Raw genomic sequence first — 67,217 nt, forward strand, 5'->3', positions numbered from 1 at the left:
GCGGAACGGCGAAACACCTCGGGCTTTTGCTCCTTTTCATCCAAACCATCGGCATCATCATTGTCTTCCTCATCATCATCATCACCATCACCACCACCATCACCATCACCACCATCATCATCATCAGTGTTGCTGTTACTGTGGTTTTCATGATCACCATTGTTTAAGACTGATGAATAAAGAAAATGAGCAAAGAAAGAGCGAGAATAGCTACACATTGAATGGCATCTAACTCTTGTGTCCCGCCCTACCACCTAGTGTATCACGCTTGGCTGTCATCCTGCTAGTCAGAAAATATATATTGAAACGTATGACCAGCTTCACAAAAAAAAACACAAATAGGCCTACTTGAGTCAGATGGCTCAAATTAAATCCCACTCTAACAGTTCACTAAAAAGTTGCTCCAAATATTTAAATATTGAAATGACCCATAAACCTGGGCCACAGAAAAGGTCTAGTACCTATCGCACCACGTGGTACCGCCACCTAGGCAGGGATAGTAGTTGCCTGTTGATTCCAAGTACCCTGTAGTAGGCTAGCTGAACAGGGTAAGAAAGTGATTCAGATTGTTAATCAGGTATTACCCCCTACCCCAGTGTTGCTTGATTATCTGTTAAATATATTTGATCACAATCTGGAGAAAATATCTGTGAGAGCATTTGTTTACTTTATTATAAGGTTACACCGTAAGAAATAATTTTTTGTGATCACAAGACATTGGCAACCTGAGCAAGCTACAAGAGAGAAATTGAGTGAAACGTTACAAAAGCTTCTTTATCCGTCAGAACATTGGCAAGGCCACACGTATTGGTCTAGTAAAGGGATGGACTGTCACTGTCCACTCTGAAACACGTGTGAACCCTTATAAATGGAAACAGGAAAAATGAATGAGCAAACACTGGTTGATAATAATTATAGCCTACATTTTTAATTAGTCTAAGTAAATAAGATGCAAATTTATCTCGCATATCAAACTTTTAGGCCTATATATGGAGCGATCTCAAACTTCTAATCGAGCTGAGACTTTTAGGGTTCAAGTCTCGGCACAAGACACGAGAGGCCGCTGTTCAACCGAGGCAAACTTACTGCTGACTGTCACGTTAACGCGTTGCACGGAAGTTTCATTTCATCAACAAATATGGCCACCGACAGCAACTACTGGGAAGGTAAACTGATATGTAGCCTAAATATCGACATTTATAGATTGTTTTTAGTAGGCTAAATTAGAAAACTTATGTATACCTTAAAGTATCCTTGTATCCTACAGTTAAACCGTTTATCGGATAGCCTACAGATTTTGATTCGATAAATTGACAGTCGGCTTTCTGAGTCCACAGTACAGTAGCTACCCAGCGCACAACCAGTGCGAACAATAAGTTAAAATCTTATTTTTTCCCAATTGTATTTATGCAGTCACCTAGGGATTAGCAGTACTTATGCAGTAACTTTGGTAATTTATAGCCAGCATTACCTACAACGGAGAGATGACAGAATGTGTTAGGTAAAACAAAGAGTAGGCTAACAAATCTTTTTTGCTTAAAAGTTGTATTCATAAACAATCGAAACGTTATGCATTCAACGTTATATTTTAGAACCTAAAGTTTAAGATGCGCTGCAGTGCTACCTGTTGGCTTGAGTCTATGTAATGTTTTAAGTGTAGAACTGCGAAAGCAGGCCAGGCAGCTGGAGAACGAGCTGGACCTAAAGATAGTATCCTTCAGTAAGCTTTGTACCAGCTACACTACATCCCGTGATCCTCGCCATGGAGATACCAGGTAGCGCATACATACTAAGTTAATCACTAAAACGTCACCTACCAACAATTTCTCATATTGCACTTGGTGTCTCAATTCTCATCCATGACAGCTCATTTCCACCTCTCTGTTACTTTCTTTCCCTCCCTCCCTGACAGGTTAGACTCGTTACCCCTGTCGGGGTGTTCTCAGAATGGCACAGGCTTACTGGATGCCGTGGCTACAGAACTGGAGCAGCTGTTGGCCAGGGTGAGGCTAAACAGGCCCTCTTGCTGTACCATACCTGTATCAACACACTTCCTACTGTTAAATAGGGGCCCGTAAATGTTTATATAAGGCCTGTATGACCTTTGTCCTGTGAGTTTGATGATGATAACGATACAGTTCACATAGATGACACCCTTGTCTGTCATGGCAGTTGTCAGGTGCTGTTCAGACGAGGGTTGTAGCCTGGTTGGGACCTGACCCATTTTCCGTGCGTTTCTCTCAGCTGACAGGTGTGAATGACATGATGTCAGAATACACAAGTACACCAGGAACCTCGTCACACAACACTGCCCAGATGCACACTTTACAGAGACACAGAGACATCCTATTGGTTAGTATTCTGTACCGCTCTGTATATCCAGGTCTATTCCCTGCTGCACTTCCCATCTGCTCTTCTTTATGTCTCTCAACTTTCCTTCCTTGGTGACTGTACATTTTCAATAGAATGGGTTTTATTTGAATAAGAGTAAGTGAGAGAAATGGCTGTTGTGGTGTAACTGTTGGTTAGCAGGCAGTTTTGACTGCCCAATAAAGATATCTTTCAGAAGTCCTTGGTGACTGTTAATATGTAGTTCTCTGCGCTGCAGGACTACACCCATGAATTCCACAAAACAAGAGGAAGCTTCCTTAGCCTGAGAGAGCGAGAGGACTTGCTGGGGTCTGTCCACAGAGACATAGAGTAAGTACCATAGTCATGCAATCCATCTTCTCTATTCCTGATACTATATGACTTCACCTTGCATTGATCTGAGGCAATTGCTTCTTCCTCTCCTACCGCTAGGGGGCACTATATTTTTCCCAGAACTATTTCCACATCGTCTTAGATTAATTCACGCTCCTCCCTTTCTCTCTTCATCATCCCCTACTCCACTCCGCCCATTTTTCTTCTTCTCTCCATCTTTTTCATCTCCCTCTCTCTGGGGATCCCTGTGTTAAGTGCCCCTGTTCCAGTAAATCAGACCACAAGGCCTTTAGGCAGGGAGGGCTCAGTTACTACCTTATCTTGACTCACTCCTCGGAAGCACACAGAGCAGTGGGAGAGAGGGAGGAAGGCAGCCAGAGAACAGAGACCAGGGATGCAGGATAGGGCTGGAGAGAAGCAGAGAGTATAGTCTAGGGAGAAATTGCTGTGCATTGGAATAGATTAGAGAGGGTTTTGGAAAGAGGTGGATGAATTGATATAGTTGTGGTGAGTGGATGTAGCAGAAGTGTCTGGTGTGCACAGTAATGGGTAATAGAAGTGGAAGAGATGTAAACCTGAGATTTTAAGAGGCTTAATGCAGAATATCTGATAATCGTGTCAGTTTATTGTTAAAGAAGAAGGTAGCATGGAGCAAAGGGGAAGAGTGAGGTGTGTGTGTCTGTGAGAGAGAGAGAAAGAAAGAAAATGTTTTGGGCAATTATTTTATTGGTAAATGAGCCAAACTGACACTGTAAAATACTCACACACGTTTTCTTTCTCTCCCCTTTCCTGTCTGTCTTTCAGGTCATATAAGAGTGGCACAGGGGTGAATAACAGAAGGAGTGAACTATTACTGAAAGAACACGAACACCTGAGGAAGTAAGGAGATGGACCAATCACAACCAAGCTTACTAAGGGGGAAACCTGCTTCAGAGTATCAACGAATACCAAAACACATAGGCCTAGTCTCAGGTTCTACTCAGGTTTACAGGCCCGTAACGCCTGCATTATCAGCCATATATCCATCTAATTGACGTTTGGGGTTAAGATTAGTTGGAAGTTTGTGTATGGTTTAGGATCAGTATTGTGTCGGGGGCTAAAGTGTGATCAGAACGAGGGTTGGCTCCAGGTCAGTTACAGCAGTGACACCTGATGAGTGTTGTGAGACTACAAAATGGCAGCTTACATATTACCGTGGTTTCTTAATAGTATTTCTCATTAGGGGTTGTGTAGTATTGCAAGTGATTAATCATACACATAAATAAGAAAGACAAATAATTTTTTACGGTTGTCGTTTTTTTCCTCACCTTCCGTGTGTGATAGGTAGAATAACAACGTATCTTACCACAGTGTGTGTGGCTAAATAGACAGACTCACTCATCTCCACCCATGGCTCTTTGTCTGAAAATGAGTCTAGCAAAGCAGAGCTTGAGGACAATGGAGATACAAAATGGTGGATAAGTCGAGTGGGCCGGACAGGACATTTTAAAAGTGAAGGAAAAAAAAAGAAAGAAAGCAAAATGGAGAGGAAATGAATTGTTGATGGATACAGAGAAGGATGGATGGAGGAAGGAGAATGAGAAGAGCACTGTTGCCTTATTGATTTTCTGGTCTCCCTGCTGTTGTGAGAGGCTGAATTCAGGCGGTGGACTGAAGGCCTGGTCTCTTGTGTGTCAGTCATTAGTCCTAATGGCTAATGGCAACTGTAGCAATGTAGCAACTGTTCCTTCTTGTTGGATGGATGAGTTATCTCTTGCACTAGAAGCTGTTGAGTGGTTAACATGTTTTGAGACTCAGTAGAGAGAGAGAGGGTACAATACAGAACTGTTTCCTGTTTCCTAGATTTCAGGATGATGAAGGCTTCAAACCATTGGTGACCGTCTGTGTCCATTTGTTCAAGAGTGTGTGTGTGTGTGTCATTGTCATTAGATCATGATAAACTTGTTGGCAAGGGTTGAGTGATCCCTTGGGGCTTCTGTCGGCCCTATCTGCATAAGCATGACCATCATGGACACCTATCCCAATGATCGCTTCCAGTAACTTCTGTGCTAGAGGAGACCGTGGCTTGTGATGTCATTTCAGGGGAGACATTAAGGTGTTCCGTCACCGGTCTTCACAAGTGGAAGTAAAAACATTGTGGAGTGCACTGAAATATCTTACAGTAAAATGTCCTTTTTCTTCTCACCATGATTTCCTCTTCACAGCTCAGACAGACGGATTGATGACACGATAAGGTAAGCTTTTCTTTCTCATCATATCAATATGTCATAATATTTCAATAATATATATATGTATTATATATATATATATATTTTACTATTACACCTCTTGATATTCACACACCGAGTGTCTTTTCATCAAATAACAGTGACTATTTTTCTCTTCATTCAGTATTGCCATGGCTACCAAGGAGAACATGACGCTTCAGCGAGGGATGCTGAGGTCTGTTCAAAACAGGGTCAACACTCTGTCCAGTATCCTTCCCTGTGGCTAGCCACCTTAAGTACTTTAAAAGGACTCCCACATAATGTCTTGCATATGTTTTGTTCATAAAACTAGAAGTGCTCAAATTTATCTTCTTTTTTATTTTTTATGTTACCACTACTTTATTTATTCATGTTTCCTTTACTGGCCACCTGCCAATCAGATCGATTCCCAGCCATAAACAACCTCATCCAGCGAATCAACTTGAGGAAGAGGAGGGACTCAATAATATTTGGTGGAGTCATTGGTGTCTGCACCTTCCTCTTGCTCCTCTACACCTTTCACTAACACCTTGGCAGACATTTTCACTGACCATTAAACTGAAAGTATAATTCTAGTTTTGTGTATGAATGGACCAAAGCTATTAAATTAAGAAAGGGAATGTTGTGTGTTAGGAATGTTGTAGCTGATATTTGAGATGGAATGAGTTTCAGGCTCTCATCTACTCTGCGCTGAGGGAATTGATCGCAAGTGAAAACATTCTTGTCAAATATATGTATTTATATTTTTATCTGATGATACGTTTGTTTTATATTATATTATTTCAGGATTAAATGATGTTTTTGGAGATTTACTTGTGTTTTTGGGTTACTATAAAATACAAAAAGCTGAAACTTGGCAGGCATAACTGGAAATTGGGATAAATAGTTGCCCCTAAAAGGTGTGAGGGGCGTCCATTCCTTGACAGTATAAGGTGAGAAGCTTCACTTGGTGTACATTTGTGTCCCATGCTTGTTAAAATTTATTTGACGTGCAAAAATATGGCACAGACAATCCATGATAGAAATTTACAAACGACAACATCAGAGTGCCAAGAACAGTGCATACAGATAAATGACATTGTAAACATTCTCCTTACATATTTTTCATTATATATTCTAAACTGATACAGGATGGAGGTAATGACATAAAGAAGTTGAACACTTTGGTCCATAATGAAAAGTCTCCAATTCTGTTCACCAGTTGACCTCAACTCGACCACTTTGTAAACCATTATGACAAGAAACTAAACCAGCAGGCACTGGGTGCATTCATAAGGCAGGGTTGTCACAAACCTTCACTAATCTCAACAGGAACCCATTCTCAGGATTTATATACCCTCGTAACTTACACTCTTACCCTCATTCCTGGGAAAAGAGAGAGATAACATAATAATCTCTCGTTCTCTTTGGTTCATCAGGAGTGAGAGAGATTCTTCTTGCAGCTTTCAAATTCAGGTCAAAATATCTTAAGCTAGTCTTGATTGCATATTGTTCTTTTACTCTTTTGTCGCATGTTTCTCTCTGGACAAAGTCTTATGGTAATTTCTTCAACGCATCTAAATTATGCTCATCAGTTTCACCGTAGATGTGGTAAAGATCGGAGACGACTAGGATCACACTCAGTTTGTCTCTAAAAAAAGAGAGAAAACATTTGTTGTTGGTTTACAGCATGTTATACATTTTGAACAAATTTGTATGTTCTCCCAGCACCGGCTTTACCTGTGACCACTATGAAAATATATAAAGCCACGCCCAGAAGGATCGCGATGCAGCTAAGCGTTAGAGAGAGACGCCCAAACTTTCTTGCACTCTCAACATCCCCAGTCTGAAGAACAGATCGAGACTAAAGAGAAAGATTATGAGAAAGCGAGAAACACAGTTACACACAAGATGACGGACGACACAGTATGAGTACGGGCAGAAAGATGAAAGGTTATTTACACACGTCGGTGTCACCACACACAAACACGCACATTAACTGTTATGTCTTAGATGATGAACTTACCACATGCGCATACCACAGTGCAAGCATGTTCACCGGGATGGAAAGACAAAAGCATGATAAAATTGCCAGCCAGAGGTAGCTCGGTGGTTCTGCATCTGGTGGCACCGGAGAGGGCGCTGGGCCTAAGCTGAGACGGGTGGGTGAAACGGGTGGGGCCCCAAGATGTCCCACGGATCCCGACTTAAACAGAGACATGTGTCCGGTTAGGTCCGCGTCAAGAGAACGGACACTGCCTTTCATGCTGAGGGACAAGGAGTCGGACCGTTTGAGATTGCTTTGCCCGCTTGGTTCGTTCTTCATAGTGCTCAAAAGTTTTTCCGTATCTTGGAAGTCTGTGGGATGCGAAACTTCCCTCTCGCCAAGAGCGCTTTTTCCAAACGTCGCATCGGTGTTAATAGCCATAACAATTTATTGGAGCTGGTGTTCGACGTCGAGTTCCACGCCAAATATTTGGATTGTTTCGATTGTCCAAAGTAGATTTATTTGTGTTAAAAGAGTAGGCTATCAATATCAGTTAGGGTTAGTCGCATTTAGGTGTCCTCACGTTTGAGTGGTCATCAAAATCAAACAAAATAGCTGGAAACTAAACGATTGCATTGAACCAGATACCAATGTCTCCTTTTAGCTTTCAATGCCGAATCAATACAGTGCACGCCCTCTCTTCCCAACGGAACCACCTACTGTACGGTTGGAACTGAATATCTAAGCAGCATCCCAGTTAACACGGTCTCACAACACGAGGCGTGTAACAGCGTTGAAAATAGAAGAAACGAAAACAAAAAAAATACTGTCTCGCGGTGAACGCATTCCGTTACTTATAGTGACATCAGATAGAGAGGAGAGCTGGAGCAGTGAACGTTTCTGACGTGTTTGAGTAGGCCTAATGTGTGTGCAGAGAAAGAGAGGATGGGATGGAGAGAGAGAGTGCGCACAAGTTATAGGGTGACCAGATTCAATAAGGTGAAATACAGGACAGTAAGTCTATGACTGCAGGCCCCCGCGCAGACTTTTAAAATCTAATCACGCTCGTTTAGGGAAGAATAGTGGAATTTCACGATTCAATAACTATTGACCCTATAATGAAATAAGATACTTGTATATTTTCTTTAATGCTAAAGTACTAGCCCAGTAGTTGTAATTGGCTTTCCTGAAATGAATGTATCCTACGAGATTGTGGGGTTAACCCAAGAACAGGGTTACACCTGTAGAGGTGAACCTTTCCTTAAGTGCTTATGCCATCTAGTGGTGATGTTGTACCCATTGCATCGTGACATCGAGATTTGCTGTTGAAATGTTACCGTGTCATATTTTTTACATAATAATAATGCATCGTAGTAATAACAACAATGATAATGTAACACAATAATAATAAAGATATACATTTTTGTGTGCCTTCTTTTCTACACTACTTAAGGATATAGTGAATACGAATGTAATGAACTTCACCCGGATTATTATTATTTTTTTCTAGATAATTGTTAATGGTGTATTAGCACCCTTTAAAATCTCCACGAGTTATTCCTGGTTGAATAAAGGTTAAATAAAAATACATCTTAAAAACGACTGGTTCATCTGTTATTTACCCATCACTTTACTGCCACTTCTCTCTTCTCCTTGTTCAAAATACTTCCTCCTGACACATGATATTGTGTCAGTTTGTACTTCCACCCTTTCCACAATCAGAAAATGTAGAGCAGAGTTTATGCTTTCATACAAATAAGCTGGACACATATTTGGTTCACAAGGTCAACTTTATTGGAAAATACAATACAGCCAAAGCTATGAAGGCAATCCAACATCTTCAGATTAAGGTACATTAAACTTAAATGATCCATTCACATGTTAACGGTTTGACACAGCTGTTCACTGATAAATAAACCTGAATTTCAAATACGTATGTTAATTAGTCACTCAGGGTTGCCAGTCAGCTGCATGTTTAAACTGAAAATAATTAAGTTAGTCTCTCGTCTCTTTCTTCTTCTCCTTCTTCCCTCTTCTTCTTCTCCTTCTCCTTCTCCTTCTTCTCCTTCTTCTTCATCCCTCTCCTGACTTCCTCCCCAGTCTGAGTGAGAGCTGACCAGAGCAGTTCTTCAGCTGGCAGCTTTAGCGTGTGTACAGGAACATAAAGCTTGCCAGTGAAGAACTGCTGTGTGTCAGCCATTTGGGGCAGAGGCCTGCGCTGTAGTCAGTCCTCCATTAAGGGCCAGAAGAAGAGAGGAAGCATTGATCAGCCATTCCATGTAGAAATGCATGAGTCTGGATCAGAGGGTCAGCCAGTCACTTCTTCCTCTTCATAGATGAGGCCGGGGGATAGGCACCTGCACATAAAAACACAGAGGAGAATATCGTTTTTATTGCTTGTCAATTGGCTGTCACATGCCAGGCTGTCACAGGGAGTCAGGTGGCTGAGTGGTGAGGGAATCGGGCTAGTAATCCGAAGGTTGCCAGTTCGATTCCCGGTCATGCAAACTGACGTTGTGTCCTTGGGCAAGGCACTTCACCCTACTTGCCTCGGGGGGAATGTCCCTGTACTTACTGTAAGTCGCTCTGGATAAGAGCGTCTGATAAATGACTAAATGTAATGTAAATGTAATGCCAGTGATACGTGTGATGGCAGGCTGTGTGAAATTAGCTGGCTCCCATAGCATCATGCAGCCGAATGACTGTGCACATGGGCACCTGAGACACAACTAGGCCTACTGTTTACAAAGTGGGCCTAGGTACTGTAGCCTTTATTTAAAAAACAGCGGTGAAACCAATGGGTCTCAAGATGTGTTAGTGTGGCTACTGTTATACTAGATGAACATAAACTGATGTTGTCTACGGTTTCCAAGGCCACCGCCAGGAACCTATGACACTTATTTTGTCCTCGCTCCACAGACAATCTCGGTGTCTGCTGTCTCGCTTCATATTTATTACAATGATCCAAATCACAGAATTGACGTCCGATACCACACATTGCGTATCTCGGTTACCATGGTTGCACAGAAAGAGAAAGGCAGTCAGTCACTGGAGTAAACTTCCTGCTCAGGGAAACAGAGCAATCTGTGAAATCCATGGGCATTAGCTTCTCAGGATGCCTGAGAGTGTTAGTGACCCAAAACATGTGACAGGCGGACAGAAAGAAACTGACCAAACACAGTGCTGCAAGTCAAAGTGAAACAACTGATACTTTTGCTTCCTCTATACACCCGTGATTCAGAACCTCCAATAATGAATGTCAACAGTTCGGTCCTCCTTCCTTATCAGGAATGATCATGGTCATTGTAGTCTACAAGAATGTATTTACAGATTATTATGTCATTACTCATGAGTTTCATGGAAACAAACTTGTTTTTCATTGAGCCACCTGACTGCTTAGGCTTGTCCGTTCAAGGACAGACACACACACACACACACACACACACACACACACACACACACACACACACACACACAGTCAACAGCTGGCCAAACATTATTTAACTTACTGGGATACAGGAACTTCTTCATTGTTCTTCGTTTTGTTCCTTCATCTCACTAGACCAAGCCATTTTCCGCCTCTTGCCCCTTCTCTCTCTCTCTGCCTGTCTCTCTCTTTCATGGTCAGATCACACTGTCCTGCATTCCTGGAATTCCGGTTGCATATGTTAGAAATTCCATCTGGCTGCCATGGCCTCTAAAGTTTGTGACTTCCACTCCCTTCACCCCCTTCACCCCTCTCTTAAATCATCCCTCTTTGCAGCTGAAATGGCCTCTAAATCTATAATCTATAAATCTATAACTCACATCATGCATATATCAAACTTCTCCCTAATTCCCGTACTGTCTACTTCTCTATCTCTCTCTCTCTCTTACTAGTATTGAGGGAATGGAAAGACTGGGCATGCCACAGGATAAGAGATAGGAGGACCTTGAGACTTGCCCTTGACTCATGCATCCCCAACATAAAATATCATGCAATATAAGTTAGCAATCAAATACATGCTGAATCATTGCCTGGTTAAGGAGATGGGGCTACTGACATACTATGGTTGATAGCAAGAGCAGCAGGGAGAAAAGAATGATGATGAGAGAGTGAGTAATGAGAAAAAGGAAGGCCTGAGAGGGGGGATGAGATGTGGGGGGAGGGGGGGAGGAGAAAGCAGAAGAGAAAGAGCAATGGAAGAAAATGAGAGAATATGACCGAAAAACAGGGTCAAGAAGAAAAGAAGATGGAGAGAGGGAGAGGTCAAGGTGCCTGCATGGACCTCAGATGCTGGAAGGACACACCCAGGGCTGGTTACAGGGCTCAGCTGGAACAGGGAATGATTGCATTTAGAAGCATCATTCATATTTGGCAACACACATCGATTGCGGTATACACCGCATGCACATGCATATGCATATGCCCTATTCTACTCTATTCCTTTTGAACAGTAATACATTAGTGCTTTATTCAAGTTGCTGAAATCTTTTTTTTCTTCTCTCTGGTGCATTCCTTTTCTGCAGGGTGTGGCCCTGTCGAGAATGTGCTTGCTGACCCTAGATTGTAGACTGATCATTCCTATCTGGGCACAGAGACAAGGAGGTGGCTTCTATAAGGTCTAGTCAACTCCAGTCAATAATAGCCATTCAGAAACAGCAGACACTGCAGCACCATTTTATAGTATTTTCTGTTTGTCTCCACACCAGATTCCAAATCTTGATAACATTTTAGATATACAATATAGAGTCAGTCCGCTTGCTGCTGTAGATACAGTAGGTATTCTTTCTCTGTAGAATTGTAATATGACTGGACATACAACGGGTAAAACAAGGTTTGATGCCCTAGGTTTGTGCTATTTTGTTTGAGACACATTTCTGGAGTTGTGCGGATTAACAGGTCCGGTTGACACCGCCCTCCTTTCCCTCCGGCTCTTATACGCGCAACAGGAATGAAGGGTGTTTCCCAGTTGTGCAAGTCGCCGCTTCAGTTGTACAAATATGGGCATTCATATTGCAGTAGTTGATACATAATGTCAGTGACGGGAACATTTAATGCAACCGTCTTCGTGGAAAAGTTACATTTTAACGCACCCCATTTCATGGTCCACATGGACGTGGGCTATACTGCGCACGCCCCCTCGCAAAGACACACAGGCTTCTATTTAGCGCACTAGGCCTACTGCTGCCGTGTAAACTCCAGATGTAGGCTACTAGGGTTATATAAGATCATTGCAACGATAACTGATGGTCATTTTCACAGTCTCCCGTAAGACTACGCTGCTTACAATGCTAGGCAGGCTCTCACGTTAAAGAATATGTGGCAATTTAGGCCTACGTTTGCACTGTTGCAGACTTCTTACCCCAGAGTAGGACGAGTCCCCGGCGCACCCCTAATCTTGACGATTTTCTGGCAAAAGCCTACAGGCCAATCTTCAATTGATCGGTTATAGGCTAGCCTACATGTTGCTTTATATGTGGATGAATCTAGGTTAGGTTGTTGTAAGTAGGCTATGAGGCTACGGCTACATTTAGAAAAGCGGTGATATAGACAATAATTTTGTTGAACCAAGTTTATAAAAAAAAAATTACCTTATGACCAGTAGCTGCAAGTCGGCGAATACGACGGATTTCACACCTAAAGAAAAAAGGTTTAAGTTTCTAGAAAGTAGGTCATAAAGTATGCTCAAAGGATAATACTAACAAGAACAGAGTTAATCCATAAGGATATGCGAAACCGTGACTACCCTAACCGTGGCCCCACCTTGACCACCGAGCTAAAACCTATTCGGTCATAACATGTCCTCGCCTATACATTCCAGCGACAAGGCATTATATACTAATGAACCAATTCATTTCTAGCGAACATAGAACAGTATCATCGATAAAAACAAGCTTACTTTTTTTTTGTATGGAGAGTAGAGAATCCTGTGGTCCTCCTCTCGGAACTCTGGTCCCGATCACACGCCCGGCTTCTTGCTCCGATCAGCTGGCAGCGCAGTGACGCAGTCTGTGACAGCGGACCAATGAGAATGGTTAGTCAAAATACAGTTCTGACGTGGGACGTACACTACCCATGGAATATGAATGTCTTGCACTTTAACCAATGTCAAACCCTGACATGCCATTTTAGGCGGGTTGAAAATATGTTTTAAATCTGCAAAATTACATTTGCGATTTAAGAAAATCTGTTCATTTAGAATTTCAGGTATTCGAACAAATCAACCCATGAGACAAGCAGGTCCAATGAAACATTGGTTTAGGAGTGTTATTAGCCTCTGGAGATGTCAGCAGGTCAATATAAACTTGTGTGCGTTTACTCATAGTGATTATGTAGTTAGGGAGGGGCATGTCATTAAACTCTCTCTCTTTCTCTAGGACATTTTTGTCTATATACTTACTCCATTATATTATCCAAAAAGGTTGTTTCCAGATGTAGGTCAACCTGCCCTTACCCTGCTTCCCACTTTGTGCATCAGCATGACTATGTGTGTATGTGTGTGTGTGTATAGAAGAGTTGTAAATCGAACAATCAAAGGATTTCAGTCTATTGACAGAGATGACAAGGCATTTTTAGATAGAAACCATAATGGGGCCTGTGGCTTTAAGTCTGAATCACGTCATGAGAGCCAGTGCTGTCTCTTCTCTGTCACCTGATGGTGGAAGCTCTGTGACCCTTCACTTGACCGCGTCAGCTGTCTGTCTGTGACATTCCCTGGATACTGTGGGTCCATCAAACAAACAGTTAGCCAAGGCACGTGTTAAACCTTCAAGTATTATCAATATAACAATATTAATAATAGCATCACTTAGTGAGTGGCAGGGCTTGTGTTTAGTAGCTGCATTTCTAGCTTTTACTTTCAACTTCTTCTTCACCTTTCCAGCTATCAGAGACCTCCAGGGATGCCGTAGATGTCTGGAAGAAGTACGGAAGCCCTGTGGTCTTGTTTTGGCTTGGAAATTTGTTCTATTCTTAGTTCAGGTGGACCCTGGGTATAAGATCCCACAGATGGAACATAGCGCCCAAAGGCCAAACATAGCTGCAGCTAGAAAGGTTAGTCAGTGTGTGTGCATGTGTGTGTGCATGTGTGTGTGTGTGTGTGTGTGTGCGCCTGAAATAGGATGGAAACTCCTGGGGAAATACTGAACTGCATGCTGAGGATGCTGACAAATCCAGACTTTAATTCAATCCGGAATTACACTCCATTACCTTCTCTTTGTTAGTTTTTTTTAGCACACACTTGACAACATAATGTCCTGTTGGACATGAGGTCCAGGATATTTTGATGAGATGTTTTGATTCTGCTGGCAGACTTTTGCAGGTTTTCCCATTTAAACCAGTCAAGTTACTGATCGTTCTCTCATGGGATGTGGATCTGTCTAGTAGTAGGCTATTGATGGTTGATCACATGAAAAGTACAACTGTAAAGAGATTTGACCTGAAGAACTGGGTTCTGACTGTTGCATTGATGTAATGACTGAAAAGATAAACATATAGTTTATGTGCAGTTTAAGTGAGAACGACTGAATGCTGAATAACTGAATAAGACCACATTGTCATCCTAAACGGACCCATCATTTGTCCGCAGGTGGACTGCAGAGTGCCTGAAATAGAACAGAGCCTCAGCTCCCACGCCTCTCTAGTTTCCCTCGAGCTCCCATGACATATCAAAGAGGTAATAAGTTGCTGATTAGAGTTATGAGGGCTGTACCTGTGAAAATACATTAGTCAATTACAGCCGACATAAATTGTTTACTTTGCAGCCAGAATGAAATCAGACATGTTTTATGAATGCCATTTTGTAAAATTTCAAGAAACATACCTATTCAGGAAATACTTCTGACTGTGACAGCCATCACACAAGCCCAACGAGATTATTATGTTGGCTAACATAGGAGAGAGAGTAGATTTGACCCCCACAGACAGAAACTAGGCCTTGTAGTGTGTGGGAGGAGTTCTCTTGTTTCCATGGAGACGCGTCCCTTGGCACGAAACTCGCAGTCAAAGATTGCAGCCACATTGTCACTGCACTCAAGAAGGCCTACTTTGTAAGTGTTTGGAAAATGGATTCGCAAATCTTAGAATTTTTTTCCAACCTATCGATGGTCGACCTACTTCTGATAGTGTTTTATTTCTTTTAAAAACGATTACTTTTTCAACGACCGCACATACACAAAGTATAATAATGCGAGAGAGGGAAGACTGTAAACTGCTTTTGCTACCCAAGAACACTGAAACCAAAGAGAAGAGAGCGAAAAAGAAAGAGAAGAAGAAACAGACGAATGCATCCAAGAAAAGAGGGCATTCAAGTACTCCTCAAAATTCAGATGATACAGGTAATTTATGCTAGAAAAGGTTTGAGCTGGTGTGTGTATTGTGTTTGTGTGTGAGAAAGAGAAGTTGCTTCCTTGTACTAGTACTCTACAATGTATTGCAGTTGTTTGTGACTCAATCCAAATTTCGAAGATTGTAGTTATTAATCCAAAAGAAATGTAATGTTTGTCAACTATGAATGACTTTGAGCTACAAATCTATCCTTCCTTATAATTACATTTGACAGTAGCTATGGATTATGTGTGAAGGCAGAGAATATCTTGTTTGGCAGAACAGGTCGCTAATGAATTATCCCCCAGTGTCATTGCAGGAGTATTTGCTCCATTAACCTTAATGAGTGTAAACTAAACCATTAGCTTTATCCTCACTGGCGCTGTGGCTCCCTGGAGAGTCATTAAGGTCAACCTAACTGTTGTGGTGTCACTGTCTGACAGAGAAACCTCAGCCTCGCACTTCACTCGCCCAGGAGGCTTCACCCCCTCTAGCCACGCCCACGAGCCCCCCCCTGCCTGAAGAATCCACTGACCAATCGGTCAAGGTCAAAGGTCGTTTGAGACATGGGGACGGGGCCAGAAGAAGGACAAGGCTACCCAAAGAAGGGAAGACCCCATCTGAGATGTCATCAGTGACGGGAGCTCCATCTCAGGCTTGTGTGGTGGAGATCAGTGCCCAGGTAAAGGAGAGCCTTAGGTGGGAAGGAGTTCTGGAGGATCCCCTGGCAGAAGAGAAGAGGCTGGAGGTGTACAGGGCTAACAGGCGCCAGCGTTACCTGGTCCACAGACAGGCTCTGATAGCAGGAGCCAAGACTCCTGTTTTAAATCAGGACTCAAACAGAGATAAAGAAGACCGCAATGTTGTGACTTAGCCTTTACAGGACCTATAGCATAATTAAGAAAATAGATATTCATTGTTTTACAGCTTTCTAATTTTGTTAAATTCATGTGATAAAGAAATAAACTGCGATAAGGAAGGAGTATGATCCAGTTTGTTCAGCATTCTTATTGCAACCCATAGGTGGCGTTGTTAGACTGTATTCAACAATAGCAACCTATTTAATTCAGGAATTAAGTCAATTGCACCTGAAGAACACCTACTCTCATTAACACTGTAAGAATTAGGCGTTGACCAGTCCGCTGCGCAGTGCAGTCCCACACAGCAAGTACCCTTGGTCTTGTGGTACTGTATAGAGATGTAGCTACTACAGTTACCTTGCAAAACACCAGTGTACCCACAGGAAGCCTTTAAATGTTAATGGAGGATTTGTACAGTTTAACTGCTCCTTCTGAATAATTGAGTATTTTTGTAAACCGCAGAGTTGTTAGCTGTTCTCATTGGTGGCTGTCATGAATGTAAATATCCAGTACCACTGTTTGTCACACAACTAGTAACAGAAAGGATCGTGTTGAGTTGCGCAAGGACGAAAGATTAACAATGCCTACTGGTGCATGTACCAAAATGTATACAGATGAAACTACACATTCTGCCATGTCAAATATGTCCTTTATTTTTCAAAGTCGGTACAAAAAGAAGTAAATAAGTGGTAACAGAACATGTCAAAGGCAGACCCTGCCCGGACACAGTGCAAGAGCCCTCCTCACTCATAAGCAGCAAGTGGTGATTGGCTTCTAGATGTTTTACAAGGTTTCCCCACAGCTGTAATGAAACAATTCTAGATTATATTTCGAAAATCTATTTGTGTTCTTTGGCACTTTATGAAAGGGTAGACAATTTCCTTGTTGTATTAAAGATGTTGATCTGTGTCTATCAATGCATCTCAAACAGGGAAGACCTTATTGTTTGTTAACTTAGTTCTTCAGTTGTTGAAGAGTTGATTAGAGTTGATTAGAAATAATGGGTCATCACTGGGAGGTACAAATAATAAGTCAACTGCCACCATAGACAGTGACAGGTAAGGATATTGTCGTTCCTGAGAACTTGACCCTCACAAAAAGGTCCAATGCAACAACACTTGTCTGAATAATGTCAAGTACATCCTCACCTTGGCATTATTCAGACAAGTTTTCGTTGCATTGGACCTTTTTTCCTACAATGTTTCTCAGGTATTGTCGTAGTTACACGAGACTGTAGATAACATAGGTTAAATGTAAAGTGTTACCACCATCTTGTGGTTGGATAGATTCCCTGTCCAGAAGCATTCAGAAAGACATGCTGACATAGACAAAACCTGATATGAACAGAGTCAACAGGAGATCAATTGAACTCCATGTTTTACTCAATAAATATAAACTGTATATTCCATACCTTCCACACACAGTACGAGGGTCTGAGGAGGTCTGAGATGAGTGTTGAAAGTAATACATGGGGAGAAAACATGAACGAGGGAGGGGTAACAGTAAATGAAGGTAGAGAGGGGAAAGAGAGACCGAGGCGCAACAGAAAGAGAGAGGTAAAGAGAAAGAGGCGCAGCAGTTCTTTTGTAAGGGTTTGGTGTTGACGCTTTGTCTGTTTGTCCAAATCCATTATTCTCCAGAGGTCGGTTTTGTCACCGTTGCCTAATTCAGCATCACTGCTTCAAAGACCCGACCCCTCGTCCTCTGTTCTGTTAATCCCCCAGCCAAGGCCTCTGATTGGGCCATCTACGCACCCACACTGGCCATTAAGGTCGCCAGTGATTTTCCATCACTCACCACTGGCTGATGGTTTCCAACTGTTTGCATGGACCCAAAACTGTGGCGAACAGGTGAACTATGACACTCGCATATAAATAGAAATACAGAATCATTTTGCTGGGATCATCTCTGGTGTCACAAAACTTTTGTAAAAGATAGTTGACCCGAGGACACAACCTGTACAATTCAGCAAAAATTTAAAGCAAAAAAATGAAATCCATGAGAAATCAAAACTTTGAATCCTCAAAAGCTGTGTGTGTCTGAGGTATCTGTGGTTTCCGCACCAACCCCCCCCCCCCCCACCACCACCACCCCCCCTACCCCCCTTAACCCCCCCCCCCCCCCCCTCCTCTTGACACAGTTGCAGGGAAGAGTCCCAAAACGATTCATGGCATTATAGATTCAGTATACAGTATAAATATAGCACTTCTACACAATCTGTACCAGAGGACTATACTTTGGACACTATAAGCTGCTTAATGCTTTCCTGCTGAACTTCAGGAACTCTAACAAATATCCTCTTCAGATACATGGGAAACTTCCATTGAGGAGACAAAATTCTTGAAGGTAGGGAATCCTTGATCCCTCGTGGAGAGGGATGAGGGGATGGCCCCGGAGGACATCTGGAGTGTTTGTCGAAGTTGAGCTGGTGATGTGGCGGGTGAGTGGATGGAGTGATGATCAGGACAGCTTCAGCCAGCTCAGGTCATCTGACCTAGTTTCATTAGAAGAAGGAGAGGAACCATGATTGTCAGTCTCTCTGTCTGTCTGTCTGTCTGTCTGTCTGTCTGTCTGTCTGTATGTCTGCCTCTAAATCTCTAGGCAAAAATGTAAGAAGGGTTACTATGGATGGAAGCTGAAGAAAGAGTAGAATAAGTGGTCACATACTGAGCTTCCTTCTTTGTGATGACCTTTCCTGTTACAAATCGCTCAGCGATCACGGACACCGCAGGGTCATAGTTCAAACTGGCTGCAGCTATGACCTCGTTATCCCTGAAGGTACAATAGACAAAAAATAATAATACACACACACACACCAACTTCCGTCTACATGGTAACAATGACATGGTCGTATGACTATGTAGTTTGTTGTTGACTCACTTGATGTAAAATGCCAAGAAATTCAAATCCTCCACGTTTCCTTTTACTACTAACTCGGTGTAGCCTTCCCCATAACCTGCACACACAAACACACAAAGGTGTATCAAACCATCATATCAAATATACTGTACAGCCCATTTTAAAATAGTGCCAGAAAAGGCTACACAGTTGACCAGATAAGTATGGCTGTGTGTGTATATGTGTGTTATATGATACCTGTGTATCTGATTGTCTTCCCCAGTAAGACGGTCCAATAGAAGGGGACAGAGTTCAGCTCAGTTTCTTTGTTCAGCATGTTCAGGGCTGCAATCCTCCCTACATCAGCCACATCATATTCCATATTCCATTATGACATATTCACTCGCACTTGTACCCACGTGTAACAGAATTACTTAATATCAAGGAACATTGCATTATTTCATATAATGAAACACATCGTATCATTGTAACGACTAAACTGAGGTTTCATGTTGGAAGGTTTCCCAGATTCAGTTTACGTCTCTTGTTTTGGTTCAGAGTCACAGTGAGGCTGTTACCGTGTGCTTGTGCCATCTGCCAGTGTCCAATGGTGACCCGCTGGCCCTTGGCCATGGCCATAGGGAAGGTGGCCAGATCTCCCCCACAAAACACCCCAGGGATGTTGGTCTGCATATACTGGACACAAACACAACAAGCATTTGTCCTCTCTCATACCTCGGCCTAAACCTGCCAGTCTTTTAGCATAATCCCGTGCAGAACTTGTCTTACACTGGACCTCACAACTAGTTTCTGACGACTACTATCATCCTTCTGAGACAGAGACACGGAGCCCACGTAGCACGGGCTTACACTGTAGCTGTCGGTCCCTAGGGGCCTCACCTTATCCACGATGACCGAGCTCTTGGAGTCCATGGCTATGCGACTTCCCTGGAGCACCTCTGAGTTGTTGATGACACCTGGGGTGGAGCGGGGCAGCATAGCGTTGACTTTCGATTTACCTTGCTGAGGTATTTGATACAATACACATTATACTGCATATGAGATCATATACAATGACAACCAGTATGGCCTGTGTCGTACTCACCGATTCCCACTATCAGTACATCTGCAGGAATGACATTCCCACTCTTTAGCACCACCTCCTTCACCTGTAAACACACACACACAAACACAGCTCGGTACAGACCAGCCGCTAGGAGTGCATATATCCCTCCCTGTAATGGCAGATGGCAATCAGGAGAAGCTTGATATTGCACAGACGTATTCACACAGACAGCACAGTGTCTTCTGTGCTGTACCTTGCCTTCCTCTCCTCGGACCTCTACGACCATGTCGTTCATGTAGAACATCACCTTCTTCTCTGCCAGCATCTATTGAGACAGGGACAAGGAGCGAGGGGTTAACCAGACAGACGGGTGACACGTCAGTGGGAAAACGTTCTGGGTTTTTCTCAAAAACCGAAGCAGAATGCCTGCTTCTCTGTGAGGGAAAATACCAAAGTGGGCTGGTAGACGGTTAGACTGGACACTCATTTGAATTATCCATAGTTGTTTCCAGTGAATGGAGCCCAGAGCTGAACATCAGGAGATGCTCTTTCTCTGTTTCTCCTTCCTCACCATCATGGTGATCTTGCCGATCTCGGGCCCCAGGGTCTTCTGGTAGGGAAGCTCACTGCTGCCAATCACGGTGATGCTGGTGGCCTTGTCTATCATGTAGGAGGCCACCTCCATGCCTGCATGGCACACACACATGGACACACACACACATGGACACACACACACATGGACACACACACACATGGACACACACACACATGCACACGCAGGCACACTCAAAATGAGGAGAAACTAAGTGTCAGCTTGTATTTTTTATTTCTTTAAGAGCCGTGAGCAGCTTCAAGGCTTCAGAGAAATTCTGTGAACTGTGAAAAGGAGGAAAAACGAGACATAATGATATTGGTAGACAGATGCCATCCAGTACATACCAACAAAAGAGGTGCCCACAATGACGATGCGACAGCCTACACAGGCAGCATGGATCTGCCTGGCGTCCTCCGGAGTCTCAAGCATCTTCACATTCTTCAGGTCCATCCCTGGACAGTCCAGACCCTTCGCTCTGCATGGCCAGGAAGAGGAAGGGACAAAAATGTAGGGAAGGGCCTTGGATCTTTGAGTTGAATGTATGACACAGTGAGAGAGCTTTTGTGCATCTTTGAAGTGTGTGTTCATGCTGTATGTGTGTGTGTGTGTGTGTGTGCACGTGTGTGTTTGTATGTGTGTGTGTGTGTGCACACCTGCAGCCCGTGGAGATTAGGAGCTGGTCGTAGTTTTGGGCTGAACCATCATCAAACGTTACTGTTTTCTTCTCCGTGTCCAATGACAACGCCTGACGTGAGACAAAGTTGGACCATGAGAACATGACTATGTTACCATATTATTAATGTTACCGGACTCCTTGTCATGGGGTATCTAACATGATTGACAGGATAGAGACCCAGTAGAAGGAAACGCCTACCTCTTTCCTGAGCCACACCTCGATGTCGTACTGGTGATAGAACTCCATCCTTCTCAGCAGAATACTGTCACTCTGAACATTCATAACCTAAACAGTGTGTGTGGGTGTCAATATGTGTGTGTGTGTGTGTGTGTGTGTGTGTGTGTGTGTGTGTGTGTGTGTGTGTGTGTGTGTGTGTGTGTGTGTGTGTGTGTGTGTGTGTGTGTGGGAGGGGGGGTGCAGGTTTCAGTAAGTTTTAGTTTGAGGGGGAGAGAGTTGGCAAACAGTTATGTCAAAGTTATGACATTAAACAATAGTGTTAAAACAGAATTGTCCTTAAAACCAAAGGCTGTCCCCCTTGTGATCTATCAATTTAACAGTACTAATTTCTGGTACAAGATTATCTTCTGTAAGAAATCTTCAATACTTTGATTATCTAAGTGTGAAAGCCTGCGTTGTTCATAATGGCACAACAAACCTCTAGTAAACAAAAAATAAAGGAGAAAAGAAAAAAAGCTTACCCGAGTAGAAGCCTGACCCTTTTAATGCAATTTGCATTGACAGCAATGACCTTTGACCTGAGTCTAGGACTGGGTTCACTGTTCCTTTACCTTGCTGAGGCGGGTCTTGTCGTAGGGCAGAAGGTCGTCTCGGGTAACCATGACGATCCGGCCACCATAGTTTTCTTGTCTGAGAGTCTCCGCACACGCCAATGAGGCAGCCCCTGCGCTTGCAAAAAAAAAACACACCATCACACTCACGCTAGTGCAGTGTTTCCCCTACCATTATATTAGGGGGGCACCCCGCCCCCCCAACGGCACCCCCCCCGCCACCCTGGAAGGGTATAAAAACAGGTCTATAACTTGCTCTTTTATTAAACAAACTAAATGGCCTTATGTTATTTATCTTATTTACACGACGGCATGTCATTTCTGTCGCTACATACATCCCAAAGCTGTAAATCTAGGGGAAACACTGTAGTGCCCACTCACAACACACATGAACATACACACACATACACAAACAAATACAGAAGAAGCCTAGGGCCCTTGCCTCACCTCCCCCTAACAACAAGATGGTGTGGATGACCCCCGATACTCTGCAACTCATGATTTTTACCCTCTTGTTCTGCTGCAGCTCCTGCACACAGCACAGTATTTCATAGGGTAAACTCATTTATGAAAGCCTATGTCTAAAACATACATCATTCATAAAGACAGGAATACTGTCTGAAATATCTGAAAAACAATGTGGTTTTAAAACAGATTCTCACCTTTTTCTTTATTGACACATACACTTTGTTGTTTTCCACTTTGACCTTTAAAACAAACAAAAAAACATAAATCCATCAATAAGTAGTTGTCTGCCTGCTTCACTGGATGGCTCATTTCTGACCTATGACCTATGTCTGTCTTGACCAAGTTGGTTTCTCTGCTTCCCAGCCCCCATCCCTGTCCTACCTTGTGGCAGGGTAGACAGTCCATGCCAGGGTACTCCTCCAGGTCTCCTGTGTGGACGTTGAAGCACGCTCCATGCCATGGGCATCGTATCCTGTTCCCTGACAGAACTCCTGCACGCAAACGCAACACAACTACAGAGTCAGGGGGCGCTCCAGAGCACTGAGCCTCTATATCTGCACAGTGAGGCACATTTATACCGTGGCCTCTAAGTACCGTGGCCTCTAAACACATCGGCCTCTAAGTATTGTGGCCACTAGCCGTATAGTAAACCTTTGTAGTGCTGCACCTTTACTGAGGGGGGCGCCGTAGTGTGTGCACTGGTTGCCAAGGGCGCTGAATCTGCCCTCACTGCGTGCCAGCAGCACACTGTAATGCCCAACATTCACCTCCATCATCCTGAGAACACACACACAGGGACACACACAAACACACGGCTCATTGATATTTAACACAAATTAATTATGCTCCAAAAAACGACTTAGAACCCCATAGCATTTAATTATTGGCTTTTGGATCATAGAGTCTACAGAAGTGCACAAAGAGAAATTAGTTTATCTAAAATTACAGTAAGACAGTTCTTGAAGAATTGTAATAAGAATCAAACAGGTGGATATGGTCTTCCTCGTCCACTCTCCCTCTGTCCACCTCTCCCATTTCCATCCTGCATCATCCAAACTACCACCCCACCCCCAGTCCTTACTGTCCATCTTGTAGGTCAGACTCCTGACACACTGCCTCAGTCAGCTCCTCATCCTGGTCCATATCTGATGACTCTGTGGTATCAAGAATTTGAATCAGAATGAAGTTATATTGATCAATTTCTGGAATTAAGTCAAAATGCTGCTTCTAAATGTTGGCTCGGAGGGATTCAAGTCTTGGCCATGCAGCATCTGAACTACCAAATTCGGACAGGTCATTTCACAGGTGACTTTCACAACTCAGCGATGATGCAACAACTCATGAATCATTTTCACTAGCCCATTGAAAAGATACTCACGTGATGGCCTCCCGGACATTCCGTTGATTCAACAATAATACAATTATGAACCTGAATGATCCTCAACGAACATATGATAATCGATCAAAGGTTTATCTCCGACTCGGGCCACATGTAGTCACTTCTGCTCATCAGCTGAATGCACCTATCGCGATGGGAGAAGAGTTCGATTCCCCGGCAACCGAGCCAGCTCCAACCCTCATTCCTCGGTCCTGTCGTGCGAAGCTGTGACTGGATGGGAAAATCTCTAGATGAAAAAACTCCCACCCATAAGTATTCCACGCAAGATAAAGTTAACAATATGTCATCTAGGCCCAAGTAAATTGTTGAACGTATCGTATGTGATTGCCTCTGTTATTGTCTAAGAGAAATGCAATGCCTTTTTGTGTGGCACAACAGTAGCATAGAGAAAGGGCTGACAAAGCAGCAGCCACCGACTGTGAATGCCGACGTAGGTCGACGCAAAGTGACAATGCACAAGTTTGCGTAAACTTATGGGATGAAGGCAGTACATCGCTACAAAACGACTCACGTTTTGTCGAAAGGTATGGATTGTGGGCTACATCCTAAAATATAAGGTTTTTGATCATTGAAGCTTCAGGACTCATTTGTCATTGGGCGACCGACAAATGGAAACGACCATCGGAAAAGACCATAGCTATAAAAGTTACAAAAATAACTTTATTTTTGCAATATTAATATTACATGTTAGGCTCTACTACCTCACTATATTTTGTGGAAACAATACACCAAATAAATGTCAAGGTTGTATAAACCTGGAAACATTTGTTTAAGCTCAAAAGGCTACTCAAGACAAACGGCCGCAACGCCTTACTTCACCCATCTAATCAGCATAGTTCCCTTATCAGAAACCACGGAGTCTGCGTGCAAATGAGGGTCAGGTCATATAGTCATGTAATTATCTGAGGAAACATGAAACATGCTAGGTTATGAAGAAACTCGACTCATTGTGGACCATTCGTGGACAAATTAGAGCTTTGGCATGGAGGTGAAAACAGCGCTTCTCACAGCTGGAGTCTCCGCATGCTCTTTTAGACTCCTGAATACATTAATGAAATATCTGCCGGTCCCAGAACCCGAGCGCAGGAAAGTGTGGATGTGGCGGAACACATTCACGTCTCTGGTTCATAGCTCCTTAACGGGGACATGGGCTGTGTTATGGTGAGTAATCCAGATGCCATAATAGAAATAAGACAATTAACGATATGCTAAACTTTGTTTCATTGCTCCAGTTTTTACCAGAATCCTCGAATGGCAGAGGACCTGATCTCCTCTAATTCCTTGTTCTCCCATGCTCTGATATCTGTGTCTACAGGTAAATAACTGGAATGAGCTAGACTATCAGATCAATATGCTAACAACTAACCAACTTGTGTGTGCCGGAATGTGTGTGTGTGTGTGTGTTTGTCATCCAGGTTACTTTGTCTATGACTTACTGGACATGGCCCTCAACCAGAGACTGAGTCAATCTTGGGAAATGCTCCTCCATCACTCTATGGTAAGAATCATAGACACTGTAGTGTACACAAACACACACAGGCACACACACACACACACACACACACATACACAGACTGACACACACACACAGTCAGAGCTGCTTTGACTGTGTGTGTGTGTGTGTGTGTGTGTCTCTTGATAAGACATGCTATCTGCTTTGTGTCAAGGACCCCTCTACACAGTTTAAAACTGTAGCATGGTTTAGTAGTTGAGAACATGAACTGGGTCAAGTCTTAGTATAACATATTCATATTCATGTGCCTTCAAGCAAAGATTATTGTATGCATTAAGTTATGAAACTGTGGCCTTACTGTGATGCTTTAGCTGCATAGTTTTCTGTATTGTTTGTAACCTAGAAATATTACCATGAGGCAATCAGGAAAAACAATAGATAAGGAACTGTCATAATCCTCACTCAAATGTGTGTGTATGTAAGTGTGTGAGAGAGAGAGAGAGAGATAGAGAGAGATAGAGAGAGAGAGAGAGAGAGAGAGAGAGAGAGAGAGAGAGAGAGAGAGAGAGAGAGAGAGAGAGAGAGAGAGAGAGAGAGAGAGAGAGAGAGGAGTGTGTGTTTGTCTGTTTGGGTTTGTGTGTGTGGTTTCTGGTATTGAAAATATGGCATGCTATAAAAAATGTGTCTTAACTCCATAAAGCCTCCCAGTCCAAGGTTTCTTACACAAGTTGAATAAGGAAACCCTTCACTGACATAATTATGGGATCTCTCACACTGTGTGTTTGTATGTGTGTGTAAGAGAGAAAGAGAGAGCGAAAGAGAAAGAAAGAGAGGAGAAACTGTGTGGGTGTGTTTGCCATGCCTGACCTCTGACCCCCATGCCTGACCTCTGACCCCCATGCCTGACCTTTGACCCCCATACCTGACCTCTGACCCCCTGCCTGACCTCTGACCCCCATGCCTGACCTCCTCAGGTGATCTCCTGCTTCTCTCTGCCCCTGCTGACCCGTCTCTATGTGGGCTTCGCTGTGGTGTCTCTGCTGGTGGAGGTCAACTCTGTGTTCCTGCACACACGGCAGCTCCTGCGCCTGGCCAGAGGCAGGGACGCCGCGGGCTCGCCGCCCGTCGCTTACCGGGTCACCGTCCTGCTGAACCTTGGCACGTACGTAGCTGCAGTTACACTCTGGGTATGACTGTACTGTACAACACCCAGACTGTCTCAAACTGAGGGACCCCACCAGAATGTGTAGCCCAGAACATTCAGATGGCTATTTTGTCTACATTCACAGTCAACCTCATCGTCACGGTTACACGAGGGGCCGAGGGTTCCAAACATCAAACCAAGTTCCAGACTTACCCTTTTCAGCACGTATTACGATAAGTGTCCATGATGTACAAAGCTGGCCTTCTGGTCCTCTCCTCAGGTTCGCTGTGTTCCGAGTGTGCACGCTGGGCTGGATGACCCGCTGGTTCTCCAGGCAGAGCGGCGGCCTGCCCAGGTTCACCCTGATGCTGGGCAGCCTGGGTCTGGGACTCACCACCATCATGAACACTCTGTTGCTCTACCGCCTGCTGCGCTCAGACCTGCTTTCCAACACACGCAAGGCTGACTGTGACCAGTAGAGGGAGACAAATGAATACCCACTGGCAGCTTCTCACAGTATTGTATTTGAGAGCAAAAGTAATTGTATTGGACGATATGATAGTGACGTTCTATAGTTCTAAAGGGAACTCTGCAATATTTTTGAGTTGCACAATCTACAGTGTGATACAATGCCATTTTAAAGGGGTAATATTTTATGAAACATTAAAAGTTTCATTTTTTAAATAATTAACAACAACATTATCTTTCCACACATTTGAACCAAATCGCATTTAGATCTTTTACAAACTTTTATTGGGGTCCTTGAATATCACCAAATGTTATTAGTCAAATGAACGGTTTAGCAGACCACTAAAAGATAGTCGTCTTCTGGAACATGTTGATAAGCTTGAGGCCCTTGCAGTGTGTGTGTGTGTGTGTGTCTTCGCTGACGCGGGGCAAGAGAACTCGCTCGCTCCTCGCCTCGGTCTCGTAGTAAGGACACACCTTCAGGTGCTCCGACATGGGCGGTATGTCCTGGAAATGCCACGCGTCCACCGTCGAAAACCGAGTGCTGAACTGCCACACCTGGTAGATAGTAAAGTACAAAAGCTGGTAGATAGTAAAGTACAAAACCCTAACCGTCACATAGAGTCCAATGCACATGTATTGTAAGGATTCAAACAGGACAGCTGACTATACAAACAGGTAATTTTTCCTTTGATAAGTTAAGACATGCAAAGTGAAGCAATAAACCAGTTCTTTAGACTTTTTCACCATTTTCTTGGCCTTCCAAGTGGCCCCGCCATGTGAGTAGGTCTTCTTCTCCCAGCGGAGGGTGACCATCCCCCTCCCCTGCAGCAGAGAGGAGCACACCTCCCTCATGAACCAGGAGACCAGGGCCAGCTGGGACAGAGACAGGCTGTCCAGGAAGCTGGCTATGTGACACAGCACCTCGTAGGGCAGGGTGCTCAGAGAGTCCAGCCCCACTCCCCCCCTGACCGCCCTCCTCCTGGGGGTAGTGGGGGGCTCTGCTGGGTCCTGGGGGGGCTGTGATGCCCCCGCCAGCGTGTCAGGAACAGTGGGACGCAGGTTGAAGCTGCTCAGCTCCTGGCTGGATGGGATGGAGGTGCACAAACAAGACACTGTACTCTGGAACAAAGGACTGACCACTTTAACATGTAGACATTTTTACCAGACAGATACAGAGTTGAGAGTGGAGCTGTGCTCACTTGTAGGTGACGGTGGCCCTGTGTGTGGAGGGCTGGAACCTCCTCTGGCTGTAGGTGCAGCCCAGGTAGGCCAGGGGACACCTCTGCTCAAACCAGCCACTCAGACACATCTGGATGTCTGAGTGAACGTTCCTGAATGACCAACCAATACAGCAGACGTTAGAACTAAACAGGACATTATCATTACCCTGTCATAGGAGAGTGCTATCTGAGGACAGACCATTTTAGATTTGCCCCAGTGTTGTCTCTATCCCAAGTTAATGTGTCCTATTTCCTCTGATCCATTTACGTTTTCTTCATTTAGCAGACATATTTCTCCAAAGCTACATTCATGTAAAACAGAAGATAAAGGATCATAAATGCATAGTCAAGGAACGGTCTATATTTACAAGGCACAGCTCAAGGCAACCAAGTCAACAGTGCAAGTTCTAGAGTAATTAGATCACTATTTACACCTGGCCGACAGCAGTATACGGTAACATCCCGGCTAAAGGTTTGAGGAACACACCTAAAGTGTGCAGGGAACTCTCTGCGTAGAAAGGTCTGCCCACAGAGAAAGGTGAAGGCAGAGCTGGCCTTGTTGTGGCGGCTGGTCACGCCCTCCGCCCCCAGCTGCACGTGGAGCTCCGGGGGTCTGTCTGCCGTGATGTCCGCCAGGGACATCTCCCGCTTGAACGGAGCTGACAGGAACTTGTAGGTCTGTGTGCCCGCGTCCTGCAGCAGAGCGTCGGTGCAGGTGTTCTCAGCGATGAGGTGACCCCTCAGCTCCTTCTCCAGGGAACACAGAAGGGAGGCCTGTACGGGGAGGAAAACACAGAGCAACCGTCTCTGTGACAAGATTCTCTCTAGCAGAAGGGTAAAAAACATTTCCCCCGAAATGTGCAAAATGTTGAATCGGAAGTTTTTGAGAGATGTCACCCTGAGCGAAACTCACCTGGACCTCCTCCCAGTAAGGTATGTTCTCCAGATCCACTCCCAGGTCGCTGGTGTCCACTGCTTGGTCCTTCCGCTTGTGGTGGCTGGGATTGCGGATGCGTCCGTGTTTGGCCGTGAAGCTCGTGGGGACTTTGAACGTGCGCACCGTGATGATCTTCATCGGCTCCACGTGTCCGTATACAAAGGTACTCTTCGATCCTTTCGCCAGACAGGACGAGGAGGAGGAAGAGAGACATAGGCTGTCTGTCTTTGGGTGTGTGTGAGTATCTGTGGGGGTCACAGTCTGTGTCTTGGTCGACTCTTCCACAAGAGTGCCCAGCCCTTGACTTTTGACCCCTGACCCTTGACCGGCCTTCCCTGCCCCTTTACCAGCCTGCTTGCAGCCTCCCATCTCCATGGTGAACATCCGCTCCCAGGCGCTGTAGTTTCTCAGGAGCTCTGCATCCACACCTGACTGCCTGGCTAACGCCTCCCTCTCCTCCTGGGTCAGCTCCTCCTCCTCCTGCTCCCACTCGACCTCCTCCTGCGCCTCCTCCTCAGGGGAGGGGCCTAACCAGGATGGCCCCGCGGACCCCGATGCAGCGCTGAAGCCGTTGGAGAGGGGCACCCCCCCCACAGCCCCCTCCGCCTCTTTAGTCAGGGCGGCGTTCATCCTCGCCTCCTTCTCCCTCTTCTCCTCCTTCGCCCTCCGCGCTTCCTCTCTCTCCTCCTCCTCCACCCTCTCGATTAGCTCGGGGAAGAGCCTCTTCATCTTTAAAGAGTGGAACAGGTGGTTCTGATCTCTGGTGGCCATGGCCAGGTCCAGGGCTTCCTGATGTCCAGGCTGCTCCCTCAGCAGGTTCTCATGCAGGGCCGTGTTCAAGTGTGAATGAGCGTCTTCAGCCGGCCAGCGGTTCCACTCCATGGAGCAGCACACCACGCTGGCCGGGCACACCTGCAGATGGGCGGCCAACCAGGAACGGGGCATGACGATTGGACAGCCGTAGGCTGCGTTGAGGCAGGGGGCCCTCTCATTGGGGCAGAGCAGTGAGTGCTCCTCCTCTTTGCACAGGTGGAAGAGAGCTCCACACAGCAGGCGGCAGGGGATGATCAGACAGGACACAGAGACCTCCACAGGAGCCCTGCAGCGCCGGCTGAAGCAGCTCTCACAGTGGAGGTGCAGACGCACACCTGAGGGACGGGAACGGCGACTCTGACAGAGGAGAGCGAGGGAGAGAGGTAGAGCGTGCATGAGAGAGAGAGAGAGAGAGAGAGAGAGAGACAGAGAGAGAGAGAGAGAAGAGAGAGACAGAGAGAGAGAGAGAGAGCATGAGAGAAAGAGAAAGTAAAATGTCTATGAGAAAAGTTAAACCTAAATGTTGACAGTTCTGCATTTTCCGTTAAATTGTAAAACATTGCTTTAACTCACCATGCCTTAGCCTTATGTCAGGTTATAAAGTCATGGAGTACCCTGTAAAGGAATCATAGGAAGGTCAAAAGTGATGTAGTAGACTGCTTTCATCTGCCTGGTGATCTGGAGGACAATATATTCATGTGTCAACAAACAACACAGAATGACATTCACAACACATTTGATCTGGTTTGATATTGAATTGTTCTTTAACTCCATACTTCACGTTTCCCAACTAATCTGTGGTACACTGAATAAAGAATATGTCCATGTTTGAAAACATGTTTGCATGGTTAAGGCTGGTGCATTGAAATTGTGTTGATCAAAATAATTGAAAAGTGCATACAGACATACAGAAAACTAAACGCACAGAACTCTAATTACTATGCAAATAAGCATGGAAATGCTGTTCATAAGTATACTGCCAGCAAAGCGTTGTCACAGTTGGGTTTCCCTCCATGTATCTACAATGGGATTCAAACTTACCAGAAAATGCACTCAAAAATAATTACCATATGAAGGGTTATTTGATTCGGAACCTTACCAGAGATCAGATGTGGACTGGAGGAGGAACCCTGTTTTCCCTTCTGTTTTCTTACGTCTGTCTTTATAACGTTGAGTTTCTCTGTCGCTCTTGCATGAATCACCTGGCTGGTTAATTATAGCCATGCTGCATTCTGGTCCACAGGGTGAGAGGTCTCTGCCCAGAGCAGTGGAGTCATGTTGCAGCCAGAGGACATACCCAGAATCTGCAAGACCCCCTAAGTCACAGGACGCATAGAAGATCTCAGACTGCCACTTTTTGTTGACGCACAACAGTATATCCACTTGCCACCAAAGGCAAGGGCAGTTGGAAATGGACTGGCTATTTAGACAGCAGACATGTTCCTGCAATGGTGTGAATACTTACATTGCCACTAGAGGTCACTGTCTGTACTTTGGCACTTTACTTTAGAAGAGGTGAAGTCCTCAGTGTCAGGACTAACCAATCATTCTAGAACCATGGTAAGATAACCTTTGACTGAAATCTCCCCTGTATGTAAAAGCATTTAAGCATTTGTCTGCTGACTCTCACACCATGTTTTCCAACAAGCTGCGTAACACTTCTGCGTCAGCACAACACACTATTTTTACACACACACACAAATACACCCAGCCCACACACACACACACACTAACATAGACATGCACACTTGATCTTTAAAGCATAAGTGAAGGAAGACAGCGAGGAACATGGTACCCTGTTTGAGACTACAGCACTGCATAACGTAAGCCATGCATGTTTAATAAGTATTCTTGTATTCTTTTGGTGTTTCAGTGTCATTAATATACAACATTAGTGTAGGATTTAATCAAACTATTTCTTTTTTATGCCAGGACATTAAGACAGTTCACGTTATCCTAAGGAATGGTATGTGTCACCTCATATCACAAGCTCGCATTTTTTTATTTAATGTGTGTGCATATACTTTAAGGACTTCAGAATGACTTTAAAATCAATTATTTGTATTGTCTAGAAAACATGACATTTTGCAGTTCTGTAGTGACTGTGTGCTGCTGACATCTGATTCTTAAGAATAGCCATGCAATGCCCCATGACTTGTGAATCCCTTTCAGTCTCTCTCTCTCTCTCTCTCTCTCTCTCTCTCTCTCTCTCTCTCTCTCTCTCTCTCTCTCTCTCTCTCTCTCTCTCTCTCTCTCTCTCTCTCTCATGCACTCTCTACCTCTCTCCCTCTCTCTCCTCTGTCAGAGTCGCCGTTCCCGTCCCTCAGGTGTGCGTCTGCACCTCCACTGTGAGAACTGCTTCAGCCGGCGCTGCAGGGCTCCTGTGGAGGTCTCTGTGTCCTGTCTGATCATCCCCTGCCGCCTGCTGTGTGGAGCTCTCTTCCACCTGTGCAAAGAGGAGGAGCACTCGCTGCTCTGCCCCAATGAGAGGGCCCCCTGCCTCAACGCAGCCTACGGCTGTCCAATCGTCATGCCCCGTTCCTGGTTGGCCGCCCATCTGCAGGTGTGCCCGGCCAGCGTGGTGTGCTGCTCCATGGAGTGGCTCCGCTGGCCAACCGACGACACAGACATCCGCACACCCAACGTGCTGCATGACAACCTGCTGAAGGAGGAAGGTAGTGCGCCCGACCTGGATTTGGCCACGGCCCTGGATGACCAGGAACGGCTGTACAGCCGTTTGAAAATGAAGACTGTGTACCCAGAGCTGATGGAGAAGGAAGAGGAGGAGGAGAAGGAGGAGGAGGAGGGAGCTACTGGAGGCCTCACTAACGGCAAGCCCACACAGGGTGATGACGGAGGTTTGTTTTTGTTTGTTGGAAGTATGACAAGGGAGTCAGGTGGCTGAATGGTGAGGGAATCGGGCTAGTAATCCGAAGGTTGCCTGTTCGATTCCCGGTCATGCCAACTGATGTTGAGTCCTTGGGCAAGGCACTTCACCCTGCTTGCCTAGGGGGAATGTCCCTGTATTTACTGTAAGTCGCTCTGGATAAGAGCGTCTGCTAAATGACTAAATGTAAATGACACTATGCTTGCAGTAAATGTGGTTTTCTGCAAAAGACAAGCTCTGGCCTCAACGATTCACTTTTTAAAGCAAAATTATGTTGATTTCTTCTGTGATTCCCCCTTCAAGCCTTTGTCACCTGCTTCTGCTTTTCAACCCTTAGGTCCCCTGTCGCCTCTGCTGGAGAGGAGTGATGAAGAAGAGAGAGAGGAAAAGGAACCAAAGTTGGAGCAAAAAAAAGAGCTCAGCACCGACAAATACAACATGATGGAGAGGATGTTCAGCATGGAGAGGGGGGGCTGTGCAGTCGCCTCCAGAGAGGGGGGGAGGGGGTCCAAGGACAAGGACTCAAAAGGGGAGGAGAAAAGGGAAGCAAATGGGGAAGTGAGAGGGGAAAAGGCAGGGGGAAGCAACGCGACGGGGCTGGCGCCGTGGGATGAAGGGGTGATGGAGCGTCTGGGACAGGAACTCAGCCCGCAGGAGTTCAACATGTACATGGTTCACAACGGACGCATGCTGCTCACCTTCGGCCAGATCGAGGCGTGCACGCCCCGGGATAGAGACTTCGTCTACGGAAGCCTGGAGCCTATCCCGGTCCAGACCCTGCATTCCTTTAAGGTGATCTCACTTGTGGGGCAGTTGGCTGAGCGGTTAGGGAATCGGGCTGTTAATCAGAAGGTTCCACGTTCGATTCCCGGCCGTGCCAAATGACGTTGTGTCCTTGGGCAAGGCACTTCACCCTACTTGCCTCGGGGAATGTCCCTGTACTTACTGTAAGTCGCTCTGGATAAGAGCGTCTGCTAAATGACTGAAAGTAATGTACTCAACACACTATTCTTTTCTTGTCTATTCTGTTGTGTTTTATTCTATTCTTTCACGATGACCTCTCAGATTCCAGACAGTTATCACTATAAGCCACGGACCCAACTGTATGAAACAATGGTGAAACACGAGACCAAGGAGGCCGGCGTGGACACGGCGGACCTGGGTGGTGACGAGGAGACCTGGAATAGAGACGAGGCCGCCATAACCTTACTGGGCTACGCCGAGATAGAGGTCATGGGTCACAAGGTCAGCAAAAGGCCACGTGAGGTTTTCACACGATTGGAATGTTCTGGACTTTTGAACGATTGAGCCTGAGCATTTGTTGATGGTTTCTGTCAGATCAGTGAAGGTGTAGGGACATATGGACTGTACGTAGATGTGGGCACCCAGACGCACTCGTTCCCCACGGCGCCGTTCAAGCGAGACACGGTGCTGGCGGACGTCATGGTTGGCCGTCCCCTGAAGCTGCGGCTGCAGCTGCAGGCGGAGGGCGTGACCAGCCGCCACAACAAGGCCAGCTCCGCCTTCACCTTCCTCTGTGGACACTCATTCCTACGCAGAGAGTTCCCCGCGCACTTCAGGTAACTGTTTCTGAGAGATTCAAGTCTGCGTCAACCGAGCGAAACTAGGTCTTTGGAGCTGAGGCTGTGCTGCAGTAGAAATGGAAATCTTTTGTCATCGTTATTCAGGAATGTTCACGCAGACATCCAGATGTGTCTGAGTGGCTGGTTTGAGCAGAGGTGTCCCCTGGCCTACCTGGGCTGCACCTACAGCCAGAGGAGGTTCCAGCCCTCCACACACAGGGCCACCGTCACCTACAAGTGAGCACAGCGCCACTCTCAACTCTGTATCTGTGTGGAAAAGCTTACATTTCTATGTTAAAGTGGTCAGTCCTTTGTCCCAGAGAACAGTATCTTGTTTGTGCACCTCCATCCCTTCCAGCCAGGAGCTGAGCATCTTCAACCTGCGTCCCACTGTTCCTGACACGCTGGCGGGGGCATCACAGCCCCCCCAGGACCCAGCAGAGCCCCCCACTACCCCCAGGAGGAGGGCGGTCAGGGGGGGAGTGGGGCTGGACTCTCTGAGCACCCTGCCCTACGAGGTGCTGTGTCACATAGCCAGCTTCCTGGACAGCCTGTCTCTGTCCCAGCTGGCCCTGGTCTCCCGGTTCATGAGGGAGGTGTGCTCCTCTCAGCTGCAGGGGAGGGGGATGATCACCCTCCGCTGGGAGAAGAAGACCTACTCACATGGAGGGGCCACTTGGAGGCCTAAAACGGTACCAGCAAGAGAGTCAAATCCAGCTTAGTCTATCTTGGAGTACAAGAAATCAAAGAAAGTTTTTGTTACCTATTTTCATCTCTGACCTTTTCATTGTCATTGTCCTCTCCTCTCATCTCCTTTTCTTTTCTCTCCTTTTTTCTTTATTACTCCTCTCCTCCTAGGTTTGGGAGTTCAGCCACCTGTTCTCCTCTGTGAAGTCATGGCATTTTGCGAATGTCCCCTCCATCACTGCTCATCTTAAAGTGTGTCCCTACTACCATACCGCCCCCCCTCGAGAGCCTGTGGCCCTGCCCAGCATGAGTGAGTCCCAGGGGGGCAGCCAAGAGAGAGAGAGCCTAGTCACTCACTTCATGTTAAACCGGTAACTAAGAAACATAGGGAAAAAAGACTCTATGTGCTTCTGTTCTAAGTTGTGTGAATTTATCAACTGACTTTTTGTTCTTTGAGTCTTTAATCAATACTTGGAGCGTAGCACTGGTGAGGGCTGCTATACCAAGAGTGTTGGCTGTCAGCGCTGGCTTCTACCCACTGCTATCAGTGCCAAACTCAACAGATTATGGAGGAGTATGTGGTACTGGCTGTATGTAACAAACAACATCTGCTCTTCTGTGCCAGGGATTATGGTGTGTTCACTGTTCAGAACATGTATTCTTTTCTCTGAATAAGGCTTTTGCTTGGTCTTTCAAAACAATGTATGTGTTGAAATAAAACAAGTCTTTAATTAATTGAGTAAGTGTACATCATTTCGTAAAAAATAACCCAACAGTTTTGGTTGGGTTGCATTCTTTTGTTGGTTTTCATTTTCAAGTTTACCACAAGAGGGCTTGTTTCGATGTCCAGGATGTGGTCTTGTCCATGGTTCTGAAAAGCATCGAGCAGGTGAACAAGGGATCCATTGTTAAATTATCTAACTAGGGATGTCGATAATTTAGCAACATAAATCTGAGGTGTTATCTAAATCACCTTCTTTGACCTTCAGTTTTTCACACCAGATCTGAATGCCGCTTGGAAATGACCATTATTCTTCGCGACCACATGCGTGGACCAGTGGAGGAACACTGCTTCTCTGTCCGGTTAATAGGCTACATTTGAGGTGGGGTTACTGCACGCACGAGTATCGACGCACTACGTCCGTTCCGGTGCAAGGCTTTGTTGTGAATAATACGCCCAATAGACTGTATACCAATCAGAAGGTTATTAAGAGGTTATTAATACACTGCTGCAGTTAAATCAACGGACGTGCTATACAAAACAGTGACCGACCTACAGCGATCGCCTGTAAGATGTGAAATATTTACTCGTTAGTCTACGCGGGCGGATGTTGGTGTTATGGCGATATGTTTTTTTCCGAGGTCTATAAAAAGATGAAGGGTATGCACAGGAAGTTGGCAGATCCACTCTTAATAACCACGGTAAGCGGTAGCTACACACCCATATGTACCATACTCTAGGCTTACAATGTTGCTATGAATTGTGTTTGTGTGAAACTGCAATTTTGAAAATCCAAGCAGTCAAGTAAGACGTGAAACAATCCTCAAGGTTGCATTCCTCATGAAATCTTAGTCCACTCTATTTCAACAAGCACAAAACAAATGGACATATCCATTACCAGTGAACAGGACAGTGAGCTAGGCCATCTCTGGATCTGGTAGCCTAACACCTCCCTTCCCTGGCAGGTGTGGTGAATTAGTGGTCATGGATAAGAGCAAGCTGGAGCAGCAGGTGGCTGGCGTGGAGAGGGGTGTGGCCTTCCTCCAGCAGGAGCACCTGGCCATGCTGACAGGCCTGCACCTGGAGATAACACACCTGAGGATGCGCTGCCAGGGTGAGTCTCCCCCCAGCTGCTCAGGCGTCTCTGTGGCTCTGCCGTCCCTCTGGGTCCCGGGGACTCACTCTGTCTCTTGTGTCTGTCTCTGTAGAGCTCAGCGGGGAGCTGAACTCCAGGTTTCCCGAAAGGGTCGCGTCAGGTAAGTCGTCTTTGGTGAAGCGCCGAGTTGAATGAGAGAGATAGAGAGAGAGAGAAATGAAACGAAAGAGGATCCAATAGTAATAGAGGTGGGCAGACAAGAAGTGGTATCAAAAAGACAATTTATCAATAACAGAAATTCCAAGAGACAGAGATGAGCATGTGTGTGTGGATGCCTATGTGTGTGTGTGTGTGTGTGTGTGTGTGTGTGTGGATGCCTTTGTGTGTGTGCGTGTTTCAGAAGAGGAGGTTGAGCTGGCTGCGCGGTACCAGGTCGCCGAGTGTCTCCTAGCGGAGCAGCAATGCATGATGGGAGCGGTACGCGGGGATCTGAGGTCACGGAGAGCGCGAGCGACGGCTCTGGGGCGGAGCCTCAGGGACGAGGAGCGGCGTTTCCTGGAAGAGCTGAAACGCCGTAGCCACAAAATCACCTCCCTGAGCAGGGAGCTCCACCGGCAGACCGTTACCACGTCCATGCTGTGCCAAGAGCTGCACTCTGCTCGCCTGAGACTGTTCCAACAAAACCAGGGAGGAGAGCACGGGGCAAAGGAGGAGGATGAAGAGCAAGGATGGGAGGAAGAAGGAGAAGAGGAGGATGAGGAGGAGGAAGAGGAGGACGAGGGCGGGGGAGAGGATGAAGACTGGCTTCTGACTCCGCCTCCTCCTGCAACGCCGAGCCTGTCAGAGCGCAGACGGAACAGGCGTGTCCGTGTGAGGGAGGAGCGGGTCCGAGCGTGCGTTCCACAGGAGAGAGTGACATCACCTCTCAGGGCGGGCCCCATGCCTGATCCCGCCCTTTTCCTGGAGCCACTTAGGTACAGGCTCCTCCCCTGGAATAGGCCAATCAAAACAAGGGAAAGAGTTCAAAAGGAGGGAAAGTGGAGGGATAGGTCAGGGCGGAGGGAGAGGGTAGATATGGGAGTAGCAGAGGGAGAAACAGAACTGTGAAGGAGAGAGATGGACAGATGAACACCAGAGGTGGAGAAGAATGGAAACAGGGATTTCTTGGACATCAGTTAACAGTAGTTGACATAGATAGTTAGAGTTAGTTGTTGGATGTCAACTTGTTAAAGTGTGTAGAAGTATATCAAGATCAAATGCAATTTTCTTTGATATCAACCTCCATTGCTTTCAAGAAAGCACCCCACTGGACCTAAGCACCTCACTCATAAAACCTATTGATTCTTGTTATTCAATACTAGCTTTGCTTCGACCCCATGAGTTTGTATTTGTAGATGACATCACAATTATCTGTCGAGACATTACAGAAAGGTAGGAAGAAAGAAATATTGAATTGTATGATTTCTTACTGCACTTTATTAAACTCAAACAACGTGCTCAGTAATGACAAAACAACAACTACATTTGTCGACTCTTCTTATGATACTTGTTTTCATCCATTGTCAATATGGATTAGAACAGGAGCCTGGCTGTTACACTGTAACCTGCCAACACCAACCAGAAGAGGGCAGCATACAGTAACCCAGACTGTCCACGTGTGTTCATGTGTCATTCATTGTATTGTGTCAGAAAAATATCAATTTAATCAAGACCAATCAGAACATGTTTTGATAATTCACTTTAGATCTAGAAAATGTTTACTTGAAAAGTGTCTATGATAGTTTAATAGTAAGCTTGATAATACACAAATTTGCAGTTGCAAAAATATGTTATTGTAGGCTATTTAATATTTGTAAGAAAAAAACATTTTTTACTTTCCTTTGAAAAAGTTGCATTCCAGAATGTTCCCACGATTCTCTCTGAACTGCTGCTCAGAATGGTAATGTCACTGCAGCGCTGCCATGGCAACGAGTGAGGCTCCAGCCAGCGCCTTTATGGAGTTCAGTGTGTGCTGAGTGTGAGTGTGTGTGTGTGTGTGTGTGTTTGTGTGCATCTATTTAGATAGATTGTCAGGGGCCCGGCTTTGTCCCGAGAGGGGGTGGTGAATATATCTGGGTCCTTGTGTTGTTCTCCAAGAGGGCAAAATAAAGAGGTGTCAGAGTGGTCTAGCTGCTATTTATAAACCCTGCAGCTTCATTCTTTCTGCACGTGCTCAGCAGGGTCAGCAAACTGCATGCTCAGGCATCCAGGAAGTGACATCATTCTGTTCAAGCTCAGTCAATCTGGAAAGCGCCCTCGTGTGGAGTGGGACAACTACTGACGGGAATTGTGTGTGTGTGTGTTGGTGTGCATGTGTGTGTCTTACACGGCTGGGGAGCAACGGAGGGCTGGCTAGTTCTCCGTCAGACCCCTCTAACCCTCGCTGAAACACTACCACACCGTGAAGGGCAGTGGAGGACACACACTAGGCTTGTGCAACGGGCTTCAGCAGCATGGAGAGCAGAGCCACCACATCTACAGGACAGGACAGCCAGAGAAACTGATCAGTCAATCCAACAGCAGGAGTCGGCTGGAGAAGACGAGTCTGCAGGAGGACCTGGACTGGTAGGAGCAAGACGAACTGCTCTGTTCTGCTGGGATTGTCTGATGTGTTTGATCTGGTTCCAGGAGGGAAAATGTATCTACTTTCATCTTGTCTCTTTTATGGGTTCTTTTCAGTTTGATCACGCTGTGCTGTTTGGATTACAGTACTGACTGATTTGGGATATCATTTATTTGGATTATGTTGATATCCAGAGACAGTGATCGTTGCCAGTGTAGTGTAGGAACTGTGTGTCTTAAAGTCTGTCCATCTAGCTTCGGAATGGCCTTTTGTCAGTACTCGCTGACTGTAAAGTAATTACAAAAAGATTCCTCAAGTCATTCTTTAAGAGTTCTCCCACAGGTGACCCCAACAGAAGAACTACACTGACATTCCAGCCTTATAAACTGGTAAATGCAACCAAGTTCCTGTTGGAATCATCAGCTGTGAGCCAGACGTGATGTGTTTTTATGTGCGCATAAAGTAAAGTTTTGCACGACTGTATAGAAGCACAAGCGATTTGGGGAATATCTGAAAGATTGTGTCAGACCGAGGTGGCAAGATTCTGCTTATGAAATCCCTCCTCGGCTTTCCCCTGGACTTGTTGTGACCTTTATCCCCTCACAGACAAGCACAACAGCAGCCCTGTTTGGGAAATCATGGGGAATGTGTTCAAGTGCTGTCCAATGTTGGGAGGCTTCTTTCGGTGTCAGACGGCTCCACAAGAGGGGGATGCAGAACGGTCTCCTCTGCTGTCTGAAGAGGGCAACGAATGTGAGACCCCATGGGACGACGCAGAACAGGATCTACTAACAAACCCCACTCTGGAACGAGGTCATTTCCTGTTTCCCGACATAGTCCTCAGCAGTAGCCTTGGAGTGGATGTGGCCGTGGTCGACCCATCGGTGTGTCTGCTGGTGACGAAGGACGACCAGGCGAGAGGGGCGGGATCGACCGTGCGGGGGGATGAGAGGACAGATGGAGAGCCAGTGGAAGGAATGGATGGAGGAAGAGAGAGGCTGTGCTCTGAGGTGGAGACGCAAACAGAGTCTGGGATTCCGGCAGGGATGGAGGCACAGACACAAACAGAGGCACAGACAGAGACACAGACACAAGCAGACTATCTCATGGAGACAGATAATAAGATGGACACGAACACCCAAACCCTGAGACACAAAGCAAAAGAGTCCTACTGTTTGTCAGACGTACAGAACCAGTTAGATATAATAGTTGGGATACAAGCAGAGAAATGCAAAACATCCCAAACACAGACACACACTCAATTACTGGCAGTGACTGAACTGAGCACTGTCAACACAGACCAGACAACAGCTTTCTCTGAACCAATTGTTGACCAGATGGAAAAGAAGACTGTCCTGACAAAGGAGTGTGCAGATGAGAGTGAGTGGAGTCATGTCCTGACAGTGCAAACGGCCTCCCAGATAGAACAGAATGAAGACCAGACAAAACAGAACACTGTCCAAATGGAACGGAACACTGACCAGACACAACAGAACATGGACCTCACAGAACCAAGCCAAGTCCTGATGGAACAGACCATAGATTTGAGAGAATCTTGTGGAGCCAAGGATCAGATGGAACCAAGTATAGGTAAAACCAAACAGAATACTTCCCAGACAGAACAGATTATTGACCCTGGAGACCTGAACACTCCCCAAGCTGAACAGATAACTGACCCTGGATACCTGGACACTGACCAGATTGAACAGAGAACTGACCCTGGATACCTGGACACTGAACAGACTGAACAGAAAACTGACCCTGGATACCTGGACACTGAACAGACTGAACAGAAAACTGACCCTGGAGATCTGGACACTGACCAGATTGAACAGATAACTGACCCTGGATACCTGGACACTGACCAGATTGAACAGATAACTGACCCTGGATACCTGGACACTGACCAGACTGAACAAGACACGGAGCAGGTAGGCCAGGATGCTGAGGAGTTGAAACAAGCTGCTGAGAGAGAAGACCAGGCTGGGACAGGTGTGGATGCAGGTGAAGAGGATGGCGTCGCAGAGTCCAAACAGATAACCTTGTTTATGGTGGACAAGCTGTTTCTGGCTGCTCCACACATCACAGGTAGGTATGAGAGAGAGAGAGAGAGAGAGAGAGAGAGAGAGAGAGAGAGAGAGAGAGAGAGAGAGAGAGAGAGAGAGAGAGAGTGAGTGAGTGATGCCACAACCAATTCAACATGTAGGTGAGAGAGAGTGATGCCAAAACGTTGTCTACATAAACCGTAGGGCCCACCAGTGTTAACCAACCAGATGAAGAACCAAAGGACAAGGGGACGAATGCAGATGAAGGGGAGGAGATTAGCATCCAGGAAGTGATCCGTCTGCAGGAAGAGGGGTTTACTGTTAGGATCCAGGCACCAGGATCAGAAACATTTGATCTCCAGGTATTAACACTTGTCCAGTTTGTCCATATCTTCTACATTTCTAGTGTCATTTATCCATTTTCCGTTTGATGTGAAACTCCCTTTCTAGATCCCTTTACTTATCTGAACTTCTCATCCTCAATCTTCTCGCTCTCCTTCCCCTGCCCCCTTTCTTCCTGTCATCCCTCTCTCCCAGGTGTCAGGTCAGATGCTGGTGTTGGAGTTGCAGCAGGTGCTGTTGGACCATGAGCTCACCTGTCACCGCACCTGTTTCTCCCTGCAGCTTGAGGGGGCTACGCTGGACGGCCTCACCGAACTGCGCTCCATTCCAAGCCTACTGGAGGGGGCGCTCCTCAAAGTAGTGGAGGGTAACATACAGTTTGTATTAACATACTGTAATCTATACATACATGTACAGTATTTATGCATTTACAATTAGACTAGCTCCCACAAAACAACTGAAATCCAAAACTCGATGCAGTAAATGTCACCCTCTCTTGGAGGTACATCACGTGTTGATGTAATCCTCCATGGCTGATGCCGACAGATCCTTACACTGTGCGTGACGCTCGCCTCCACCTGCGACATGTTCGTGACCTGCTGAGGGGCCTGGATCCTATCGATGCACACAACGGCCTCAACGGCAGCTCACTCTCTTACCTGGGCCTCTACACACAGGGAGACATGGGTAATGTAGTTCTCTTCTCTGACAGATGTTCACTCATTTTAACTATAAATGAAATTAAATGTAATCCAAACCCAGTGTTGACACATATTTCATGGTGACTGGTGATGACAGTTCTAAAATTTGGAAATAATTGTAATGAAGCATTCCCAGATGAACAGACATCTAATCCTGAACAGACAGCCATAATCGTCTGGCATCTGTCGCTGCCTCCTCCCTACAGATACAGGAGCACGGAAGGGGCCTGGGCAAGATTCCCCCAACTACACCCCCCCTGATTACATCCTTCCTGGGAGTAAGGACCGCCCACTCATGCCACTGCAGCCAATGAGAGAAGATTGGAGGGTAAGAGGTAGTTAGGCTGGGAACACAAACTTAAGTGGAACTCAACAAGACAAACACATTACTGTGAAACTTGTAGCGCAGCTGAACGAGTCACCTCAGAGTGACATCAGTGTCTGCTGGTGGATCATGTGAATGTCATCCCAGATCATGTCTTCTGTGTCGGGTAGCCGTTGCAGTGCCTGCGGGTCCTGACAGTGAGCAGCTGGAACCCTCCTCCAGGAAACAGGAAGATGCACGGGGACCTGATGTATCTGAACGCCGTCACTGTGGAGGACAAACACCTCAGCATCACTGCCTCCACACGAGGCTTCTACCTCAACCAGTGAGTTGTTCCCAGCGGCCAGGCATCCAGACACACCTTTAAACTGTCACTTTACTGACCTTCCAGACTCTTGAACCGATTTTCTGTTGACACAGCAATAGCTGACTGTTGATGTATCACCTCCTGCTAGGTGTCATCTACATCTACAATTAGATTTGATTATAAAAAAGTATTCGCTGTATTCTGCGCTCTTGTCATCTGTCACAGATCGACTGCCTTTACCTTTAACCCCAAGCCAGCTGCACCCAAGTTCCTTTGCCATTCCCTCGTGGAATTGCTTAGTCAGGTGAGCCCCACCTTCAGGAAGAACTTTAACACCCTGCAGAAGATGAGGTGAGCATGTGGTCTACCCGGTCTACATTAGTACATCGCTAACGTATACTCATCCCGAGAGTACCGTAGTGTTGCCATGGCTACACAATGTGCCCCTCCCTCTGTTGGCTCTCAGGGTCCTTCGGCACCCCTATGAGAGAATAGCCACGCCCTTCCAGGTGTTCACCTGGACAGCCCCCCTGGGAGACCACACCCTGAACTGTGTGAGAGCTGAGGAGACCCACACCAGCCGCATGGGGCAGGATGAACACACGGCTGGACAGGTGAAACACACAAACGTGTCGCACGGGGAAATGCACGTCACATGACCTCGACGAACGAGGAGTTTGTGGTGACTTGCGTTTTGTGGACACAGAGTCGAGACTGGAATGAAGAGTTGCAGGCGGGGAGAGAACTCCCCAGACGGAACCTTCAGGAACGCCTACTCAGAGAGAGGACTTTATTTAAGGTGAGACCTCGGCTGTTTTATCTGCTCGTCCCCCTGTTTCCTCCAACCTTTCCATCAAACATCACTTCCCTTTCCAGACAAACAGCGACTTTCTCGCTGCTGCAAGGCGAGGTGCCATGGCAGTGGTTGACGGTAACGTCATGGCGATAAACCCGGGGGAGGAGCCCCGTATGCAAATGTTCATCTGGAACAGCTTGTTTTTCAGCCTGGGTTTTGATGTGCGTGACCACTACCACTCCCTAGGGGGCGACGCTGCTGCCCACGCTGCCGCCACCTGTGACCTGAGAGGAGTGCAGGTGAGAACGAAAAGTATGGAACCATTACAGAGATTATTCACTACCTAAGACAGACTGTTGTGTTTGCATACTGGCTGTGTTGTGTGGTTGTGCTACAGGCTTATGCAGCTCTCGATACAGACGGTCTCCATACACTAGGAACCGCTGTACTGGATTACCGTGGTTACCGTGTAACCGCCCAAACGATTGTCCCTGGAATTCTGGATAAGGATCAGGAGCAGAGCGTGGTCTATGGGTCTAATGATTATGGAAAGACTATCGTCACACATCCCAGGTAACACACAAGCACATGAGCACACATGCTTTGTAATGTGTTTGATGGGCTAGAAAAAGCATCTTGTTATATTGCAGATTTGTAGAGCTTCTAAACAGCACCAGTGGGCCAATGAGGATTCAGCGTCACCTGGTGCTTGACCACACCCATCTCCCTGTGGAACTCTGTTCCTCTGTCGAGACCAAGGGCATTCTGGGAAACGATGGAAGACATTACATCCTTGACCTCATACACTCCTACCCACCTGACCTCAACTTCCTATTCTTGGAGGAAGGGGAGGAGCTACAAGAGGACTGCCACCGCCCTGGTTTCCCACGGCAACACCCGCACAGCCTGGCCAGTCTGAGACCAGAGCTGCTGGAGGCTTTTGTCCAACACAGGTCAAACACTTGCAGTACATGGCTGAACAGGATGTCATCAGAACTATTTAATGTCAGAAATTGCCAGTTTTCACATGATGACTGACAGAAAACGTTCCATACAGGTATGAAGTTTTCCTCGAGATGGTTGCCTCCGGGCTCAACCAAGAGGAAGTGTCTCAAGAAGAGACAGGGAATGGCACTCAAGCAGATAGGAGACTGGCTGAAGGTGAGAGACTGGCTGAAGGTGGGAGACTGGCTGAAGGTGGGAGACTGGCTGAAGGTAGGAGACTGGCTGAAGGTGGGAGACTGGCTGAAGGTGGGAGCCTGTCGATGGACCAGGCCACAGCTCTGGAGTCAGCAGAAACAGCAGGATTCAGAACCGGCGCAGGTGATAGACTGACAGACACTTTAACAAGGACAATATTTTAAAACTCCCCTACACAAACAGGAATATTTTCATGCGAGGATGTAAACATGAAATGTGTTTTTCAAATGTGTGTGTCTTTGTAGATACTCGCAAAAGAGTGGTGATCCAGAAGGCTTGTGAGGCTGTTGGCTCAGTCAGTGACTCCTGCTTTGATATCAGATTCAACCCTAACATCATCTCTTCTGGTACATAGATCATAGCATCGCACATGCTCACATGCTCACACAAAAGATCCAAAACACAATCAGATGTCTTCGTGGTGTCTGTCTATGTTGCAGGGGTGCGTTTCCCAGCAGAACTGTCTGAGGACGTTCAGAAACAAAGGCAGTTGTTAAAAGATGTTGCTGTCTTCTTGCTATCCAATCAGATTCCATCACTGGTAAGACCTGTGAGCGTCCTACACCCATACACCAAGAGCACTTTGAAATCAGACAGATTATAGCTGTGTGTGTTTGTGTCTGCATGCCCATGTGTGTGTGTCTGATTGCCTGTGTGTGGTGTGTGTTTGTGTGTGTGTGTTGAAGATAAGGGACTGTCTGGATTATACGGTGGTGGTGATGGATGGAGGTACCCTGACTGCAGAGCTTCATGAGCGGGGTGTGAATGTACGTTACCTGGGCACTTTGCTGGAGCAACTGGAGAACACTGGGGAGGGAAAGAGGCTCGGGCATTTGCAGGTATACTACACAACACGCACTACATACCTTCTGGAAACTTTCTTATATGTAATCTCATATTTACTGTCACAGAGCATTTGTTCACCTGTTCTTTTTTTAAGAGAGTTGCCATTGGTGAGGTGATTATCAGGAGTGCCAAACACATTTTCAAGACGTATCTACAGGTAAGAAAATCGATTCTTTCAGAAAACATAAATTCCTTTTATGTTTTTTAACCTTTTTTACTAATAGGGTTCCTATTGTATACCTTGTGTGTATTTTTCCCAGGGTGTTGAGCCCTCAGCCCTATCCGCAGCTGTCAGCCACTTCCTGAACTGCCTCCTGAGTTCCTCTTCCTCATCCTCTGACTCCGCCTCCTTCGTGCCACCAGATGAGCTTCTGTCCCGTCGTAGGAGCCGCCGGCGTCGTAGCCATGGAAATCGAGTTTCCATGGTTACAGATGCCGTCTGGGCAAGGCTGACTCCCAGTGACCTCTGGAGTAAGATCAAGGCTGAGGCAGAGCGGTACTACCACTACAGACTGTGCTGGTGAGTGAGTGAGTGAGTGAGTAAACATGTATGATTGGCCGTTTAGGAAATAATTCAGACTGTCACATTGTGTGAATGTTTCAAATGTGAATGCCTTTGTGTTTCATATGTGTTTGTGTAAGGACAGTCTGAATTATTTCCTAAACGGCCCCTAATAAATATGGCATTTCTTTACAACCTATCCTTTTGTCTCTCTTGCTGGGTAGTGAGAACATAGATAAGGCAATTGAAAAGTACAGTCTACAGAAGATCTCCCTGCTCAGGGAGATGGCCATAAAAACAGGCATCCAGGTCAGATATGCAGGAGATCTCACACATTACACATACCGATATTCCCTTTGTCCACAAAATTAAATTCAAGTAATTCTTTCCTCCCTTGTAGGTGCAGTTGAGGGAGTATGTGTTTGACTCTCGGCATAGGCCAGTGTTTAGTGAGGAGGATGTCATCAACATGTTTCCTGTGGTCAAACACCTCAGCCCTACAGACTCTGACGCAACACAGCTGATACAGCAATCCCAGGCCACCATACATCAAGGTCAACTTCTGATGGTTTTAATACTGCTTACTAGTAGTACTATAATTATTTCCTAATACAAGTAGTGGTAGTGGTAGTACTAGTAGTACTACTACTAGTAAGCAGTCCCTGAGGCGTTAGTGCCTGAGGGACTGCCTGCTTTAGTCCCTCAGGGTATACTAAATTTGTGTGTGTGTGATTTCAGGGCTCCTTAAGGAGGGCTGTGAGTTGATAAGACAAGCTCTCACCTTGTTCAGCAGTGTGTGTGGGGTTCTGCACAAGGACGTGAGCATTTGCCTGCGTCTGCTTGGACGACTCTGCTATTTAATCGGAGATTTTACTGAGGTAAACTCATTTCAATCATAACCCCTCTGCAGTGTGTTTATCCAACAATCCATTCCCTGTATTTCTACCAGAAAAATCCTTTCGTACTGTGTCCACAACCCAAACCTGAAAGGGCAGATGTGTCTCTTCTCCAGGCCCTCAGTCACCAGGAGAAGGCTGCCCTCATCACTGAGAGAGTGCAGGGCATAGATCACCCTCAGACTATACAGGATTATGTGAGTTGCTGCCTCCTTGACAAAAAAGTTATATCGTTACAGTTATTGTCTAATCGTGATCTAGAAAAGTAACAATGTTTTTGGTTGTGCGTCAGACTCATCTGGCCCTGTACTGCTTCGCCGGGGGTCAGATCTCTACCTCCCTGCGTCTGCTCTATCGCGCTCGCTACCTCTCTCTGCTCGTGGTTGGAGAAGACCACCCACAGGTGGCGCTGTTGGACGTAAGTCAAACTGGGAATAGACTCTTCCCTTGTTGATTGAATAGCTTTCCTGGAAAATGCTAATTGATTGCTTGGTTGGGTGATTGATTTTTTCATTCATTTATTATTTACTGATTTCTTTCCTGCCTGTCTTTTAATATGTGCAAACATGTCTTCTGCTCTGCCTGTGCAGAGTATGTTGGGTTTGGTGTTGCATGGGCTGTTGGAGTATGACCTTTCGCTGAGGTTCCTACAGAATGCCTTAACCCTCACCTTAAAATACCATGGTACAACATCTCTTAAACACGCACAGAGGTAATTTTATGATATTTCTTTTATTTATACAAAGGTTATTTAGGCCTTTTCTCATTCCATCTCTCTAAATGTATTTGTTTCTCTAACAATCCCCATCTCCTCTTCCTCTAATGCAGTTATCACTTGCTAGCTATGGTATTTGAGAGCAAGGGAGACTTCCGCTCAGCTCTGCAACATGAGAAGGAGGCTTATTCCATATACAAGAACCAAGTAATCTTTTTAGTTGTGGGAGATTGTTTTTCCGATTAAACTGATTATCTACTGCTACTTGTACGGTACTTGTCTGTCATGACATCCGGTTTGAGGTAGTTGTACACCCACAGGTAGGGGACAGCCATGGAAGTGCCCGAGAGAGCTCAGAGTACCTGGAGAGTCTGACCCAGCAGGCAGTGACTCTCCAGAGAGCCATTAACCATATCTACAGTAGCGTCTCAAGCACCTGCCTCACACCACTGAAGGTCTTTGCTCCCAATACACACAAACCTGCTCGTTTGCATAGCAACGCATCACAGACCTCACTTGACATCACAGACATTTGCATGCTTGCTAGTTTAATCAATTCCTTCTTTTCCTTTTTATTTCTCTAGTTTTCCACTCCCAGACTCCCTGTGGTTCTTCAACAGCTCAATCTTGTCTGTGGGATCATCCTGGTTCCACTCAGGTAAACCTTCCCACTGTTATAAACTAAAAAATTAAATTAAAAAACACCATGTTCATAACCAGCTGTGAGTTCAGCGATCCCGATAGTTAATGTGGATAGTTAATTGCCCTCCTTACCTTCGTCTCCATAGCAACAAGGACCTTAAGCAGCTGAGGGCGGAGTTGAAGGGGAACAGAGAAGAGGGACATGCTCTGATTCAAGAGCTGGATGGTCTCATGGACAAATGATCTGTACGTGCCTGATCACAACACAATATATGCTTTGGTAGATGGATGCACTACTAAACAATTTACAACCTTTACACATGCATATCTATGCATAATAAGGACTGTCATCCCAATACAGTAAACACTGATAAAAAGGAAGACTTTTCATTTGAGAGACATTTTCATTAGTTTTATTTCACTGGTGTAAGAATGTAATGAACTAATGTGTATAAACGATGTGCTCTAGTCTCAACTGACAGCCAAATAGAATGACTAAGTTACTATTCAGAATAACTGTAAAGGGGAGGGACTTCAGTAGAACTGTAGAAGGCACATTTAGTACATTGGCGTGTGAAATAAACTGGAAAGGAGAGCATGTGTACCATACAGTGTTTACCGTGTTCATCTGAGTAGGTCTCTTGGCCACTTGTTACAATGGATGTTGGTTGGATAAAATGTAAGAAAAAAACACTATGCAAAAGGCTGTTCTGATTTTCCTAACTGTTAAGTAATTCTTACTGACCTCTTGAAATTATTGACTTGATTAACTTTGGGACACAATTCTCATTAAATGTGTGCTCATCCTTTTTCTGCTTTTGGTGCATTTCGGCATTGCAAAACATTCCTTTAAGACCCTATGTCCAGCAAGGTGAAATATTGTGTAACAGTCCTGGCATTCTTGCCCACAGTGCTTATGCTCCCCATCTTAAATGAATTGCAGTTAACAGTTATTGATATACGGGAGAACTTGAGCCTAAGTAATGAGAGAACAACCAAATCAAAATAGTCAGCGATGGAATGTTTTCACAGTTTACATTCCCTTCATATACCCTCAAATGTAATATATACTGTTACAATGTTCTAGAGAGAGAGGTCGGGTGAGTCCAGAGACGTCGGTGGACCTATGAGATTTGTGAATCACAGGAGCTGAATGTGAAGCAAGCCTACACCACACCTTATAATACTTGTGTTGCGTAGTTTTTATTAGCTACATATTGTAGTTAGAACAGTTGCATGATTTTATAGGAGCTTTCCTTCAGCACCTGTTTGACCAGAGCGTGCGCGCCTACGAACCAACGCCAGTCCGTGCGCGTGCCCGCCATCCGAATGCGAATGCGGTGGTAAATTCTACAAGGAGAAATCCTACTGACCTACCCTGCCGGGGTATTGTAAAAACACTCTACTCTTAAGAGAGATAGAACTAGAAGCATACTTGATTAGCTGTTTCGATAACAAATACAGGATTATGACACAAAGCGTACACAAAGGGGTAAGTGGGTTTCATTTATCTGGTCCCTGATTTTGCCCTAAAAGTCAGCGAGAATCATGACGATTTGGCTGCAGTTTTGTGCTTTCCCTCCGTCTGCCTCAAAATGGCGGAGAGGCCGTTACAGCAACCTAGGCGACACAAGGTTGGAAAACTGATTGTTTTGTTATTACATTGTCTTCTCTTGACTAATTTTCTATTTTTTAAACTAATTTAATGAACAAATATTATGAAAATGTGATTGTTACATTTTAGTTTACTTAGCTAGTTAGCTAACAGGTAGCTAGCAATGATTCAAACTTTGGTAGCTAGTGCTACTGTAGCCTGTCTAGGCCTGCACGTTTTGCAGACCGAGTTTTGCCAATTTTGTGAGGGTGGGTAGCATTCTAATGCAAGTCCACAGGCGGCGCACTAAATGTCATATTGAATCTGTGAACTTATTGCTAGCGAGTTTGACTAGTTGGTTTGTTAGATTACTTGGTGGGTGGTTTAGTATTTCATCTTTACCAGCGTCTTTACCTATCGTTTCGTACAGTACTACTACAGCCTTAACTATTGCTAATGTTTTGTTGGCTGAATGCTGTCAATTTTCAACGTGTCATTCCATCTTGGCAAATAAGGATCTACCTTCCATGTTTTGTCTAACGAAAAGTGTATCATGTCTGTCCTTCGTTTTTTGGTGACATTTTCGAGGGCTCCTTAGAAGCACTCAATCTTCGCTGCACTTTGCTTGTTTGGACCACATAATTTAAAAACGAGTGAACTCTGTCTTGCATGACCGCTCCGTCTAGAGCATTTTACTGGCTTAATGGTTTTAAAATTGTAATCATTTCGAGGTTCAGTAGTTAGTAAGATTGTGTCCTGGGATGTTTTTGAAAGTTAAATTGTGAAATGTAATTAGAGTGGAACATACAACCCCATGTTTTTCTATGATTCAGCCGTTTCCATGGCTGACGTTGGCTAGCTAGCAAGCTAGAAAGGGCGTTGCTGGTACCACTTCAACCTTGTCTTCTAACCCTCAGTCAGTGACAGTACAGTAGCTAGCTGTTGTTGCAAGCTTTCGCTTATTTTGTTAACGCGCTAGTTTTCTACTCTAAGCTACCTAACTCCCCTACTAGTACCTAGCTAGCTAACATTACGGGACTTGAGTTATTATTGATGGCTAGCTAGCTAGGCTAGTGCTAACATTCTAACGTTCACAGATGAGAACGTGGTTATGTGGTCAACATGTAACCGTCTAGCTAACTTATGTGCTTGCTATTTTTCATTCGCCGCGTTTTCCCAACTACAAGTCTATCCCAACACGTCTATTATTTGATCCCAATTCGTTTATCGGTGTAAGTCATCTCTTGTTGTTTAACAATGTTACACATTTCTAGTTAGCAAGCTACAAAATAACCCGGTGGGTAGCTAGCTCGCTGGCTGTCATTGTGGTGTAGAGGGAGGACATGAGATCTACACAAACAACAAAGATTGATGGCCCTGTTCGTGGAAGCGCCTTCAGGTCGTGATCGCCCAAACAGTCAACTGTTGTCAGTAGGTCAGCAGTTTAAGGCTGGTTAGTTACCATGCAGGCCAACAACACAATGTCTTTGTGTCTGTTTTGTAAAGGTTGGTTTGTCATCTTCTACTACAAAACAGCATAGGTCCGACAAGATATTATTTGAACTTGGGTCTAGAAAGCACCTACTGAACATGGATGACCTTGCCCGCAAAACACTTAATACGAATAGATTTGGGCCGTCTTGCATCATTCAAAATGGCATGTGATCGATATTTCACAAACATATGGATGTAGGCAGCAATAATGCTGTGTTTTCTGAGGCTTTAGTTTTCATTGCCTCTGCATTTGCATCCCTAAGGATGATGAAATGGCAGTCTGCAGGTAGGTGATCAATGTGACCTTTGCCTCCTACCTCTTGATCTGGCACAGATTATCATTTGTGTAGTGATGGTTCATGTCTGTATGGGCGTGGGGCAGTACATCACTCTTCTATAGGGCCTACATTTGGCATTTCTCCTTGTCAGAGCATAGTGTTTTCATGTTGAAGTTATGTTTTAGTCAGAGTCCACCCTCCATCTGCCCAACTCAACTGTTTGTGCTGGTAAACTGCATTCTCTTGAAGAGTGTAGTAGAAATGCATTAGAATGCTGGCTCTGCAGTGTAAAGGATTTTATTCAGGGTTCTTTGTGACTGGAAAGGGGCTTAACTAAACACTTCTCCAGACCATTTCTCAAAGTAAAACCTTACTCCCAGAAGACCTCAAATGAGCTGTCCTTGATTGTACCTAATCTACAATTGTGATTAATTTGCGTTTGTAAGGCAGGCAGTACTACTTATTTGTAACAAGTCTAAATGACTTGGCTAGGTATTGTTCATTTGGTTAAGGCTGAGCCTTGCGTTGGCGTAGATGCACATGGCACTTCTTGATAAGGGAGCTGGACTTTGAACACCTATTGCCCGATTACCGATTTATAGTCCTTTGACTTTGTAGCCTTAGGTCCCTGGTTCAGTTTTGTAGAACTTTGTAATATGACAAATCCACGCACGTGTGAGCTCCTGCCACAGCCTCATGCAGGCCTGGGGTAGAGCTGCCTGGCTCAGCCTGTGTGGTTACATCATAGCTGCCAGGCAAGGCTGATGTAGTTAGCAGGCCATTTCCGAGCCATGCTAAACAGCAACAGTCCAACGATAGCCATCCGCCATTCTGCTGCTGCTCATGTCAGCCCCCAGATCAGTGGTCATCATCAGTCAGAGGAGACAAGGAGGGGAGGATTGTGAGACTAAAAGGACCTGGCCATGGGGTTTACTGGGCTACTGTTCAAATGTATACCGTAGGCCTTTTGGACTCTACATGTTGGTTATTTCAATAGACTGTTGTCAGAATGTTTCGTAGTATGATCCTGAACCTTAGAGAGAGAGATTTAGTTTGAAAACCAAAGTGTACTGTTAGTAGCTGACTGACAGACAAACAGATTCAGATAGACAGTCAACAGCCGTTTTTTTTCTTTCTCCTTATGAAGGTCCCCTCTGTCCTGAGGTTAATCCTGTTAGCTGCAGTCAAGCCCCTTCCTCATTGCACTGTCAGCTGTCTGGGAGACTAGTAGTCTCGATCTAACACACACACTCTAGACTCTTGGTGGTCTGGTCACTAAGTGCCCCTGTGGCTTCAGGTAGTGGCAGTTTTTAAGGCTCAGGAAATGGTTTGGAGAGAGAATCGCCAAAGCTGTATATGACTGCACTGATTTATTTTTCAGTTTTAGTCTCATACATTGCATTGCGACATATGGAACTGTGAACCACAGATGTGTGTGTGATTTGATAGATGATGTCAACCTAATTAAATCACTCCTTTTCTGTTTGTCCCTTTTTCATCCCTCCCTTATCTAACTGCCTAGCAGATGATGGGTAGATGTCATTGCTGAGTTTCTGTGGGGATCGGCTGTGAATTTCTGTAATTGGAAGAGACCAGACTCCTGAGTGACAAGCCTGCGCACCCGCCTCTTTTCTTGTGGCACACCGTTGCCACCTCTGGTTCTCTGTGGGCGGACTGAAGGAACAGAGAACCCCCCTCCGCACGCTCCAGACACCTGCCCGGCCTCACCCCGCCTCCCCCAGAGGGAGAGAGAAGCCTCAACAGCCATCATGGTTCTCTCTCAGAGACAACGAGACGAACTGTGAGTATACATACCCCACGTTAATAAGTAACTTAACTTTCTTACTGCAGCTTACCGGGTGTAGTTATGCCAACAAAGATCTTTATGCTTGAACAAATATAGTCTAGCAAACAGGGCTTAGTCAGGTTTGTTTACATGTACGGTGCACATCATCGATGGAGGGAGCTTCTGTAATGGGGCGTGTGTGGTGTGCTCACCTGTGAACATGAGCATGGAGAATGTGGCCATGCACACTCCTGAGGGTGCTTCATGGGACGGCTCGGTAGTGTGAATATTTCATAACCCTCATGACTGGAGAGACAGGAGGGGGAGGGTGGAAGGAGAGGAGGAACTGAAAGGGAGTGATGTGTGGATTCTTCCTGGCCAGCCATGCGTAGATGCAAGCTCTTACAAAACCCGACATTGTGGGGTGATTTATTATTTTGATAGTTATCTTAAGAGAGTCAATCATTACCTCTGTTTCCTTAATCAGGGCAAGAGTGTTGCTTGTGCACATGTAGAATCCCTTCAGAATACAGAATACTTATGAGGTATCTGACCTAGAGATAATCTGAATGATGATGATGTGCTGATGTCTCATTGGCAGGCTTTAGCAGAGCAGGGTCTCTGTGTCCAGCCCCCTCTGCTCCGGTAGCAGGGAGCAGGCTGATGGCGTGCATCTGTAAAGCTCTGGATGCTTCGCAGACAGGAAATAGTCTGGTGAACCATTCTACTCTATGTGTAGTAGGCTGTGCCAAAACTGACGTAATGCACAAAGTAACAGGCACACTGCTGAACCACAGACCAGTAATCTCAAAACTCGTACACACACACATACTCACCCACAGACAGGTTACAAGGATCTGGCTGCCAGTCTAGGGGTGCTGATGTCACAACCTAAATTTAGAGCTGCTACTCGTAAAATATTAACGCTTCTATCTAAGCCGTTATATAAATACTTCTTATTTATATAACGGTTTGCATGTGGGTGGTTGCCGAGCCCTCCTCTAAATTTAAGCGCTAAATCCATGTTAGCTGTTGACTGGTTTCCACAGCAACCAAAAACACACACTTTCTCTGTGATTCAGTCTTGGGCGTTTTCCTAGAGCGTCATCGTTTCTCTGGGTTTTGGCTCCCTGCTGACATTTAAGGTGGAACACCAACTCTCACTGCAGCACACACACCATCTGCTAGACGGGGTGTGGTCCTCCCTTTAAGGTGGAACAAAGATTTTTAAGGCAGAATCAATGCATCTATAAATTGTTGACGATTATCCCCTGGTCTCGCTTGCTCCGTCGTCAGAAACCGAGCGATAGCAGACTACCTCCGCTCCAACGGGTACGAGGAGGCGTACTCCACTTTCAAGAAGGAGGCAGAGTTAGATGTGGTAAGACCATGCCAGGCGTGGGACAAACTGACAACATGGCATAGATTCAACTTTCCAAATTCAGCCTCCCCCCCATCAACATCCAGAATAGTTTGCTTAGCTTTTCTCTGCCCCTCAGAATGAAGAAGGAGACAAGAAGTACGCCGGACTTCTGGAAAAGAAATGGACCTCAGTCATCAGATTACAGAAGAAGGTAGGTTAACTGAATGGGCAGACTAGTGATGCACATATGGGGCTCTACAAACTCTACACTAATACTGTACTGTGGCAGATTTCCCATCAAAAGGAGATTATAGCTTTGAAAAATGCAGTAATGTGGACCATGACATTTCTTTGAGGTTTTAGATTCAGTTTTTTAACGAAGGGGCGAGTTTGCTCATTGCTCGGCAAAAATGAAGTTAAACGCACATGCTCTGTATGATCCCCTGCTCTGCAGCGTGAGTGCACTGGAGCATCTGCAGTACAGCCACCAAAAATGACTCCCCTCCTTTTCGCTGCCCTCTCTTTCAACCTAATTCTCCCTCTCCCCACTCCAAATCCCCCCCCTCCTTATCTACCACCACGGCCGGCCCCCTCCTCTCCAGGTGATGGAGCTGGAGTCGAAGCTGAACGAGGCCAAGGAGGAGATGACTCACGGGGGTCCGGTGGCCCAGAAGAGGGATCCCAAGGAGTGGATCCCCCGCCCCCCGGAGAGATACGCCCTAAGCGGCCATCGCTCGCCTGTCACGCGGGTCATCTTCCACCCAGTCTTCTCTGTCATGGTCACGGCCTCTGAAGACGCCACCATCAAGGTGTGTGTGTGTGTCTTTGTGTGTGTGTGTTTGAGGAAACATCCTTGTTTGTCAGGCTTTTCTTTGCATTTCAAAGATGTGCTGCAGATCTGAAGCCTAGGCTCCTTCCCTCTCTTCCTGTCGTTAGCTTTCTTCCTCTCCCTCCCCCTCCCTCCTCTCTGTTCTGCTGTGTCACTGCCTATCTACGTGGACATGGGGTGATGCACTGGTTGTTAAGGGCAACGCTGGCTCTGTTCTCGGAGCATGGAGCGATGCTCCCAGGGAAATCTTTTGATCTCTCTTCTCTCTCATCTCTCGCTCCTCTCAAAGAAATGGAAACGGGAGGAGAATAATTGCTTCCAATTGAATAAAAAACTGAGTGTGTGTGTGTGTGTGTGTGTGTGTGTTTTGCTGAATCGTAGGTGTGGGACTATGAGGCTGGGGACTTTGAGCGCACCCTGAAGGGCCACACAGACTCTGTGCAGGACATCTCCTTCGACCAGACAGGCAAGCTGCTGGCCTCCTGCTCCGCTGACATGACCATCAAGCTGTGGGACTTCCAAGGCTTCGAGTGCGTCCGCACCATGCATGGTAAGGGAGCAGGGGACGCTCCACCTTCGTTACTGCTAAACGCTCGACAGAAAGAACTGTTAAAGAACTGCTAAACAACATGTGTGTCAACGAGACTCACACGGGTTGAAGTCAGTTGAATTGTCCCTGGTGAAAGCCAGAGAACATGCCTCTTTACTCGCACGGCGTAGCGATGGATCCATATATTATTAAAGAAACGGTGTGTTTTTCCAGAAGGCTGGAGAAGCTTGTGTGTAGTCTGACACATCAAGTTGGCCCTGGTCTTTTGAAATATCCCTCCATCCTCACGATGCTGAGAGTCGCTGACGTCTCTCCTGCCTCCTGTAGGTCACGACCACAATGTGTCGTCTGTAGCCATCATGCCCAACGGGGACCACATAGTCTCCGCCTCCCGAGACAAGACCATCAAGATGTGGGAGGTGGCCACTGGGTGAGTGAAGTGGACCTGCTGTGGCAACACAGTGCAGAAACGACCCTGACCTGTAAACTCAGCACCTGGCAAGAGTCTAGGAGAGTTGGGTATTGTTTATGGACAAGACCTTTACTCTCTGGTGCGTGCGTGTGGTCTCATCCTTGCTCTACACTGGTCCTCCTCCAGGTATTGCGTGAAGACGTTTACGGGCCACAGAGAGTGGGTGCGCATGGTTAGGCCCAACCAGGACGGTTCTCTGATCGCCAGCTGCTCCAACGACCAGACAGTGCGTGTGTGGGTGACGGCCTCCAAGGAGTGCAAGGCGGAGCTGCGGGAGCACGAGCACGTGGTGGAGTGCATCGCCTGGGCCCCCGACAGCGCCCACCCCACCATCCTGGAGGCCACTGGCTCCGAGGTACACCTAGAGGGAGGAGACTAATGACCAAACCAAACGCACCCATTATTCTTCTACTGATATCATCTTTTTAAAATGTTTTTTCCTCTTGGGGCAAAGATCTTGCAAGTATTTCAGTATCAATCTTATTGCTTTGTTTCCAAAGTGCCACTGGCCATGTAGGTTTGATTACAAGTGTGCGTTGTGGCCTTTAGTGCTGCAGTAACTATATATATATCTCTATCTATATTAACATTACATTTAGTCATTTAGCAGACGCTCTTATCCAGAGTTAAGCGTTAAGTACAGGGACATTCCCCCCGAGGCAAGTAGGGTGAAGTGCCTTGCACAAGGACACAACGTAATTTTGCACGGCCGGGAATCGAACCAACAACCTTCTGATTAATAGCCTGACTCCTTAACCGCTCAGCCATCTGACTCCCTATTAACAAGCCTGTCTGTGCTGCAGAGTAAGAAGAGTGGGAAGCCTGGCCCATTCCTGCTGTCTGGCTCCAGGGATAAAACCATTAAGATGTGGGACATCAGCACTGGCATGTGCCTTATGACTCTGGTAAGTCTTGTCTGTGTTTGTGTTTTTGTGTGTGTGTGTGTGTGTGTGTGTGTGTGTGTGTGTGTGTGTGTGTGTGTGTGTGTGTGTGTGTGTGTGTGTGTGTGTGTGTGTGTGTGTGTGTGTGTGTGTGTGTGTGTGTGTGTGTGTGTGTGTGTGTGTGTGTGTGTGTGTGTGTGTGTGTGTGTGTGTGTGTGTGTGTGTGTGTGTGTGTGTGTGTGTGTGTGTGTGTGTGTGTGTGTGTGTGTGTGTGTGTGTGTGTGTGTGTGTGTGTGTGTGTGTGTGTGTGTGTGTGTGTGTGTGTGTGTGTGTGTGTGTGTGTGAGAGAGTAATGTCTGCATGTGAGTTTCCGATATGTGTGTGTGACCTGTGTGTTCTCTCCTAGGTGGGCCATGATAACTGGGTACGTGGTGTGGTGGTCCACCCAGGAGGCAGGTTCATAGTGAGCTGTGCTGACGACAAGACCCTGAGGATCTGGGACTACAAGAACAGACGCTGCATGAAGACCCTGTGTGCCCACGAACACTTTGTTACCTCTCTGGGTAAGACTGCCTGCACCCCTTGTGTTGTTCTGTGCCCCGGACGGGCAAACACTTGTGTTTGTGCCCAGTTTGTCGTCCAGGGTCATATTCTTTTCATCCAGGGTAACTTTTTTTCTTTTTTTTTTTTTTTTTTGCATCTCTTCCAGATTTCCACCGGTCTGCTCCCTATGTGGTGACGGGCAGCGTTGATCAGACAGTTAAAGTCTGGGAGTGTCGCTGAGCCAGCATGCGACCCTTTAGCAGCCCTACTACCCCTTCCCAACCACCCCTTTCCCCCTCTGCCCGCCGCCCCCTCCCCCCCCCCCCTTTCCGACACACCCACCCAAGCCCCACGTCACGCACTTGATACCATGATTAAACTGGCTCTGTCCCTCTCCTACCTTGTCAAGCCCTGTTAAGATAACTATTGTCCTTTTATGTAAATTATTCTGGATGTAGAGTACGCTTAATAAATGTTACACACTCACATATACACACACACTCAAGAAAATAAGTATTCCTTGCATGATGAATCCAAAAGAAAAAGAAAAAAAAAACACTTGTATACTGTTCAATTTGCCTAATTTGCATACTGTTGTCATGACGTTCCATGGGGGGTCAAAGGGTACATTTTCCTGGCACAGATGAATGCTGGGTAACTTAACACGGTGCACGGAAATGGATCACTTCCCTGGCTTTAGGATTTAGTTTGGCTTTATTGGATTTGTTTCCTCACCTCCAATGTTGTGGTCTGTTGCCACCTGTAACGAAGAGAGAGAGATGGTAAAGGACAGCTCTGATGCGTGTGAAGTGGGCAGAGGAAGCCTAATGAACGAGGGCAAAGATGATTGGAGATGCCGATGTATTCCAGTAGTGATAAAAGGATGAGAAAGGCTGTGAAATTGGTGGGCATGACCATGAGTGTGTTGTTTTTGTTTGTTTGTTTGTCTGTATATAATGACAGGAGAAGCTCTCCACCTCATTCCCCTGCGACTGGTGGTGTAAGGAAGGGGAGGCAGGGGAGAGGGGAGGGCTTAGATGCAAAGCTTCTTTCCCCACATTGTTCATACTCTTCGTCTTTCATGACTTTAGTCCATACTCACAGGACCTTAAAGATCCCTATGCTGCAGAGAGCACACACACATATGAACAGACTAGTCTCTCTTTACACACACACACACACCAACACACACTGGTGTACGTGTGCAATGCCCCTGAGAACCCAGTGCCCTCTCGCTCGCTATCTGCCTTGTTAACCCACCGAAGGTTCCCTGTGCTCTGGCACGTCAGTCTGCTTTCTGTGGTCTCACTGCTCTCTGAAAACACACACACACACACGCAGATGCACATACATACGCACAGTAAAATTGTGTATCAATATATCTGGATGTCATTGTTTGCAACATAATAAAAAAAAATCTGTACATATATAATGGTTTTTGGCCTCCCGTGTGTTTTTTTTTTTTTTTAATGCTTCCTGCTCTTTTGCCCTCATTTTTCTCCTAATATAGTCAGAAATAAACCCAGCATGACTGACAACACATCTCATAGGTCAACCAGTCCAGCAAGAAAGCTTTGCACGTGAATCGGTGTTTGATATTATCAGGCCCAGGCACCCTGCACCCACCTTCCTGGCCCCCCCTGGGCTGTGACCTAATGACCCTGGGTCAGAAGCTGTCAGTCAGGCCATGAATCACGCCAATGATTGATGGAGTGGGAGATGGCTCACATTATATCTTGCCATCCTAGCCAGTTCGTTTGGGGCGAGGGGGAGGAATGTGTTACTATCATCTGTAGAGACAACACAATGTCCCTCCTAGCAATGTCCTGCCTAGATCTCCCTGTGTGTTAAGTGGCTCACCGTACAAAACCTACAAAAGACAGGAAGAATTCAGGTGTTCCTAAAAACGTATAGAACTCCAGCCTGTTCCTGCTGGCACAGAGGACAACACTTGCTCACACCCACAGAGCTATCCCTGGCTCCTAGAACATGCATCGTATCCTGGCAACGGGTTGCCACGAGAGCAAGTACGTTAGAAGCCCAGTCCTGTGGCCTATAAAATGACACAGAGAGGGAGCTGTGTAAGAGTATGAGACACAGTGGGGAGTGGGGAGAGTGTATGAGTTCTGCAGTAAATGGAGAAACGATAGGGGAAGGAGGGAAGGTAAAAAAAAAAGGAGTAAAAGACGACTACCTGATCTGCCTGACTGTTTCCAAGCTGATGCACCAGAGCAGAAGAATTGGCCTACTTCCTCAAGCTGACACTCCCCAACACTTCACACACTTTCTCTTATACATGGAAGCCGAGCAAAACATTTCCACTCAGGATTCTGGGTTGAATTATTTCTTTCTGTGTCGTAAAAGATGTGTGAACCGGGTTGATAGAGATGTGCAAAGGATGGTAGAAGTATCAACGACCACATACACATGCAACTTGATCCCTTAAAAGAACGATTCACACAATTATCTCAATTGTTTTCTTCATGAAAAGGCAGTACAAAGGAAAAGAGAATCTGCTGCAGCTGACTCAGGATTATTCGGTGTGACTAATCACTTTTATAAAGGCAGTGTGTCCAATGCTCTTATATGTGGTCTACTACCGGCCTGTGCAGAGAAATTAGATGACAAAGCAGAGACTATCGCTCTCTAGTGTTAGAATGTGTTATTACAGTTTGATCCATAACATTCATGTTAAAGGTTACATTTCCATAGTATTTAACAGATAAACATAACCTTGTCAATGAATACAACTGAGGAATGTGTTTATTCTTAGTTAAATAAGTTAAGAAGAGCATGATAATACTCCCTCGAAAAGTTTACATTTACTGTATTTGGTCTACGTAATCATCACCCTCCTTACATTTACTTATTACATCTGATTTCCCATTATTCATTTCTTTGTTCTGCCCTTCAAAATTCCCCCTCACTGTCCAATCCTCTTTTCCTTTCGTTTCCCCCTTGTTCATGTGAATGGTTTCTACATTTCAGTTCCTAAAATATAGTCTCCTTACTTTCTCTTTATCTGCCTGTGATGCAGCAGTTCTAACTGGGTCACTGTGTGTGAGTGTAGGAGGGTGTGGGTGCAGGAGTGTGTATTTGTGTGTATGTGTGTGTGTGTGTGTGGGGTGGCATACCAATGGCCATGTGCTTACCGAGCTAAAACACACACCCCCCCACCCTTTTCTTTGGCACTCAGCTTTCATTCTATCTTAGCTGGTGTGTGGGGACCTTCCTTCACTCTCTGTGAGGAGGAGACACGTTCACACCTACATCAGAGGGGGCGGAATAGTGAATGACTGGAAAGAGAAGGAAAAGACACTGTATTGGTATAATTCATCATATGATCTTGGTTTATCTGCACATTGTATCTGGTGCAACTGCACATGCTTACAGTTACATGCATCTATCCGTGTGTGGGTGTGTGAGTGTGTGCGCACGCACCCTGCACGGTTTGGTATAAGAAGACGTAGTTGTGAGAGGCTATTTTGATTGGACCAGAGACTCAGACTCTGTGACGAGAGCAGAGGGTATTCCACTGGGATCTGTCCAATCAAAGACTGTTACCATGCAGCAACACACAGACACACACACACTTACAGTGTATCCATATCCATTGTGATTTGGGTGACATAAGCCATCCAGACACACTCCATCTCGATTGCTCTCTCTCTCTCTTTCAATCACACACACACACACACGCGCGCGCACACACACACACACACACACACACACACACACACATACACACACAAACAGTTCTATTCATATTCATTGTGATTTTAGTGACATAAGACTGCTTCAGACACACACACTTAATCTCCCGATTTCTCGCACTCTTTCAAACAAACACACACACACACACACACACACACACACACACACAGAAGCACATGCACGCCCACATACAGAAGCATTGTGTCAACATTTTCAAAGAATACATTTCCTCGTATTGATACAGACAAAATATGTTCGTGTTTGCAGTGGTTTATGACAAACAACTCCCGCTTACCAGTTTGATTGACAGGTCTGGTCCCGAGACAGCGGGGTGGCTGGTCACGCTCTCGCCATGCAAATGAGCCGCGCTCAGGCCGAGCGGGTGCCCATGTGGACAGGCACCATGCCTTGTTGTTCTGAACGCTCATTGGACGGTTTGGTTCGACATGCTTTAATGCGCTGCGGTGCAGGGACGGAGGAAGAAACCGGTAAACGGATCAGCAACGAACACACGGACCGGATCTTTCCTTCGGTAGCTGAATAACACCAATGGGCACAGTTTGAGTTTTAGCTGTGTGTAGTAATAATAAGATGGACACTAATAGTCAATCAACTTTTTGAGCTTCCACATGCAATGAGAACACCTAGATAAAAACCTAATCCTAGCTGATTCCAGTCAGTGTTTTGGGCAAGGTTGTAGTAACAGGGCGGGTTAGCGCGTGGGGGGCGGGTCTTTTATTGAATACCATTGCGCCTTGTTGTGTATTCCCGTACTCGCATCGCCATCTTGTTGCAATCCCTCTTTTACGTATGTGAGGATTTAACTACGATTTGTCCCATACTTTTTTTGTTATTTTGAAAAGAAAGAGAGGAACCACTCACGCGCGTTTGTGAATTATACAACGTGTACTTGCTTCCCGGGATTATTTGTGCGTTTTCCTTCTGTCCCGGGCAACCGGGCTGCTACCGAAAGGGGCAAGCGAGATGAGCATCGATACTCTTCTGGAGGCGGCCAGATATCTGGAATGGCAAGCCCAGCAACAACAGATTGCACGTGGTAAGGCGGGGGTAGTTGCAATAAACTGGGAAGAACCAGGTCACGACAGAGTGGTCCCCTTTTAACGTTAATTTGATTAATCAAAAACTATATTTCGTATGTTGGGGAGACCACACAAACTATGAGTGGCATTCCAACTGACCCACCCAGCTAGGTTGAGGGAAGAAGAAAAAAAAAACAGTTTTTATTCCGTATTCCTAATTACAACCCAACCAACAAGTAAAGGTTAAATGCGAAACAAAACCTCCGCTTTATTCCCCCATGTAATGTATTTGTTTCTTTACCAATGCAAGAACAGGATCATTTTGCTAACTCGGTTTCCGGGTTAATTCCTTTCTATATATAGCCATGTCTTGCTTCTGCTACTATGTTCGTGTATGTCTGTGGGTGCGTGTGTGTCTACATTGACAGATCGCGGCAAGTCGCGCGCTGTATGCTTTTTTTTTTTTACGGTGTATGTTTGTGACTTAAGTACCGACACTGCATCCCCAATGCGGTGTTACAAGTCGGACTTCATTGGCGACTACGCGGATACGTTGTGTCAACAGTGCACATTACGAACATTCCATGGTCAATTTACGTTACTAAGTTACATTAAATAATTGTGTTTATCTCTAGTCAGTTACGTAGTCAATAAATGGGCTGGCTTTCCGAGTTGTAGAATTGTGTGTAAGGAGTAGTGCTCGCAGGTTGGAAGGGCGGTGGCAGAATATGAGGCTTGCTTTTTACATAATGCCCTGACATTGCAAAGCTATCCTATGACACACTTGGGCGGGTCAACCCCCATAGTTTGCTGAATTTAAGTTAGGTGATTTTGAAATACACTAAGCAGTTCTAACTGGATATCTTCCGTTTCTCCCGCAATACATTTAGATTTCCTTTTTCCACCGAGATATCACTTGGAGCTTTTTGTTTCACTTACTGGGTGACGTGTCAGTCTGTCTACACCCCCCCACACACTCACCGCGTGCCCTTGGACCCGCCCTCAACAACCACGTGCACGCCCCCCACCCTTCCCCGTCAAGCCAACTGACTGGCGCGGGTCACAGTGGGGAATAAGTAGGGCAACCGCCCCCCTTCCCTTTTTCTTTCCGCCTCCCTCAGTCAATGCAGAAGTTATGTAATTTACGTCTGCGTGATATTTCAAGCATCGTGGCTAAACTGAAAGTGTGTGTAGGTGCTTGTGTGTGTGCAAGATAAATTGCGTATTTATTATATCAATGAGTGAGGTAGAAACACCATACTGTGTGGCTTTTGCTTCTGACTTTGTCTCATTGTAATACAATTATTTTCGTGAAGTTAAGTACTTTAAACGTTGAAATGTATTGCCTCTACCTTACACTAGTCCTAAAATCATTTCTCTATTGCATTACCAGGTGAACAGTACATTCCCATCAAAGCATGTGGGGGTTGATATGTGTGAGGTGTATAAATCCCTGGTCCTTACACCTGTGTGTTGCTGTATCTCTGAAAAGTGTTATAATATGGTTCATATGTTGTGATAGATCAATAGAAAGTGACTGGTGGTATTTAAGGAATATGTACTCACACTCCCCTGTATTCCATATCTCTAGATAGGGATGTGTTTCATGAGTGGGGCAGCTCTATGTTGTTTGGTGTCTACTGATCGGTTGCCATGGGTTGTCATGGTTCTGTCTCGATGACAGAGTGAGTGACTCCCTAACAACCCACCTACTGATCCTTCTGGAGCGCAGGCCCCCTGCATGCTGCGGCAGTTACATCCCTGCACAGTCAGAGCAGAGGGGCTGGTGCTAGTCAGTATCCCATCACGGTCAGAGCAGAGTCTGAGTTCCAGGCAGGTCCTATCCTCACGTCCCACCAGTCTGCCTCCCTCTACGATGATGTCACCCCTCTGTGTCTGTGTGTGCGTGTACACACTAATGCATATGTAGCTTATGTTTCTTGGAAACCAGGAAGTGCTTCTATTGACATGTGTATGTCAGGGAATCAGATGGCTGAGCGGTTAGGGAATCGGTGCAAAAATGACGTTGTGTCCTTGGGCAAGGCACCCTTGCCTCGGGGGAATGTCCCTGTACTTACTGTAAGACGCTCTGGATAAGAGCGTCTGCTAAATGTAAATATAAATGTAATTTATGTGTAGCCTCCCTTTGTGTTGTGCCAGAGGTAGCTTGAAATCTTTATCAATATTTTTTACATGTCTCCTCTTTCTATCTTCTCTTCTGTCATCCTCTCCTTTCTCCTTCCTACATCTCTTTTTCATAATTTCATCCATTCCTGTTATGGTCTTCCCCTCTCCTCCTCCTCCTCCTCCCTTTATAATTTTTCAGAGGAGGAGCAGAGAAGAGAGAAGGCGGAGCTTCACAGTCGAGAGCCTGAGCCCTGGAGAGTGGAGGTGGTGACTTCTTCCGCCCAGCCAATCAGGTTCAATCATGCCCCCTGGGGGGAGGAGTCGCACCATCAGCACCTGCACATCTCCCCAGCCCCTCCTCCACCTCCACCCCCTCCCTCTCTCCCTCCACCTCAAGTCCCTATCGCTGTCCTCCCCATGGTCCCCATTGTCACAGCAGCGCCCTCTGTCCCGCCCCTTCCCCTGGTCACACCTGTCACGGTCGCGCCGGCAACGTCGCTGAACGGCTCCCCGCCAGCCAAGAATGGCTCCTCCCCGACGCAGCAGCATCCAATCACACACCACCTGATGTGCGCCACCCAGATGAAGGTCGAGCCTAATTCGCTGACGCCGCTGACAGGTGTTACTCCCAACCAACCTCAGCCTCAGGTCCAGATTCCGTACCCGACCACTATCATCACCACCAGTACGGCCAGCTCCCAGCATGCTCTGCTTCCCCAGCAAGGCCCGCCCACTCCTCAACCTCGTACCAATGGAATGGTCATGGATGACATGAGAGGACTGGATGGGAAGAGACGACCAGGGGGGTGAGTGTGAGCGCCTCTGTGTGTCTGTCTGTCTGTCTGTTGGTGTGTTTCTGTTGGTGTGTTTCTGTTGGTGTGTTTCTGTGTGCCTGTGTGTGTATTGGAAAGACACTGAGCAACAGCGTTTTCTCATCAGCTTATATCTATTCTTCAGAGCGGGAACAAGAGAGGTGCACAATAAGCTGGAGAAGAACAGGTCAGTCAAAATACATCCTTCACATGCATTCTGGGTGAACGGGGGTCTAACCAGCATCATGGAAGGCTAAACTGCAAACCTCTTCTCTCCTCTCCCAGACGAGCTCATCTGAAGGAGTGTTTTGAGACGCTGAAGAAGAACGTTCCTAACGTGGATGAGAAGAAGACGTCGAACCTCAGTGTTCTGCGCAGTGCTCTGCGCTACATACAGGTGTGCTTCTGGGAACGTTCCTCCGTTCTTGATGTCGGCGTATCTGTGTGAAAGGGAGTTCGTTCATGTGCCAGTAACAGACGAACAGAACACGGCTCTGTGCTGGACCTGTCAAGTGAATATAACCGCTCTGTGGGTCTCTGGAAAGTTCCGGTATGCAGTGCATGAGCTAAAAGGTTATTGGTTGTACTGGCTTTTATTTGTGAAACCACTGATCCTTGGATGTTGCCCACTCTCTTCTAGTGAGTCCAGATAGATAGTGACCTGATCCTTCAAGGCCAAACCGTTAGTACACATGCCCTTCGACTGGCTTCTCTTCCCACACACACAAAGCGCTGAGAGAAAAAAAAACGAAAACGCTTTTCATCTTGCTCCGCTCGCCTGTTCTCCTCCGCCTCTTCTCTCTGCCTCTCCGTGGGCCACGTGAGCCGCGAGCACATGGCTAGCGCGAGCCTGGAGATGTCATCCCCCCCCCCGCTGCCCCCACCCCTGC

At 46.0% G+C, this 67,217-nt stretch overlaps 10 protein-coding genes across 11 annotated transcripts in view; 7 read left to right on the top strand and 3 right to left on the bottom strand.

Moving 5' to 3' along the window:
* The first annotated feature begins 1,118 nt into the window (after positions 1-1,118).
* On the top strand, positions 1,119-5,760 carry LOC136963099 (Golgi SNAP receptor complex member 1-like). The gene is made up of 9 exons (XM_067257108.1): positions 1,119-1,166; positions 1,661-1,775; positions 1,913-2,003; positions 2,245-2,352; positions 2,609-2,700; positions 3,508-3,582; positions 4,908-4,937; positions 5,095-5,177; positions 5,351-5,760. Exons 1-9 carry the CDS (start codon positions 1,139-1,141, stop codon positions 5,473-5,475), a joined length of 747 nt encoding a protein of 248 aa, XP_067113209.1. The 5' UTR covers positions 1,119-1,138; the 3' UTR covers positions 5,476-5,760.
* A 156-nt stretch (positions 5,761-5,916) lies between these two features.
* On the bottom strand, positions 5,917-7,758 carry LOC136963419 (trafficking regulator of GLUT4 1-like). The gene is made up of 3 exons (XM_067257545.1): positions 6,955-7,758; positions 6,669-6,792; positions 5,917-6,579 (listed from the first exon to the last, which is right to left on the bottom strand). Exons 1-3 carry the CDS (start codon positions 7,354-7,356, stop codon positions 6,569-6,571), a joined length of 537 nt encoding a protein of 178 aa, XP_067113646.1. The 5' UTR covers positions 7,357-7,758; the 3' UTR covers positions 5,917-6,568.
* A 10,472-nt stretch (positions 7,759-18,230) lies between these two features.
* On the bottom strand, positions 18,231-23,947 carry LOC136963297 (apoptosis-inducing factor 3-like). The gene is made up of 19 exons (XM_067257389.1): positions 23,893-23,947; positions 23,596-23,668; positions 23,182-23,291; positions 22,896-23,005; positions 22,709-22,753; positions 22,494-22,575; positions 22,047-22,159; positions 21,457-21,543; positions 21,236-21,327; positions 20,927-21,057; positions 20,559-20,674; positions 20,241-20,312; positions 20,027-20,090; positions 19,822-19,898; positions 19,500-19,617; positions 19,180-19,278; positions 18,964-19,039; positions 18,751-18,855; positions 18,231-18,577 (listed from the first exon to the last, which is right to left on the bottom strand). Exons 1-19 carry the CDS (start codon positions 23,909-23,911, stop codon positions 18,544-18,546), a joined length of 1,623 nt encoding a protein of 540 aa, XP_067113490.1. The 5' UTR covers positions 23,912-23,947; the 3' UTR covers positions 18,231-18,543.
* An 896-nt stretch (positions 23,948-24,843) lies between these two features.
* Positions 24,844-26,989, top strand: LOC136963571 (TLC domain-containing protein 2-like). Its single transcript, XM_067257724.1, has 5 exons — positions 24,844-25,074; positions 25,146-25,228; positions 25,329-25,411; positions 26,341-26,528; positions 26,791-26,989. Exons 1-5 carry the CDS (start codon positions 24,896-24,898, stop codon positions 26,987-26,989), a joined length of 732 nt encoding a protein of 243 aa, XP_067113825.1. The 5' UTR covers positions 24,844-24,895.
* Positions 26,990-27,240: 251 nt separating this feature from the next.
* LOC136963096 (F-box only protein 40-like) lies at positions 27,241-31,135 on the bottom strand. The gene is made up of 7 exons (XM_067257105.1): positions 31,051-31,135; positions 30,525-30,566; positions 29,115-30,308; positions 28,689-28,975; positions 28,181-28,312; positions 27,726-28,062; positions 27,241-27,536 (listed from the first exon to the last, which is right to left on the bottom strand). Exons 2-7 carry the CDS (start codon positions 30,525-30,527, stop codon positions 27,321-27,323), a joined length of 2,169 nt encoding a protein of 722 aa, XP_067113206.1. The 5' UTR covers positions 30,528-30,566; positions 31,051-31,135; the 3' UTR covers positions 27,241-27,320.
* Positions 31,136-31,705: 570 nt separating this feature from the next.
* On the top strand, positions 31,706-35,843 carry LOC136963140 (F-box only protein 40-like). The gene is made up of 9 exons (XM_067257166.1): positions 31,706-31,774; positions 31,884-31,917; positions 32,257-32,809; positions 33,176-33,630; positions 33,904-34,083; positions 34,177-34,418; positions 34,527-34,658; positions 34,780-35,113; positions 35,280-35,843. Exons 2-9 carry the CDS (start codon positions 31,915-31,917, stop codon positions 35,481-35,483), a joined length of 2,103 nt encoding a protein of 700 aa, XP_067113267.1. The 5' UTR covers positions 31,706-31,774; positions 31,884-31,914; the 3' UTR covers positions 35,484-35,843.
* A 956-nt stretch (positions 35,844-36,799) lies between these two features.
* Positions 36,800-38,432, top strand: LOC136963097 (coiled-coil domain-containing 92B-like). Its single transcript, XM_067257106.1, has 3 exons — positions 36,800-36,943; positions 37,038-37,085; positions 37,326-38,432. Exons 1-3 carry the CDS (start codon positions 36,814-36,816, stop codon positions 38,030-38,032), a joined length of 885 nt encoding a protein of 294 aa, XP_067113207.1. The 5' UTR covers positions 36,800-36,813; the 3' UTR covers positions 38,033-38,432.
* A 1,733-nt stretch (positions 38,433-40,165) lies between these two features.
* LOC136963095 (clustered mitochondria protein homolog) lies at positions 40,166-49,614 on the top strand. Its single transcript, XM_067257104.1, has 30 exons — positions 40,166-41,322; positions 41,407-41,615; positions 41,777-41,934; positions 42,110-42,281; positions 42,461-42,601; positions 42,822-42,943; positions 43,111-43,265; positions 43,473-43,598; positions 43,714-43,861; positions 43,954-44,046; positions 44,124-44,342; positions 44,441-44,616; positions 44,694-44,996; positions 45,101-45,204; positions 45,295-45,366; positions 45,489-45,590; positions 45,684-45,784; positions 45,930-46,082; positions 46,184-46,246; positions 46,350-46,609; positions 46,816-46,900; positions 46,992-47,145; positions 47,330-47,469; positions 47,604-47,684; positions 47,780-47,905; positions 48,078-48,199; positions 48,316-48,409; positions 48,523-48,657; positions 48,787-48,860; positions 48,991-49,614. The coding sequence occupies exons 1-30, from the start codon at positions 40,166-40,168 to the stop codon at positions 49,085-49,087; spliced, it is 5,142 nt and encodes a 1,713-aa protein (XP_067113205.1). The 3' UTR covers positions 49,088-49,614.
* Positions 49,615-50,204: 590 nt separating this feature from the next.
* LOC136963386 (lissencephaly-1 homolog B) lies at positions 50,205-60,071 on the top strand. 2 transcript variants are annotated; one of them, XM_067257505.1, is made up of 11 exons: positions 50,205-50,336; positions 53,733-54,011; positions 55,293-55,377; positions 55,496-55,570; positions 55,962-56,168; positions 56,570-56,738; positions 57,066-57,168; positions 57,337-57,565; positions 58,014-58,115; positions 58,498-58,654; positions 58,801-60,071. In XM_067257505.1, the coding sequence occupies exons 2-11, from the start codon at positions 53,980-53,982 to the stop codon at positions 58,872-58,874; spliced, it is 1,233 nt and encodes a 410-aa protein (XP_067113606.1). In that variant the 5' UTR covers positions 50,205-50,336; positions 53,733-53,979; the 3' UTR covers positions 58,875-60,071. The 2 variants fall into 2 exon arrangements, with proteins under 2 accessions (XP_067113606.1, XP_067113605.1); XM_067257504.1 differs by having other exon boundaries at positions 53,736-54,011.
* A 3,128-nt stretch (positions 60,072-63,199) lies between these two features.
* The window catches only part of mntb (MAX network transcriptional repressor b), a 7,325-nt gene continuing 3,307 nt past the window's right edge, over positions 63,200-67,217 (top strand). The window contains exons 1-4 of the mRNA XM_067257376.1: positions 63,200-63,405; positions 65,715-66,321; positions 66,473-66,514; positions 66,613-66,724. Coding sequence (XP_067113477.1) covers positions 63,333-63,405; positions 65,715-66,321; positions 66,473-66,514; positions 66,613-66,724 — 834 coding nt within the window. The 5' untranslated portion in view covers positions 63,200-63,332. The remainder of the gene's footprint in view (positions 63,406-65,714; positions 66,322-66,472; positions 66,515-66,612; positions 66,725-67,217) is intronic.

Source organism: Osmerus mordax, chromosome 19, assembly GCF_038355195.1.
Source record: "Osmerus mordax isolate fOsmMor3 chromosome 19, fOsmMor3.pri, whole genome shotgun sequence".
In the NCBI taxonomy this organism is placed as follows: Eukaryota; Metazoa; Chordata; class Actinopteri; order Osmeriformes; family Osmeridae; genus Osmerus; species Osmerus mordax.

Bases quoted from the DNA above. Each gene is read 5' to 3' on its own strand.
- LOC136963386 (XM_067257505.1), top strand. From the start codon at position 53,980: ATGGTTCTCTCTCAGAGACAACGAGACGAACT. The intron at 54,012-55,292 runs GTGAGTATACAT...CTCCGTCGTCAG, and splicing joins CAGAGACAACGAGACGAACT to AAACCGAGCGATAGCAGACT. The intron at 56,739-57,065 runs GTAAGGGAGCAG...TGCCTCCTGTAG, and splicing joins GTGCGTCCGCACCATGCATG to GTCACGACCACAATGTGTCG.
- LOC136963419 (XM_067257545.1), bottom strand. From the start codon at position 7,356: ATGGCTATTAACACCGATGCGACGTTTGGAAAAAGCGCTCTTGGCGAG. The intron at 6,793-6,954 runs GTAAGTTCATCA...CTTTCTCTTTAG, and splicing joins CACTGTGGTATGCGCATGTG to TCTCGATCTGTTCTTCAGAC.
- LOC136963099 (XM_067257108.1), top strand. From the start codon at position 1,139: ATGGCCACCGACAGCAACTACTGGGAAG. The intron at 4,938-5,094 runs GTAAGCTTTTCT...CTCTTCATTCAG, and splicing joins CGGATTGATGACACGATAAG to TATTGCCATGGCTACCAAGG. The intron at 5,178-5,350 runs GTATCCTTCCCT...CCTGCCAATCAG, and splicing joins CAGGGTCAACACTCTGTCCA to ATCGATTCCCAGCCATAAAC.
- LOC136963095 (XM_067257104.1), top strand. From the start codon at position 40,166: ATGGGGAATGTGTTCAAGTGCTGTCCAATGTTGGGAGGCTTCTTTCGG. The intron at 46,247-46,349 runs GTAAGAAAATCG...TATTTTTCCCAG, and splicing joins TTTTCAAGACGTATCTACAG to GGTGTTGAGCCCTCAGCCCT. The intron at 48,658-48,786 runs GTCTTTGCTCCC...TTATTTCTCTAG, and splicing joins CCTGCCTCACACCACTGAAG to TTTTCCACTCCCAGACTCCC.
- LOC136963297 (XM_067257389.1), bottom strand. The intron at 20,675-20,926 runs GTATGTACTGGA...TGTGCCATGCAG, and splicing joins TGTGGGCACCTCTTTTGTTG to GCATGGAGGTGGCCTCCTAC. The intron at 19,899-20,026 runs GTGAGTACGACA...GCTCCACCCCAG, and splicing joins TGTACTGATAGTGGGAATCG to GTGTCATCAACAACTCAGAG.
- LOC136963140 (XM_067257166.1), top strand. The intron at 34,084-34,176 runs GTCAGCAAAAGG...GGTTTCTGTCAG, and splicing joins TAGAGGTCATGGGTCACAAG to ATCAGTGAAGGTGTAGGGAC. The intron at 34,419-34,526 runs GTAACTGTTTCT...ATCGTTATTCAG, and splicing joins GAGTTCCCCGCGCACTTCAG to GAATGTTCACGCAGACATCC.
- LOC136963096 (XM_067257105.1), bottom strand. The intron at 28,976-29,114 runs GTGAGTTTCGCT...CTCCCCGTACAG, and splicing joins CTTACTGGGAGGAGGTCCAG to GCCTCCCTTCTGTGTTCCCT. The intron at 27,537-27,725 runs GTGAAAAAGTCT...ACTATCTACCAG, and splicing joins CTTGGAAGGCCAAGAAAATG to GTGTGGCAGTTCAGCACTCG.
- LOC136963097 (XM_067257106.1), top strand. From the start codon at position 36,814: ATGGATAAGAGCAAGCTGGAGCAGCAGGTGGCTGGCGTGGAGAGGGGT. The intron at 36,944-37,037 runs GTGAGTCTCCCC...CTGTCTCTGTAG, and splicing joins CCTGAGGATGCGCTGCCAGG to AGCTCAGCGGGGAGCTGAAC. The intron at 37,086-37,325 runs GTAAGTCGTCTT...TGCGTGTTTCAG, and splicing joins TCCCGAAAGGGTCGCGTCAG to AAGAGGAGGTTGAGCTGGCT.
- LOC136963571 (XM_067257724.1), top strand. From the start codon at position 24,896: ATGGAGGTGAAAACAGCGCTTCTCACAGCTGGAGTCTCCGCATGCTCT. The intron at 25,229-25,328 runs GTAAATAACTGG...TTTGTCATCCAG, and splicing joins TCTGATATCTGTGTCTACAG to GTTACTTTGTCTATGACTTA. The intron at 25,412-26,340 runs GTAAGAATCATA...TGACCTCCTCAG, and splicing joins TGCTCCTCCATCACTCTATG to GTGATCTCCTGCTTCTCTCT.